The 72,089-nt window shown below is 40.3% G+C and overlaps 2 protein-coding genes across 3 annotated transcripts in view; both read right to left on the bottom strand.

Annotated features, from left to right (window-relative positions):
• The window catches only part of LOC114042653 (heparan-alpha-glucosaminide N-acetyltransferase-like), a 354,161-nt gene extending 335,231 nt beyond the window's left edge, over positions 1–18,930 (bottom strand). Inside the window, exons 1-3 of the mRNA XM_027861344.1 lie at positions 18,861–18,930; positions 16,219–16,313; positions 11,818–11,945 (exon numbers count right to left, since the gene is read on the bottom strand). Coding sequence (XP_027717145.1) covers positions 11,818–11,945; positions 16,219–16,313; positions 18,861–18,930 — 293 coding nt within the window. The remainder of the gene's footprint in view (positions 1–11,817; positions 11,946–16,218; positions 16,314–18,860) is intronic.
• A 7,602-nt stretch (positions 18,931–26,532) lies between these two features.
• Positions 26,533–63,069, bottom strand: BMS1 (BMS1 ribosome biogenesis factor). 2 transcript variants are annotated; one of them, XM_027860108.1, is made up of 23 exons: positions 62,965–63,069; positions 58,735–58,936; positions 57,954–58,144; positions 53,354–53,433; positions 51,455–51,643; positions 50,766–50,908; positions 49,831–49,952; positions 49,227–49,423; positions 48,682–48,818; positions 47,061–47,836; positions 46,792–46,893; positions 46,081–46,235; positions 43,086–43,167; positions 42,575–42,669; positions 36,082–36,240; positions 33,286–33,474; positions 31,619–31,799; positions 31,121–31,179; positions 30,426–30,548; positions 29,173–29,320; positions 28,474–28,649; positions 27,861–28,022; positions 26,533–27,062 (listed from the first exon to the last, which is right to left on the bottom strand). In XM_027860108.1, the coding sequence occupies exons 2-23, from the start codon at positions 58,908–58,910 to the stop codon at positions 26,823–26,825; spliced, it is 3,882 nt and encodes a 1,293-aa protein (XP_027715909.1). In that variant the 5' UTR covers positions 58,911–58,936; positions 62,965–63,069; the 3' UTR covers positions 26,533–26,822. The 2 variants fall into 2 exon arrangements, with proteins under 2 accessions (XP_027715909.1, XP_027715917.1); XM_027860116.1 differs by having other exon boundaries at positions 42,575–42,666.
• Between the last annotated feature and the right edge of the window lie 9,020 nt (positions 63,070–72,089).

Genomic DNA, 72,089 nt, shown 5'->3' with positions numbered 1-72,089 from the left:
CACTTAACCTCTCAGTTCCCTAGGCAACTCTTGAAAACTTTCAGATGTATGGAAGGTGGCAATCTACATTAGTAGAGAGAGGTTCTTCATCTGGATCTGGGAGCTCCGTATACCAATGAAATCATAGGTCTAAAAATCTAGCCTTACCTATACACACGCACACACACACACACACTGCATGCTGAAAGATCACTATTTCTGATGAACAGAAATAAAAATGAAGATAATTACGTCAACAGTTAAGAGTTCAAATCTACAGGCCAGGGCAGAGAGACAACATGCTGTTCACATTCTGTCCCCAAAGTCCCACTTGGTCTTGTGCTGAGCCATCGGTAAGTGTGTTAGTTCACAAAGGATCTTGGCGTCACAGAGCTGGAGATGGAAGGAACCATGGGGGCCAGCTAGGCCAATCCCTTTGTCTTATGGATGAGTTCCATATCCAGTGGCCAACAATCAAATAAAAAGATCAACTTGGTCAATGCCACTTCTAAGCAAATAGTCCAAGGCTGACGAAGCTAAGCGGGCATAAGGCAAACCCTTCCCACCAAGAAATTCTTGGAACTAAGGAGGGACTTGAGACAATGAGTACATTATCTCATATAGTAGAGGTTTCCAGATGCACCAGTAGCTAGAATAAGGGGTCAGGCAAGAATAGACACACACACACACACACACACACACACACACACACACAAAGGGGAAAAGGGAAATAAAAATCAGAGGCTAGATATTATTAAATAACATATAACAGAGGTCTTTCTTGAGTCATGAGATATCCTCTAAGATCAGTGCCAACATCTTGCATGGAATCTAAACCAAAGGATCACCTAACAATGGAGAGGTTCTCCATGAGCTCTTATTCACAAATGACAGAATAGGAACAAAACACTGAAGAACCTCTTCAGTGAAATCCATAGCAATGTGAAAGAGAATGGTCTAATTACCATTTGGAAAAGCAAAGTAGATGAAAATACATAGTGATGAGCCTGTTGAGCTAATTTATAATGTATTGACAAAATTATGAGGGCAAGGATGGATCAACTTACAAAAAATCTAAAGGAAGAAAGAGAAGATACCAAAAGCATAGAAAATTTTTCAGGCTTTATTTACTTGAGAGAGAGAGAGAGAGAGAGAGAGAGAGAGAGAGAGAGAAGACAACCAAGAGAATATCAACTACTGACATAGATGCCTACTTTTCCACCAAAATAAAGCAAATGAATCATATGAATTTTTTGGTTTCCCAGTGTATATAAAAGTTATGTTTATGCTATACTATAGTCTATTAAGTGTCCAATAGTATTATGCTTTAAAAATGGACGCACCTTAATTAAAAATATTTTATTGCTAAAAATTGCTGACAATCCTTTAAGTCTTTAGCAAGTCACAATAATCTTTTTACTGGTGGAGGGTCTTACTTCAATGTTATTGGCTGCTGACCAGGGTGAGGGTTGCTGAAGGCTGGGGTGGCTGCAGCAATTTCTTAAAATAAGACAACAATGAAGCTTGCTACATCCAATGACTCTTCCTTTCACTTAAACACTTAGACGCCATTGTAGGGTTACTAATTGGCCTAATTTCAATATTGTTGTGTCTCAGCAAATAGGGAGGCCCAAGGAGGGGGAAAAAGATGGGGATAGCCAGTAGGTGGAGCAGTCAAAATACACACAACATTCATTAAGTTCACCATCTTATGTGGGCACAGTTCATGGTGCCCCAAAATAATTACAATAGTAACATCAAAAATTGCTGATCACAGATTACCATAACAGATATAATAATAATGAAAAAGTTTAAAATATTGTGAGAATTACCAAAAAGTGACACAGAGACACAAAGTGAGCGTATACTATTGGAAAAAAAAAATGGAGCAGATAGACTTGCTCGATGCAGGGTTGCCACAAACCTTCAATTTGTAAAAAAAAACAAAAACAAAAACAAAACAAAAAAAACAGAAATAAAAAACAATCTCTGAAAGTCACAATAAAGCAAAACATGGTAAAATGAAGTATGCCTATAGTCTACCAATGATGCTATATGACTGTGACTCCTGGAACACGAAGACCTCATAGTGACTCCAAAGGGCAATGGAAAGAAGTAGTCTACAACATATTACCAAATTGATTTCCACAGTAGATATATGACAGAAAAAGATAGGCTGATTGTAGAGTGAAAATTAGACATAGCCTGACAACCTCAAGGCATTAAAAGAATCAGAGAAAGGCCTCTAGGATCTTCTGTGGAAGATTTATGGAAAGACTAGGAGAGAAAATATATAGATCAAAATACACAGATAGATGTTGGTCAATACCAGTGGTTAGAATACTATACCAGTGAAACCACCAATTCATGTAAGTAGCAAAGTATTTTTAAGTAAGTAGCAAAGTATTTTTAAGACAAATTATAATGTCTTCTGGGAAAGCCAGCATGGTATAGTCAATAGTGTTGGACTTGGAGTCAGGAAGAATTGGACTCAGATCCTGCCTTAGACACTCACTAGCTGTGTGAACCTGGGCAAGTCACTTAACCTCTGCTTGCCTCAGTTTCCTCATCGGTAAAATCAAGGGGTTGGACTTGATGATCTATAAAGTCCCTCCCAATTCTAAATCTATAATTCAATGATCCTTCTCCCCATTCCAGAATGCAGTCTCTTCTGGTTTCTTGAAGACAAGTAGCCCTGAAGAGCCCCAGGGATGACCCTGTCAGGATAGTCTTTTCATTTGGGCAGATGCAGCTGGCAAGGGTCCTAATGCTTACTGTCCACAGGCAGCAAGCTAACCTTTGACCTAAGAGAACACAATAGGGTCATTGAACTCTATCTCTGGTAATGACCCCAGTGACAGGTTCCAGGCCTCTACCACCACCTGCTCTCATTTTCAAAGACAAATCCTTTTCTTCTAACCAAAGGTCCCTTCTGTCTTAAATGAATGTGTGGACCAAGGACTGCCTCCAGTATTGCCTTGCACGGCAAAGCGTAGCCAAACCGAGCATTCAGGGAGGAAGCCTAGAGATCTAAGGCTTAAGCTTAAGCTATGTGAAGTCACGAAGACAAAGGTTGTTCAGGGTCAGCATTGAAAAAATTGTGTGTGTGTGTGTGTGTGTGTGTGAATATGTGCATGTTAAAGCACAACTCTGAATGCAAGAGTGAACACCCACACATCCTCAATATGGGTATATCTAAATGTGAACATCCACACATAACTGAAGATTGCATAAAAGTATGAACAGGTGTAGTTGTGAATGTATGGTCCTTCATAGGACTATAGGAACCAGCCCTCCACCAGGCGTCCTACTTCTTTCATGAGAGGAGACGCAGTTTAGAAGTCAATACCCGTACCACGGTATTGTTGTTTTTCAGTCATTTTTCAGTAGTCTGACTCTTGGTGACCCCATTTGGAGTTTTCTTGGCAAAGATACTGGAGTGGTTTGCCACTTTCTTCTCCAGCTCATTTTACAGATGAGGAAAAACAATCCAGGTTAAGTGATTTGACTCGCCCAGGATTACATAGCTAGCAAGTGTCTGAGGCCAGATTTGAACTCAGGGAGATGAGTTTTCCTGACTCCAAGCCCAGCACTCTATCCACTGTGCCATTTAGCTGCTGAGAAAGGGACCTTAGACAACCTCTAGTTCAGATGTCTCTTTTTGCCTCAGTTTCCTCATCTATAAAATGATCTGGAGAAAGAAATGGCAAACTACTCCAGTATCTTTGCCAAGAAAATCCCAAATGGGGTCACCAAGAGTCAGATGTGACTGAAATGACTGAACAAAAAAATGGTCCCTTCCAGCTCTTTGTCTATGATCCTGTATATTAAGGACAACTGAAAGAACTAGCCAGGAAATGAAAATAGGCATCTATAGGTCATTTGATTCAAGTTTATACTCAGGGATTTTTTTTTAAAGACATTTATTGAATACTCAATCATAAAGGGAATTGCTTTTACTCATCAAGCAAACCAAAGACATCAGTAATGAACCAACCTCCAATTTTTAAATTAACAATGAAATTTTACTTTAAAAACTTTCCCCACCCCAAAATAAGACATTAAGATGTGCCTGGTCACACCTATGAGAAGGGATAAAAGTTGGTAACAGCCCTCTGCCAGTTTCGAAAGCCATAAAAGCTACTAAAATAAGGTCAGGTTATGAGTAGATCTAGATCCTGCTGGACAATAATGCTACCAAAAAGGCATAAACTCCTAGCAGAAAATAATCACTTGGTTTAGCAGAATACAGGCGCGCAACCATTCTCCCTATTAGTCAGTTCTGTGCTGCCACCTGCTGGTCAGTGCTTGTAAGCTCCCCGAGGGCACACACCCTGACCACAGATCCCAATGGCAAAGATAGGGGCTCAGTTCAGGCAGATTGAGGATGCTTTTGTCAGTGCACACTAGGATCTCCCCTTCTGTCTCCACTAAGGCCTACTCTGTGTTAAGGAATGTGAAGATTAGCAAAGACAGAGATGAGCTTGCCCTTTCAAAGATTTGTGATTAAGCCAGCCTCAGGCAATGATGGGGCAGATTTGAAGAAGATAAAACAGACCCTTGCTAGCACCAACAATCCCTCCCATGTGGCAGAGTCCTGGACCAGGAGTAAATAGACCTGGGTTCTAGTCATCCTTCCACCACTTACTAGCTCTGCAACCTTGGCCAAATCAAATAAGCCAGCTTACTCCCCATAAAATGATAGCTATAAGACATCTCCTGCCTACCCCAAGGGTGTGTTAGGTGTATCAAGAGAGATGAAACATGACAGTACTCTCACTGCTGGAAAGAGCTATATAATAAATATAAGACAGAGGTGTTACTATTCTTTCATTAATCTCATTTTATCCTTATAACCATCCTATCATTTAGAGAAGAGTAGGGATTATTTTCCCATTTTTGCAGTCTCATCACCCAAGATCCAGAGAATTGCAATGATAAATATTCACCCAGGATCACACAGACTATAAGAAGAAGAAGTTAATTTAAAGAGAAAACTAGAACCAGGTCTTCTGACTCCAGATTAATAATAATAATGCCTAGTATTTATATCATGGGTTAAGGTTTACAAAGCACTTTACTAAGACCTTATTTGATCCTCACAACCCTGGGAGGTAAGTGCTATTATTATCCTCATTTAATCGATGGAGTAAAATGAGGTTAAGTGACTTGCCCAGGGTCACACAGCTAATTAGTATATGAAGCTGGATTTGAACTGAAGTTTTCTTGATTCTAGGTGTAGTGCTCTATCTCCTTCAACACAGAGCTCTGCTTCTTCACTTGGTGGTAGGTGTGCTTTGAATGTGCTTAGAGATCATTCCTTTCAGAGGCAGTGTGGAGGAGTGGATAGAATGTTAAAGTTCAGAAAATCAGGGTTCAAATTCCACCCATATGACCATGGACAAATCGTGTAACTTCTAGGAGCCTGTTTCTTCACCTACAAAATGGGGACAGTACCTCACAGAGGCTCAAATGAGATCAAGGTAAAGCTTTTGGCAAATTTTAAATTATCATATACATGTCCATTATTATAGTAATAATAATAACAGTTAACACATATAAGCACTTTAAGGTTTAGTCCTCTCTGGACTTTGGACTTTCCTTCTCCACTATTTCCCAGCAGCCTTCTCACCCTGGAAATCACGCTGCCCCCCACAGCCCCTTCCTTTGATGGATCAGTACTTCCCACAACCTCCGTTTTAAGTAAAACGACCAATCCTGTTGTGTTCACTTCATTTCTCTAAAGGCTCTGCTCCTGACTCTAAACTTCTTCGTCTACCGTTCTCCAAATCCCTGGGTAGGTGAGTCCCTCCTCCTTACCCCACTCTCCTCCTTTTCAGCTTCCTTTTAAGTGCTGTCTTCCCCCAATCAAAAGTAAGCTCCTTGAGGGCAGGGATTATCTTGTTTCTTTTTTGCTTGTATTTGGATTCTTGGCACTTAGCACAGTGCTCAAACAGTAAACACTTAAAACAAACAACAAACACTTACAAAAACAACAAACACTTACAAATACTTGTTGACTTGATTTACATTACACGTCTCATTTGAGCCCTGCAACAGCTCGGTGAAGTAGGTGGTACTATCACCCCCATTTTATAGACGAAGAAATTGAGGATTGTGAATTGCCCAGGGTTGCATAGCTAATAAGAAGCAGTATTCAAATTCTGGTCTTCTGGTTTCCAAGTCCAGTGCACATTCCACTCTTCTGCTTGTAAGATCTAGAGTTCAAAGAGACACTAGAGGTTTCCAATCCAACCTTTTAACAGACGAGGAAATAAAAACCTAGAGAGATCAAGTGATTTACCAGCAGTCACACACTTAGTTAGTATTAGAGTCAGAATTTGAATCCAGACCCTCTGATTCCAAATCCATCCCATTCCACCAGACTGGGTACCTAATCCATTTCCTGTGGCACAGGAATCTCACAAGATAGTAAGCCAAATCCCAACAGGGTCTGGGCACAGACCAGGACCCATAACCGTAACTCTGTCCTTGTTACCAAAGCTTCTCATTTTCTATCAGCTTTGGAGAGAATTGGTATTCAGTGAAAGGCTCCTTGGTGGTTTCCCAGAATCTATCCTGCCCTGAGAGCTGTCCCTTCATTCAGCTCCCCCTCCCACTCGAGCCATTAGACTCAGGATTTAAACTCCAAGTTTCTAGACCTTGGCTTCTGCCCAGGACTGCAGTGTGGGACTATGCCAAACGGACAGGGCCTTTCTCCATGCCCCATGCTTAGTTCAGCTTGAGGACTTAAGACTAAGAGCCTGGCATAGGCACGGCCGCTTTCCCTATGGTTCTTTCTGGGAGGTGCATGCTGGAGGGGGAGCCCTTGTTCAAACTGATTCATGTGGGAATGAGGTTTATACTTTCACTGCTTCTGCCCACTCCTCTCAAGCCTGGGTTACTGCAGTGGTCTCCTAACTAATCCCAGTGAAGAGAATTAGTTCTCTTAAATGTTCCTTGGTTTCTAGCGCTGCCTCTCCTAAGGATAGAAAAGCATTTTTTTCTGATTTCCATGTATAAAACACAGGCTGTGAAGCGTAGGGGAAGAGAGGTGGATCGCTGCCTGGGTCGGTTTTAGGAAGCCCTATACCCATGGATTCAAGTTTTCTTGGTTTGGTTTGGCTTTTCTGGCCCATTCTTCTTTTCACTTAACAAAAATACTTTAAACCCAGTTAGATTCCTGGGTCAAATTCACTTTGCCTTGCTCAATGTTCAGTTCCATTGTCATTACTTACTGCCTTTCCCCTTTCCAATCCAGTCTTTGAGCCTCTGCCAGATAAGGAAAGATGCCTAAGGAATAACTCCAGAGAGGTCACTCCCGGCTTTAAAGACCTTTTGATTGAATTCAATTTAATAAAGGTTTGATGAGCACCTCCTGTGTTCAAGGGATTGTGTTACATCAGGCAGCTAGGTGGCACCATAGTGCATAGCTCACTGGACCAAGAGTCAGGAAGACAAGCTCAGCTATGGCCTCAGACACTTACTAACTGTGTGACCCTGGGCAAGTCATTTAACCTCTGTTTGCTTCAGTTTCCTCAGCTGCAAAATGGGGATGATAACAGCACCTTTCTCATAGGGTTGTTATGGGAATCAAACGAGATAATATTTGTGAAGTGCTTAGCTCAGTGCCTAGCATGCAGTAGGTGCTATATCAATGCTTATTCCCTTTCCTACAGGCTATGGAAAGATATGAAGATAGATAAGACAGTCTCCACTCTCAAGTAGCCAATGATCTAGCAATAACTATATTTGTGACTGGAACCATCCCTAAACACCCCAGCTTATCCTTCAACTTCTTTCTCCCTGATCAAGCCTAGCCTAGCCTACGCTATGCATCCAACTTTATTTCCCACTCCTTTCCAACACTAGCCCCTTTGCTCTAGACAGGGCAATCATCTCTTCTGCCTGTTTGTCCCTCTCCTCACCCCCATGAACATCTTGCTCATTCCCACCTCTTTGCCTTAGCTCCAGCTGATAAGGAAGGCAATTGAGAGAGCAGAGAATTCCAGGTAAAGACACTGATGAAGGATGAAGTGTGATGTTCAAGGGACCACAAGTAGGCCAGTGGAGCTGTTAAGGCTCAGGGGTGCTGGGACCCCGAAATATCGAGAGCAAGAGATGCAGGTTCTGCCCAAATGAATTTGACCCAAGCCTTCTTTCAGCCAAAGGCAAGGTTTATTAAAGATCCACCATATTGGCCAGATTCTTAAGGAATCAGAGCACTTGTATTGCTAACGCAGGCCAAATTTTAAGAATCAGAGCATCTTAACGGAGGCCAGATGGACCTTATATACAGAAAGACTGTGGGAAGGATCTAGGAGTGGCCAAGTAGTCTGGGGTGACTGGAGTAGGGGTCTAAGGAGGATCTGGATGTGAGTGGTCAGTAAACTGGGGTGAACAGAACTCCAGGGACCTAGACCATATGACCAAGGGAGAATGGAGCCTAGATAGGATTAAGGGTGGGAAGTGGCCAGGGGCCATAGGGAGGTAAGACAATGGAGGGCTAGGCTAGGTTAAGGGTAACCCAGATTTGGTAGACTGGGCATAGGCAATAATGAAAGGCCAGTTGATAGGATTATAGCCTCAGGCAAATGCCAGAGATTTGGCAATGAGGGAAAGTCCAAGGCTTTTCTTTTTTGGGGTCCAGATCCCAAAGACATGGTCTTTTCCTTTTTGGGGTTCAGATCCCATCCCCATCAGAGCTAAAACCCAATGGAGGAGAGTAAAAAAAAAAAAAGTGGGAAGGAACCCAGGTACAAAGACTTTTAAATAACAGACACATTTGCATTTGATGCTGGCTATATTAAGGAGTCATTGGAGCTTATCGAGCTAGGGAGTGACACGGTCAGAACTACACTTCAGAAAAATCACCTTGGTCACTAAATGGAGGATGGATTGGAATAGGGAGAGATCAGAGGCAGGCAAACCAGTAGAGAACCAGGAAGACTATTGCAGTAGTCCAGTTGAGAGGTAATGAGCATCTGAACTAGGGGGGGACTTTGTAACAGGAAAGAAGAGATGTATACTCAACATGTTTTTCAGGTAGAAATGACAAATTTTGGCAACAGATTAGATATGTGGGGTGCGTGAGAATGAAGAGTGAGGGACGACACTGCAGTTGTGAGTTTGGGTGACTGGGAAGGAAGTTTGGATGAGAGAAGAGTTTTATTGAGATGCTGATGGGACATCTGGCTCAAGACATCCAGGAGCGGTTTAGAGATCTGCCTGCAGCTGAGCTGAAAGATTAGGGCTGGATGTACAGATCTGGGAAGTGTCTGCATAGGGTCGAGTCAAAACATATTTATAAAGTGCCTAGTGCGTTCCAGGCACTGTGCTATGCACGTCGGCTACAAAGAAAGGCAAGAGCAGTCCCTAACCTAAAAGAGTCCACAACCTAACAGGGGAGACAACACACGGACAATTATGCACAAACAAGATATAGACGAAACAAATTAGAGATAATCAACACAGGGAAAAGCACTAAGATTAAGGAAGCCTGGAAAAGGCTTCTTGTGGAAGGTGAGACTTTAGCTGAAAAGTAAAGAAATGAGGAAAGAGAGAATCGGGGGCTGCCAGTGAAAATATATGCTCTAGGAGCAGCTAGGTGGCACAGTAGATAGAGCTCCGGCCTTGGAGTCAGGAGGACCTGAGTTCAAATCCGGCCTCAGACACTTGAAACTTACTAGCTGTGTGGCAAGTCACTTAACCCCTATTGCCTCACCAAAAAAGAGAGAGAGAAAGAAAAGAAAATACAGCATCTTGTTCAAGGACTAGCAAGGAGGCCAGTTTTGCCGGATCATAGCATATGTAGAGGAAAGCATGAGAAGACTGGAAACGTAGGAAATGACGGGTTATGAAGGTCTATAAAGTGAAAGAGGATTTTATTTGATTCCAAAGATGATAGGGAATTTATTAATTTATTGATAATAAATTTATTAATTTATTAATAGTGATATGGTCATGTGATATGATATGATTAATAGTGATAGGATAGTGATATGGTCAGGCCCATACTTAAGAAAAATCAGTTTGATAGCTAAATGGAGGTTGGTGTGGGACAGACTTGAGGCAAGGAGACAACCAGAAGGCTATTACAGTAGTCTAGGTATGAGGTGATGAGGGCTTGCATCAGAGTGGTGATAATGTCAGAGAAAAGAGATGTTAGGATGAGGGTTAGGAGCAAAATGGATATGGGGGAAGGGAGTGAGAGAGTGAGGAGTCAAGATGATACTGATGGGGTGCTTGGGTGCCTGTGCTCAGACCCCAATTCCAAGACCATATTTCTCCCTAGCCTCAAAACACTATCTCTGACAGTTTTCTCCCCAGCCCAAAGACCCTATCTCTGGCAATGACTCAGGAGTGGGCCCAGTGTGGTCAACTATCTCACTATCTCTCCCTGTTACAAGAACAAGCTAACCTCTATAGAATTTCCATTGTACTCTCTTGTATCAATAAAACTATCACATACTGATTCCCACAGTTATCATATATGATCCGAGGTCAAGTTATAGACATCAACTCCCAAAGTTGATACAGACATAACAGACCAAAAATATATCCTTGTACCCCTTAGAAACCCCACCCCCAGTTTTCAGTAGTAAATGACACCTGGGACTAAGGTTGTATATTATCACCTAATTGGCATACTTGCTACATAATCCACTACTTTTCCTATATAAGCTTTAGCATCATTCCTGTTAGGTGGCAGAATTCCCTAGGAAGCTCTGCCCACATTGCAAGTTCCCTAAGGAGCTCTGCCTATCATAGCAGAATACCTTAAGGGGCTCTGCCCGACATATTAGCATTTTAATAAACCTTTGCCAACTTGACAGGATTATAGCCTCAAGCCAGAGATTTGGCCATGTGGGAAAGTCTAGGGCTTGAGTCCATGAATTCATTCCAGATGACCCTGTCATGTATTTTGATCCTTGTAGGGTCCCTGAACCTCCCAAAACTGCATCAGAAGAATCATTCCAGATTAGGAAGAATGATGTATCTTAAAGAAAAAGAGTTAAAAATCAGTGTAATTGTTTGAGAAGGGGGAAAGGAGAAGACAATGAAATCAGTTCTCCCCAAAACAAAACAAAACAAACAAACAAAAAAAAACCATGGTATCTTGTCAAGAGCAGATTGAGTTTTTAGATTACTGAATGGGCATGGGTATGGCAAGGCCAAATTTTGGGAGGTCTTGAAAACCAATGATATTTTTTTCTTTCTTGTTATATGTTTTGTTACAAAAGAAGGTTATATTATATGTATATATATATATATATATATATATATTCAAAAATAAAGACAATACTAAAATAAAATACATTAATTTTTAAACATGTAAGCCAAGCAGAAGTTTAGATTTGAAACAGGATTTCCTGGCCCTATTATATGAGTACATTAGACTCTTTCTTTCCAACTACCACCCTACCCAAGAAGGTGAAATTATGTTTTGGCTACTTATTTCCTGTCCTATTTGATGACTACTTCAACTGGCCTACTATTTCAGGCAGATGCCAGTCATGCTTCACTTTACTCCCTATTCCCTCTACTATCTTGACAATTTCACCAAAACCTGGATGCTCCCCTTCTTGCCCCACTCAACACCCCAGCCATAGAGATCAAATCAAATCTGCCATTGTTCCTGGATTAGGTACATTAATCTACTCCCAAAGGCCCACTCCCCATCCCAGTAACATTATAGAGAGACTAAAGTGTCCCTCGAGAATGCAAACTACAATCCCCAGAGCTTAGCATTGTATTTAGCATTTAGTAAGCACTTAATAAATCGTTTGGTTTGGTTTGGTTTTGGTTTTTTTCCCATTCACTCCCCCGTCATCTTACCTGCAGCTGTTTCCTCCTGCCACAAAGAGTTCCAAGTTGAGGATACAGCAGGTGCTAAGACAAATGCTGGCATTGGAGGGTGAGTCAGAAGAACCAGGGCCTACAGTGAGCAGCAATTGGGATTGGCACTATGGAAAAAAGAAACTTTATCTTAGGACTTGGCCCCCATCTGCCTCAGTGTTAGGAGCTGTAGGTATCAGGGTTATCAAGGAATGGGGGCCCAAACTTCTCTTTCTGAGTCTGTCTGGGCTCCTCTGAGCCTTTTTCACTTCCAGGAAAAGAGGGAGAAAAATGAATTGATCCACTTCCCCCCCAACCCTTACCCCCACTTATCTTCTGAGAGATACCTAGAGCATGAATGAATTGGAATAAATAATGTCCAGAGAGGCTTTAACCTTCAAGGATGGAAGGTGCCAGGTTACTGTTGCTAGCCCAGAAAAGCAAATGGACATCTGGACAGATTTCATCTTTTAAAATCTCCTTGAATCATTTTTAAATTGCCTCCCTCAAGCCTCTCTCAGATGAAATGTTTTATTTATGGTTTTATACAGCAAAAGGTTGGAACACTAACTTATATTAAAAGGGAGAAAAGAAAAAGTACCATCCCCTACACTTCCTTTGCAAAGACTGTTGGGACTAATGGACATCAGTCAATCTGAAAGACAGATCTCCCTCTGCCAGCTGGGCCTGTAACCCTAGAATATTGATCAAGTGTCCACATCCCTCCCACATAATAGAATTTCTTGGGAAACTAATTGTTTTCTCTCCTTTCATCTCCCTGAATGAGGTCAATAGCAAGGGCAAAGAACAGAGAATTAGTTCTTTTAAGTGTTTCTTGGCAAAGAAGACAGATTTTTTTTTTCTTTCTAATTTCCAAGTGTAAAGGTAGCTATTTGAAACATAGGGAGTCTTTATGAAACCAAAAATTCTATGACCGGGGTTGTTTTAAGGAAATTCAGTGCCCATGTGTTCATACCTTTTCTGAATCTTTCTTCTTCTCTCCTAAAAGAATCACAGAATTTCAGAGCTGGAAGGGACATCTCAATAGCCATCTAATCCCACCCACATCAGAAAAATAAGCAATCTCCCACTACCACACACCTGGCACAGGTGTTGATGAGTGATTCTCCTGCTTTGCTTACAGACCTCCAATTGGGGACATCCCACTATCTCCCATTATACTTTTGGATAGAGCTAAATGGGCTGATAGGTCCTACAAAAGATGGCCCTGTGATGCTGCTGAGGGGCGTCAGATACGTGAGGGGAGAGAGACAAAGAGAGAAGAGAGACAGAGATGGAGGCAGAGGCAGAAAGAGACACAGAAACACAGAGATTCATCAAGAAATAACATCAAGGGGCAGCTAGGTGGTGCAGGGGATAGAGCACTGATCTTGGAGTCAGGAGGACCTGAGTTCAAATTTGACCTCAGGCACATAACACAACTTGCTGTGTGACTCTGGGTAAGTCACTTAACCCCAACTGCCTCACGAAAAAAATAAAATAAAATAAAAAAATAAAAATAATATCAATACCCAAAAGGCTCATCAATAAAACATTTCCCCCAGAAATGCTTCCTTAAATAATATTGAGGGCAGCTCTGCCTTATATATGGAAACTAAGATTGGCGTTTTCCTTAAGTAACAGCATTCCTGAGATAAATATAATATAGTCTTGGAGGGAACCTCCAAGTTCGAGAGGTCAGATGTTTCTGGGTCTCAATGCTAACTGTTCTGTAGGAGGTGCCCTCTGGAACAACTTCTTGAAGGAAAAGATGACCACCACCAGAGAATGAGCACAAGCTAAATTCTAACCTGGCAAAAGGTATGGACTTTGAGGATACCAGCCTCTCAGGAGCATAAGAGGAGTATTATATCAGGTTTTAAGTATTTGTTAATGGGTGATTTCTTTTGTGGTTTTTAAGCTTTAAAAGACTTTCCTCCAAGCCTCTGGGGTGGGGGTGGGGGACCTGCAGCCTCTAGGTCCTCAAATGTGGTCCTCTAGGTCCTCAAGTGTGACCTTTTAACTGAATCCAAACAACCACACTTGAAGACCTTGAAGGCCACCTGTGGCCTTGAGGTTGCAGGTTCCCCACCCTTGCTCTAGGGTATCGTTGATTCAATGAGCCAGAGAGCAGAAGAAGAGAATGACCCCTTCTCTTTAGGGGTCATACTCCCCCAAGGTATGAAAATGGTCTGAGTGAGCCAAGATCTGGGGTCCCTTGCTGGAATGAACCCCTCATCTTAGTTCCCCGGGCTAAAGGTTTTATATTTGGGTGATTTATAAAGGATTTCTTCTCCTTGGATAGGATACATCTAATTCCTTATAAAGCCTGTTAGACAGAAAAGCTAACATAATTTTTCATTTTCTTATTAGTATCCATATAATACTGCCTTGGCTACTTTCCAGCGTCCATTTCTAAAACCGACTGCTTAAAAATTCATCCAATCTCGGGTACTTCCTGAGCCATTCTTGGCAAAGGCGGTTTTTATCTATCAGTTCTTTGGAGTGCTCAGTCTGTTCCTGAGACACCACCGCTGTGCCAGCCAGACATTAGGAAGTCAGAATCCGTAAGCACAATCTTATGGGTCATCCTCTTGTGACCCTCTAGATGTTGTCTGGGGGCGGCTGGGCTCCTCTTTAAGAATGCAGGACAAACAATAACAACAAGAATGCCAACAAGACCTTGTACCCTCTGTGACTGTATCTTCCTCCATCCAGTCAAAAAAAAAAGTCCTAGAGCCGATGTCTTACCTGAGACTGGGTTTTGGTACAGAAGTGGCGCCCATTCACAGACCTATTAACTTGAAGGAAGAAGCAATGATGGATAAAGGGCACTTTTCAGATGTTTGGCCAATTCTAAAAGCCAAAGGGATGTTGAGAAGTGCTCTTAGTCAATCTTAGGAAAGATGGAAGAGGGCCCAGCATTACCTATACATTGGTGAAAAGTCAGGAAATACAAACTAAGGTTCCTTTGTTGCTTCCCAAAGGTTCACAAGAAGGGAGGGAAAGGGAGACAAAGTAGGGGTACATGTCTTTGGGATGGCCCAACAATGACACTTGGCAAGTACGAATGAGAAAGCAAAATTAACTGATGATTTTGATAAGTGTTCAATAAGGACTAGTGACAATAAAAGTGTATAAAAGATACCAGTCATTATAATTGCCTGCACATTACAGATGAAACTGCATTATCTGAAGACAAACATAATGCACTCCCGAATCTACCCCCTCCTCCATGTAAGCATCAGGTTCATAATCATCATCACCCTGGGCACTGTTTACAAAGCACACTGATGAAGCAGACTTGTAGCTAGTCTCCTCATTCTCTCTGTCTCCTCTCTCCCCCTCTCTCTTTCTCTCTGTCTCTTTCTCTGTTTCTCTCTCTTACTCTCTTTCTCTCTCTCATTCACTCACTCTCATTTTCTCTGTCTTTCTGTCTCTCTGTCTCTGTCTCTCACTCTCACTTTCTCTGTCTCTGTCTCTCTGTCTCTCTGTCTTTCCTTCACTCACTCCCACTTTCTCCATCTTTCTCTGTCTCTCCATCTCTCTCTGTCTCTGTCTCTCTCACTCTCACTTTGTCTCTTTCTCTGTCTCTGTGTGTCTCTGTCTGTCTTTCTCTCATTCACTCACTCTCACTTTCTCTGTCTCTGTCTCTGTCTCTCTGTCTCTCTCTCTCTCACACACACACACACACACACACATCAACACAAACACACAATCTTATTCCCAGTTAATTCTGTTCCTTCTACCATCTCTCATGCCCTCTTCCAATCCAAATCCTGCTCATCCATTAAGGCCCAATTCAAGGTTCCACATTGCCCTATGTCCCATGATGCTTTTCTTTACTCAAACTGGACCAGACCCTGGACAAGTCATTTAGCTTCTCAGAGGCCTAAGTAAATCTCTACAACTACTAGTTATAAAGCAGATGCCAATATGCATCGGCTAAGAGGAACTGCGAGTTTCCTGTAGCAATAAAATCACAAGACTGGCAAAAAAAAGTAACAAATAAATACAAAGGATCAGTCAGGGGACTGTATTTTAGAAAGAGAAGTGCAATAGAGACAAAGGGAGAGGGGCAGTAGCTCAGACGCCAGCAGCAACAAGAGAAGGAAGGAGTCAGAGACGAGGAACACTGATCCACACTAAGGACGGTTCACCTCTCAGGTGACAGACACCAAACCTCCTGGAGATGAAGGAGGCGAGATCATTGCATTAGAGAAATTGGAGGGCAAAGGAGCCTTGAAACCCTGCCAAAAAGGGAGGTGTTGCCATCTTGGTATTTTTCCTTCCCATAATGCAAGGTGATGGGCACAGGGGTGCGACTTCTACCGCAGAATGGAAGCTTAGACCAGCCTGGATCAGGAAAGAAAAAGGATGCAACCCTTAGGTATTTTCTACCTTGTAACAACATGCTGAGACATAGAACAGCTGCCCGTCTTCAGGGAGGTGATTGTATAGGGTGAGCAGGGCCTGGTCCAGGGCGAGTCCAACACCTAGCACATACACACAACACAGAAGAGCGGCAACCAACCAAGTTAAGCCAGATCCCTCCCAGGGGCACTCTGCCTGTCTCTCCCTGCCTCTGTCTCTCTCTGTCTTTCCCTGCCTCTGTCTCTTCCTGACTTTCTCTCCCTGCCTCTGTCTCTCCCTGCCTCTGTCTCTCTCTGTCTCTCCCTGTCTCTGTCTCTGTCTCTGCCTCTGCTTCTCTCTGTCTCTCCCTGCCTCTGTCTCTCCCTGCCTCTGTCTCTTCCTGCCTGTCTCTCTCTGCCTCTGTCTCTCCCTGCCTCTGTCTCTCCCTGCCTCTGTCTCTCCCTGCCTCTGTCTCTTTCTGTCTCTCTCTGCCTCTGTCTCTGTCTCTCTCTGCCCCTGTCTCTCTCTCTCTGCCTCTGTCTCTCTCTGCCTCTGTCTCTCTCTCTCTGTCTACAAGCCCACACGTGGGGGGGAGGGGGTGTTAGGTAATGCTAATAGTTGGCTATTACTAACTAAAAAGCTATACTTCATTTAAATTTAAAAGACAAGCACAGATCTAGAAGGGGTGGGGTACACCAGTGCAGACCATTACTGTCAATCAGAAATGTTCATCCGTCTTTTCAATCAAATCATGTGCATAAAATGTGTGTATTATGTGTGTATAAAAGATACTAGTCATTATAATTGCATGCACATTGCAGATGAAACTGCATTATCCCAAGATAAACATAATGCACTCCTGAACTCTCCTCCCCCTCTCTTCCCTCCATGTGAACACCAGGTTCATAAATTAAACTGGGCATTAGCGGGGTGTGTCCACATCATAATGCCAGAATAAAAGAATCATTCCTCAAATCTTGGGTGCAGAAAGTACAGAGTAATTATGCAGTCAAGATATAGAGACAAATTCCACAGATCACTGCAATGTGATTCAATTCAACAAGTATCTATTCAGCACCTACCTTGTGCTAGACCCTGATGATAGAAAGATAACACAGAAATTCCCTGTCCTCAGGGAGGTTACTTCTATCAAGAGATTTGCTTCTTTATGCATTTCCCCTAAGTCACTGCTCACTTATGGAATCCCTGAAAGTCAGAGCTAGAGGGAGCTCTACAGATTTCCTATTCTACAACTCCCTCCCCGACCATCTCTGTTTATGGGTGAGAAAAAGGGACTGGAAAGAGGTTAAAGAAGGAACTTCCCTGACGTCACGTGGGTTGTCTGTGACAGAAACCAGAATTTGTACCCAAGAATCCAAATCCCCTGGATCATACTGCCTCCCCTGAGATTTAGAGTTGGAAAAGACAGTGCTAATCTACTCGGTTCAAAACTAAGGGCAGACTGGTCTACAGATGGGGCAGTGGGCTAGGACTGAGGTCCTAATCCTTGCTATGCCACAGACTAGCTTTTTGACATTGGACAAGTGAATCCTACCCTCTGGATCCTGGTTTCTGTCACTATAAAATGAGGGGAATAATATCCACCTTCTCCCTCCCTTGAAGGGTTGTTGCAAAGATCAAGTGAGGTAATACACATGATGGTACATTTTTATCTGTAAAGCACTCTGCAAACAATTGGAAAATATCATTATTGACCTTATATATTCATATGATTATTGTAATTGACCAATGAAATCACAGGTTTAGCCAAAAAAAAAACTGTTATAGCTAGTAATATTTAGATAGTCAATGAGCAAATTTCTTCAGACCTCATGTTCTCTTTCTAAGATCAAGGGATGTGGATTTAACACTGAGGTGATGACTTCCCCATTCTTTCCCCAATAACAATATTCATCCAGTGAAGAGAAAAAAATGCTTTCATTTTATTAAAGAATTTTTTAAACTTATTGATATCTTTTGTTTTAATAGCACCTTCATTTATGAATATATTTCTTCCTTATCTCCTTACCTAGAAAACCATCCCTTGCAACAAAGAGGGGAAAAATAGCAGTTCTTCAAAATATACCAAGACATCAAGCCTATGTGGAAATATATGCAGTATTCTACACCCGTTAGTTTACACACACACACACACCCCTCTGCATGGAAAGGAGAAAGGTGCACTTTCTCAATCCTTCTCGGGGCCAAGCTTGACCACTGAGGATGTAATCCTTTCTAAACTGATCTGCAGCTGGGAGTTTCAGGTTCTGACTATCTGACTTCATCCTCAGGCCCACCCAGAAAGCTTAAAGGGCTAAGAAATAGCTCAACTCTTGAGACTGGAGTCAAAGAGAGAATGACTAGCTGGCTGTGTGGCTTAATATTTACTTAGTGCCTACTCTGGGTAGTCTTTATATGCTGTTTTTAAAAAAAATCATTTCCAAATCATAAAAGCACAAACAACACTAGAATCATAAGAGAAAAGCCACAAGTGTCTCCAATTATTCAGCTCCTCACTTTGTGTACAAAGTGAGGAGCTGAGTAATTGGTAACTGATTAGGAGCCAAAGTCACTTAGATTAGTAGCAGGAACAATCCTATCAAGACACTATTTTCTGAAGCATAGGTTTTTCCTCTGGCCACATTTAGATGGTACCCCCAGAGATCAGAGACCCTTGATTGCTTCCTCACCTTCGCCAGCACTCCAAGTGCAACCCACAACAGCAAACAGCCAGAAGACTGAGTCCATTTTCAGCCCCATTTTCTCTGGGAGGTGTGGTTATAAAACTTTGCCCCTTTCACTGAGCTGGGAACAGAGTTCAAAGAACTTAATGACTCTATTTTAGGAAACATAAAGATCATGTTTTATTGAGAAAGGAATAGATGCAGTAGCTATGGATCAGCAAATAATTTTCCATTCATTAATGGAATCCAATGGTGCATAGGTTGCCTTTACAATCCATCACCAGACTATCCAAAAATCCATCCCATTTTGATAGCGCTCAAGGGCTGACCAAGCACTTTCCTTCCACAGACCCCAGGAAGTATTACTATCCTCATTTTACAGTTTGCGGACAAGCTTACAGAGACTGACTACATTGCATGACTCGGAGGCGGCGACCTGAACCCAGATCTTCCTGGCTGTAAGGATGGCTCCCTATCCACTCCACCATGCTGCCTGTAACATAATCAGGGCAGGTACAGTGGACAGAATACAGAACTTGGAGTCAGGAAGACCTGAGTTCAAATTCTTCCTCAAATACTTACTAGCTGTGTCACCCTGGGTAAGTTGCTTAGCCTCTAAATGCCTCAGTTTCCTCATTTGTAAAACAGAGTTAATGAGTTCGTAAGGGTCAAATGAGATAACATATTTAAAGTGCTTTACAATTCTTGAATCTTTATATAAATGCGGCTTATGATTGTTATTATAGTAGGCAATTAATAAATGTTTGTTGAATTGACTTTGGCTCCTCCCGAGTGCCATACTTGCCGAGTGACTACTATGTGGCCAGCAGAGCAGTTCATGGTCATCCACCTGGGCAGAGTCTTCCTGTCTTAATTCCAAGGAAGTCAGATCTTTGCTGATTTCCAGGAAATTCGGGTGTCTGGACCTTCTAGGGAGACAGAGAAAAAGACATCCCAGGCTCTCAGTTGATCTAATGAGAAGAGATTTTTGTGAACAGATAGGTGGGGAAGAAGTTAGATGGCTGGCTGGTTGGTTGGTGAGTTGGTTCAGAGGGAAGGGTATAAAGTATCTCAATATCTATTCTGCAACTTTGATTCAAGAAAGGAGGCAAAAGGGAGGATTTGAGTTGGGACTTGAAGGAAGGCAAGCTACGCGGTAGAGAAGAGGAGGGAGCAGTCTAGGCAAGGGAGATGGTCAGTGTCTTATTGAAAGGAAAGAGGATGGGGAAGGAGAGGGAAGGAAAGGATTACTAAGAAAGATGTTATACTTGACCTACCATTATTTTTCATTCCTGGAGGGCTGGCAGGTTTAAACTGGGAAAGGTAGTGATTGATTTCCACCCCCATGGTCTCATTAATTTTTTGAACAGTATATGGCAAGATCTAAAGAAGCTACAAAGAGCAGAATGGAGAGATCCCATCTCCTGCCTACTCTGGTACACATTCAATGTGCTATAAAGAGCTGGCCTTTAGCCAAGGAGCAAAGTTTGTCTCCCATGAAGTTTCCAAATCCCACCTATGTGTACTTCTGGTATTCATTTCCCTTCCTTGATTTCCTAAAGGTTGGTTTTGTTTTTGTTTTTGGGTTCTACCAGGGATCTCGTGTGCTTTTTTCCAACTGAGTTAAGAACTCAAGTGTTCTCCCAAGGGGCCATCATTGGGGACTTTCGAAAAAAGCCAATAACTCTAATGGTGGAATTTCTGACAATGTGGCAGGTAGATAGGTATATATCTGCAAGGGTGAAGGGGGAAACTCTCTCGAATGAACCAAATCTGATCACACTGACAAGAATCTGGCTGGATAACCATTTGTTGGGTATATTGTTGAGGGATTCGAGTTTAATTTCAGGTTGCTCTAGGTGTTCTGAGGTCCCTTTCAAGTCTGACAGTCTCCTAATTAAAATCTCTAAGCACAAGACAAATGCATTTTATTTTTGTTAGTTTTTTTATTAAAAATTTCTCAATTAAAAATTATTCTCTGCCTCCCTTCCCATCCCACTGCCCCACCATTAAAAAAGCTGGGGAGGGAGTAACAAATTTGCATAGACAAGCAAATTAAATTCTCACACTGGTCATGTCCAACAATAATTTCAGTACTCTCAGTCCATTAGTTCATCATAGCTTTCTCAGGAGGTGGATTAAGGCTTAATCATCAGAATTAGAATCTACACTTCTAGAATCATGATTGGTCATTGTGTTAATCAGGGTTCTTAAGGCTTTCCAAGTCATTTTTTAAAAATCAAGCTTTTCTCAATTATCCAAAAGTCATCTTCTCCCCTTCCTCTCACCACTTCCCCAGTGAAAAAGAAAGAAAAACAACGCACCTATAACAAACATGAGTAGTCAAGCCAAACAAATTTCCCCATTGATTACATCAAAATTAAAAAAAAAAAAAAGGAAAAAAAACTAAAACTGATTCAATCTGCCCTCTGAGTCCATCACCTCTCTTTTAGGATATCAGTAGCATGTTTTATTGGGAGTCCTCTGTAATCATGGCTGGTCAATTGCATTGGTCAAATCTTTTAACATTCTTGATTCTTTCAACATTGCTTGGCTTTATAGTATTATGGTTATTGTACAAATTGTTTTCTTGGTTCTCACCTTATTATCCAATAGTTCAGATAAGTCTTCCCAGTTTCTCTGAAATCATCTCCTTCATCTCCTCTATAGGAAATACTATTCTATCATATTCATGTACTTGTTCCAACATTCCCCAATTAATGGGCACTCCCTCAGTTTCCAGTTCTTTGGCACCAAAAAAGAACTGCTATATATATATTTTTTAATTTGTGAGTTCTTTCCCTCTTATACTCTATTTGTCAATAGGGTATAGACCTAATAGCTAGGTCAAAGGATATGTATAATTTAGTAACTTTGGTGGCATAGCCCTCAATCAAATGGCTGGACCAATCAATCAAATGGCTGGACCAATTCACAGCTCCAAAAGTGCATTAATATGCCTCTTTCCCCACAGCCTCCCCAACATTTTTAATTTTTATCCTTTGTCATATTTGCCAGTCTGGTGTGAGCTTCACAATTCCTTTAATTTGTATGTCCCCAATTAATAGTTTGGAGCATTTGTCATTCTAATTTTAACTATACTAAATTTGGTTATAAAATCCTGTTAATTTTATGTAACTAAAACTGTCCATTTTATATTGTGTGATTCTCCTATCTCTTTTTAGTCATGTACTCTTCCTTGTCCATTAATCTTTCTCCTCTAATTGTTTATGATATTACCTTTTATCTGCAGTTATCCATTTGGAACTTATCTGGTATATGCTGGAAAAAATGAAAGGCAAGTCTGGCAGAAACTAAGTATAAACCAAAATCACAACTGTATATAAAAATAAGCTTCAAATGGATACCTGACTTAGACATATGGATATGTGATATTAGGCAATGAATATGTGTTGTTGTTTGTTCAGTCATTTTAGTGACCCCTTTTTTCAAGGGGGGCAGTTATTGGCAAAGATACTGGAGTGGTTTGCCATTTCCTTCTCCAGCTCATTTTACAGATGAGGAACTGAGGCAAACAGGGTTAAGTGACTTGCCTAGGGTCACACAAATCTGAGGCCAGATTTGAACTCAGGAAGATGAGTCTTCTTGACTCCAGGCCTGGCACTCTCTCCGCTATGCCACCTAGGGGCCCCAATGAATACGTGACTTAGATGTAAACTCAGCAATACCTAGATATACGATTTAGACTTTGATTCAGCAATAGGTCTATATCCCAATGAGAAAGAGGGAAAAGACATATCTCTACATCTCTCTATATATACACATATATGTATGCATGTATATATATATGTATATATGTATATACATATTAGATTATAGATGCGTGTATATATATGTATATACACACACACATACACACATTTTTAGCAACGATTTTTGTAGTAAAAAAATTTTTGGAAACTAAGAATTTTTCCTTCTATTGGTACATGGCAAACAAAGTATAGTATATGAATGTTATGGAATATTATTGTGGAATAAGAAATGACAACTTGGATAGTTTCAGGGGAGCCTGGAAAGACCTCTCTGAACTGATGCAGGGTGAAGAGAACAGAACTAGAACAATTTATATGATGACAGTAACATTGTAGAGAAAAACAACTTTTTAAAGAAAGACTTTATGGAGACTTCAGAACTCTGATCAATGCAATAATCAACCATGAGTCCAGAAGGCTGAAGTTGGAACATGCTATTCATTTCCTGAGACAATGAACTTAAGATGCAGAGACAGATTTTCAGACATGGCTAATGTGGGAATCTGTTTTTCTGGATAATGTATGTTTATGAGGATATTGTTTTGTCATTTTTTTGTTATGGAATTGGGGAGTAGTAGGAAGGACAGATTACAAGTGTATATAAAAACAAATTTACTTACATATGTGTTTATTTATACTCTTTTCTATGCATACTTTTCTTACATCTTATTCCCTGCTATGAACTCTTCTATGCAGTGATTTGACACTGTTCTCCTCACTGTTTCTTGGATAAGACCCTCTATCTCCCAACACAAGACATTTCCATAGCTGTTCCCTGTGCCTAAAATATTCCCTTGTCATCTCTGCATCCTGGCTTCTCCTTCCTACTTTCAAATACCAGCTCAAATCCCTCCTTCTACTGGATTTTTTCTCCAAGCCCTCCTAATTCTAGTGTCTTCCCTTAGTTGACTATCTCCAACTTATTTATCCTGTATCTATCTTATTTGTACACAAATGTTATCATATTGTCTCTCCCTTAATGTGTGCTCCTTAAAATCAGGGACTGTCTTTTTGTCTTCCTCTGCATACCCCAGCCTTAGCACAGTGCCTGGTACATAGTAGGTGTTCATTATTTATTGACTTTCCTCTTAAAACTTACTACAGCTCCCCTGCCCCCTCAGCAGACTTTACTCCTACTTCATTTTTTTAAGTGTTTCATTGTGAACTGCCATTAATCCTACTCCACCCTTGCAATCCAGTGAGGACATTCACCCTAAGCTTATTGTGCCCTACAGCTTAAAAATCCCACTACGTTCTTCCCATTGGCTCCTCCTTTGCTCCAGTCTCTGGGGAAGGGGTGGCCTTTCTTGTCAGTGCTAGCCCCTTTACTTATCCCCTGGACTCTTCAAGCTTTCCAGGAAAGCCTCTTATTATCACTTTCTATTCACTAATTCCTCATTCCTCAGATCTCTTTTATCCTTGGGGGAAGGGGAGAAATCACATGACCCACTGTTGCCATCATTAGGATCTGGCTTGTTACTTTTACTTGGAGGTCATGGGTTTTACTACTCGTTTCTTTTTTGGATTTTGTCACATGAATTTTGTTTCAGCTGTAGTTTTTCCTTTGTTGTTATTCTTCATGTATCTTACCTGGTAGATCATACATTAGCAGCTTTTTTCCTCCTGTTCCGTTTTTTATCAGAATTTCCAGACAACAGGAAAGAACATTTTTACACGCCTTTGTTAGGAGCACTGCATCCCTGGCCAAAGGTTTCTCATTCTGATATTCTAAGCATTGACCACAAATCCAAACTCAATTCTCAGACAGTAACTTCTTACTCAGCTCTTTACTTCCCAAACAATGTCTTCCTCCACCCACCCCCATCCCCATGAATTGTTCTAGAGAATTCCCATTTTAGCATCCAGCCTGATACTGATGATGCCTTTGAAGAGAAATACACTTACCAATGACCTCTTTGTACAATCTCCAAGCACTTAGCGCAGTGCCTTTCGTTCAACTCAATAAATATTTACTGAATGTTGACTATGAGCAGCTTCTTTTCATGTACCAGATGCGGAAAAGGAAAAATCTGAATTTAGTGAGATGTTTCTATTTTCACTTGTAAAATGGCTGCCTACTTTTCAAATCATTTGGGTTTTGTTTTTTTTTTATAGCTGAAGAAACTCTAGTCCCCTTTATCATTGCTTGGATCTTAATTAAGAAGGACTCAATCATTACAGCAGGGATCCTTATGAAGAGGTCTGTGAATTTGGATTCATGTGAACATTTTGATAACTATATTTCAATAGAATTGGTTTCCTTTTGTAATCCTGTGTCTTTTTTATTTTATGCATTTAAAAACATTTTTCTGTGAAGAAGACCCTAAGTTTCACCAGACTGCTAAAGGAAGGGGTTCATAAAACAAAAAAAGTTAAGAACTCCTGCACTAGAGGATTAATTTGGCTACTCAGGAATAGGCCTGAAACAGTCCATTTCTGGATTTAAGCTCACATGCATGGGACCCTTAACTACTTATAATTTAAGGCTACGAGGGCATCTGCCAGTCTGACATGCACGCAATCCCTTCTGTCTTAACTTGAGACATACCAGAGTACAGAGGAGTTCTTCCAGGACGGTACACTGTTTAATATTCAGTGGGAAACAAAGGGGACTCAGTTACCCCTCAAGGATATGCAGACCCCAGATACTCCTGAACACACCAGCTGAAGGTAAGCCAGATAAAGATGAACATCAGCAATTGCTAAGTCTTCCTTTGGTGCTTAGTAGGTGCAATTGCTATTTCTGTCTCCGGGTCCCCCCTATTTTAAAGAAAGGGTCCTGTCAGCCTCTATTTGTTGCAGACATTTATTACACCTCTCAATTTCATCAAGAATCTGGAAAGTTGGATAACTGTTCCATTGCAAACCACCTGGATCCCCCAATTTTGGTTTAAATATTGTGTCAGAGGCGGCAGCTACGTGGTGCAATGGATAGAGCACGACCCTGAAGTCAGGAGGACCTGAGTTCAAATCCGGCCTTAGAGCAAACACTTGACACTTACTAGCTGTGTGACCCGGAGCAAGTCACTTAACCCCAAATTGCCTAAATAAATAAATATTGTGTCAGAAATAAAATCTAAGGAGTCTCACCAATAACACTGAGTCTGACCTATTTAAAAGTAAACATCAAATTGATTCGAAAGCAGACAGGCAAGGCTTTGCAGTTCACCTCCAACATACATGTCTAGAGCAGTGTAATTTACAGACCCCCAAACCACATCAAAGGAGCTGTAAGCACAGCATTCATTCAGCACCATTCTCCTTGCTCATTTCACGTAAAATGAAGATATCCATGTAGATGAAATGATGGGAAACAAAAAGGAAGAGGGCACACACAGCCTTATCCAAGCAAACTGGGCAGAGGAGAGAAGACAAGAATGCCTCTGCTGGCTCCCCACGCTCTGCCTACCTCCCGAGGTCACCCTGTTTTATCATAAGCTTAGGAGAAGACAAAACTCTTTCCCCCTCTTGGGGTGTGCCAGTCAGGACATCCTATGAATTTAACAATAAGCTGTTGCTAGTCATTCCAAAAGAAATGTACTAAAATGAAAGGCTTTCACCTTCTGTGGCTTCACCTACAACACCCCTCAGATTCTTGGTTCTGAAAGACAGGCCTCCCCAGAGGATACCACCCACCTGAACAACCAGACTCCAACACTAGCATATCACGAATGCTAAAAAACACTCAGGGAAAAGTCTCATTAAAGTCTTCATGTAAAGAACGTCACATGGCAGAACTAAGTGAAACTATCCAAAGGGCTCACAGAATAAAAGGATTGAAAGAAAAAAAAAAGGCTGCTGATGTTTCCCCTGTAGCGGACATACGATGAAAATAAGGTCAGCAGACAATTATTCAAAATCAAATTTCTGAGGCATTTGCCCACAAGGAAAACACTACATCACAGTTCACAAGAAAATACTTTTAATGATTTTATGTAGTGGGCCCTGTGAGCCCAACTACACTGCGATACCTCAAGTATTGTAGGAAACAATTCACAAAAGCATAAATTATCTCAATTTCTATCTGTACGTGTTCCAAATGCTCCAAGTGCACACCACACTATCAGCACCTCTGCTCCAAGACGTGGTCTGTGGGCAGTTCCAGCAAGAGGTCTGGCTTGGAAGCCAGTCCTTTCTTTGGCTTGCTATCTTCAAGCCTACCAGTACTTTAAAAGTGGTCCCCTGCCCAGAGCCTTCAGAAGGCTGCCTGCTCCGGCGCGCCGGCCCCCTTCAGGCTTGACCTCACATTCTTTTGCTCCTTCTGGCCCCTAATTCGGAAGAGTTTTTTCCTGGCCTCTTTCTGCCGTTTGCGTTTTTCCTCCTCCTCCTCCTGCTTCATTTTGAGGTGCTCTTTATGCTGCTGGCGATGCTTGTCCTTGGCCTTCTTCATCTTGTAGCTGTGCACTGTGCCCAGAGCGGCGAGCAGGGAGAAGATCTGATTTGGAGAGAGACCCAAGTCATCAGAACACAGTGTTTTACACACAGAACATTTTGTAATCTCTTAGTTTCAGAGAAGCCAAGACATCAAACCTGAGTGTATCAGAGTTAGAGTTCAGATAGGAGTAAACTGAATTGTCAACCTTTACCAAGTACAAAGTGATGGTAAAGTACAACCTCCTATAACTTCCTTTGCATTCTGCAGCTCTTTCTGACAACACTGATGACTCTTATGACTTGTATGTGCTTCTCTAAATACTTCTGACTCTTTGGACCACTAAAAGTTAGCACCATTAGAACTAGTCCCGAAATAAAACTAAAGCAAGAGACAAAACTCTTGCCTTTAAGGAAACTAAGTCACAGAAGGTTGAAAAAACAAAACAAAAATGATCTCTGTGGTTTCTATCCAATGTCTTAATTTCATCACCTAACCATGTAACAGTTCAGTCTGCTCATACTCATAAATGCTAGAAATACTACATATTTGCATGAATGAACCCTTTTTGCATGAATGTTACAAATACAGAAATACTTTTGCCTTTTTACCCCCAAATGCGATGGAGTCTGCTTTAATCTTGGAAACTCCCTTCTTTCCTTTGATGAATCAAATAACAGACATGACTAGAAGAGATTAAGGAAGCTTCCTCTGCTCTGAGGCAAGAGATGATCTTCCTCACCCAATTGTGAGAAAGCTAGATTTTCCCCAGACACAAATGGGGATGCATTGGAAAGATAAGTAATGTCTCATGAAATCACATCAGAATACAATGCACCGTATGCCATAACAACATCCTACCTTTTTTTCATGAGGCTCTCTGATGACGGCTGGCCTCACCCGATCCCTTGGCACCTTGGCAGCCTTCTCCTGGTTCTTAGGCTTGCTCTTAAAAGGCAAGGCCTTCTGTAGGGCTTTGGGGATGTGAAGTGAATTAAAATGCTTCTTCTGCCTCACTATTGGCTGAAAAAAATAAAGCCACATAGTACAATATTTTCAAATTATGTTTAATATGTATTTTTTCAAACTCTGGCACTTAAGCCTCCTTAAAGGATTTCCCTTACTGAGGGAAGCATTAAATTTCACCTTCAGATACAGGTGAAGAGCAATCTGTGTACCATATTTATGGAGCATCTCTTATGTGCACACACTATACTAGGCAACATGGACGGTACAAAGACACAATCTTGTGAAGCAGACATTTGTTTGATTATACTCTATTATTATTAGCAAGTGACTTAAATAAACATTTATCAGGATCCCTAAGGAAGAGTTTATAGTAATATTTATACCATATTGGCATGTAAATGCTTTGAAAAATTTGAGTAAAAGAAGTAAGAGAATAAATGATTACATACTGCTTGATGATTTATTATCACATTGGTACCTTTATTCTCTGAGTGAAATGAATTACCTTATACAGAGAATCCTTGCTTTGCTTCAGACGGATACCATTTGCAAGGCGAAGTTGGCCTGTTGTTCTCATTCCTGTCCAACTATCTTTTTCACCCACTGGTTTCAACAAAGATGTTACTGGATTATAGAAGGTCGGGATGGAAACAGGATACCAGGTTCGCATGAAGACAATATCTAGAAGAGAAAATATTTATTTAAATCTATGAAAGAAACTCAAATTCATCCATTCTCTCAAAAAATATTTATTCAGAGCTCACTAGGTCCAAGGCACAATGCCAGAAGTTTTGGGGAATACAAAGGAGGTGAGACACAGTCTCTTCCCATTACCATCTAATAATTAATGTGTCCTCTATCTATCAGTATATTCTAGAAGCAAAAGCACTAACAATTTACATAACTCTCTGTGATTTTAATTAATAATTAATTTGTGAGAAGACAGGAGGTGTCACTAAAATAAATCAAACATTCCTGCTCATCAAACCCCTATTAAATTTTATTTTAAAAGACTGACATGATAATTTGAACCAAAGAGAATCCATACAGTCTGTACCTATCAACTGCAAATATACAACATGAGATATTCACACTACAGCGGCCCTCTTAATCTCTTCTGAATAATGGCCTCAACTACCGTGAATTAGCAAATATTGGTAAAAAGTAAATTATCCAATTCAGATCAGGATACAGGATTACTTACCACTCATCAACAACTTGTCCTCAAAGGTAGCTCTGAAGGCACCTTCTGGGGCTCGAAGAGCCTTCTTAATCTGCCCCCTTATCCCACTGACGGTCCGGATTGCAGCACCTTCAAACTTGGCCACTTCCAGGGCAGAGTTGAACATTCCCTGCGGGTGATTTAATTATGCCCTCTATTACTTTAGCCAAGACTTTTAAATCAATGATTGAGAAAGTTTTTTTTTTTAACATGAATAAAACACATATAACCAAAATCTATAGTCAACATAAAACTGACAAAAGAAAAAAGAAATATGTAGGGTAAGTGGCAGGCAACCAGGATAGTGTGTGTGCTCATTAATCTACTTGGGATTCTACTGTGCTTCATTACAGCATAGACCTCTGAAGACAGGTCCTTATCAAAAAGTTTAAAAGTCCTATAAAATGATAACCCTGGAGAGGAAAAAGATCTACTTAATAGATGAGAATAAACAGAGGCATTTATTGCATAAGGCTTATTCTTTACTACTTCTCAATCCAGAGTTCAAAAAAAGTTTATATTGAAAACGAAAATTTGCCACTGAGTAAAAACAAGAGGATTCTGTTGTACTTCTACATCCAATTAGCTGATGACTTTCAGCCTGTAGTTTATGGCTCCAACGTGTACAATCATCTCACTTTAGCTGTATTTTTAAGTCATGATGTACATGCAAAGTACTACCAACACCCAATTTTTTGGTTATGTGCAGAGCCCCTATGGATTTATCAGATTTTTCACAATATTTCCCACAAGCAACACAGATATTATTATACGAATTTTACAAATGAAGAATCTGGGGCGCAGGCAGGCTAAGTAACTGTAAGTAATGAGTGTGGTAGAGGAGGAAGAGGAATGAAGTCAGAATCAGAGGCCCTGGATTCATATACTGTATTTTTCTACTTCCTAAAGTTAGGCTACTTACCTAAAGATAAACCTCCCTGGGCCTCAGAACTGATCCCCTAAGGTTCCTCTCAGTTCTCAATTTTTGTTCCTATGAACTTGTCCAAAGTGAGAAAGTCATCAAGTAGGCCAAGATTAGAACACAAACTTTTGTGAATCTATTTCTTTCCACTCCATTCACTCCTTTAAGACTTCTAACAATGCTTGCAGGCACAAAGAAATTTAAAATGCTTTGTAAAATTTAAATTTAAATAGGATCACTTTTCCAGTTCACATTAAGTACTGAACTGTTTAGCATGTTCTTTTCATTTTTGTTTTAGCTTGAACATACAAACCTTAATAAATGAGGTGTTCTTGAAGATTTTAAAGGGAAAACCTGTTAGCTTTAATTTCTTCACAATTGTTATAGATTTGTCCAAGTCAAGGACAACTCCTGTGGCAGCTATCCGGAAATCAGTCTAAAAAAGACAACAACAAAAATGAGTATTTGTGGTCTGACATTTTATTAGAGAATTGTGTTTCATTTACCATCACTAGGAAAGATTAGATACTCAGGCTCCAGTGAACTAAAATTAAGCCAATAAAGAAGTTTAGGGCTCCTTCTAAAGCAGGGTCTTTAAACTAGGGTCCACCAAGGTCCATCAATAGAGAAATTTCAGGGGGCCCATGGCTTTCTAAAAATTATTCTGATTACTGTATTTTAATATAGTTTGTAATGCATTTAAAAGCATTATTCTAAAAAAGGTTCACCAGAGTGTCAAAGGGGACACAAAAATGGTTAAGAAAGAACTTAATAATGAGTTGTTCAGAAGAAATAAAAAGAATTTCTGATGAAAAGTATACTTTATTTGCTTTTTCAGAGAAATGCAGTTTTATTACATCCTCCCTCTCCTGCAAATGGAAGTAAAAGAAGATAGTATGATAAATCACATGTAGTAAAAAACCTCACTGCAGAAGCTTTTTTCCAAATCCATAATTAACCCCACATGTTAAAGATGCTTCCCAAACACAAGTAAGACTTAGAGTTTACCATTGTGCCACTGACAGACTGAATCGCCAAAAACCCAGTTCCCTGTGGGGTGATAGGACCTAAAAGTAAATGAAAAAAAGAAAAGAAAGACCATGAACCAAAAAGGGGAAGGGAGAAGATATGGGGGACTTTCGGAATTATTTCATGATGCCTCCAGCAATCAAGAGGCACAACTAAGGTCCCCAATACCAGCTCATCATACACTGTCTCTCTGAGGCCTTGACAGGCAAGCCACATACTCAGGGAAAGAAGTGCTTCTACATACTCTCAGATGGTAAAATCTTCCTCCCTAAGCTCGCAACAAAGGGTCTTCAAATTTTTTCCTCTCAATCTATAGTCATTTTAAAAATTTAGATATTTTCCATATCCTATAAAATTTTCAATCAGGATTACTTATGGAGGGTTGCATGTCATGAAATTGTATAAAGGGAAGAAAAATTAACATTAATACCTGAAAGGTTTGAATTAACTAAGGATTAATCACTCTAACCATTTTACCCCAAAAGGTTGCTCCACAATGCATATGTTGTGGGGTGTATTTAAGAAGCCTCTGTCGCCCATTATGGTCTTCAATGTGATATAACGGGATAGTCTGAAACCTCCTCCATCCAAGAGAGAAAATTAAAGGATCCCGAGACTTAAGAATTTTCTTATACCAACGGTGCTTCTTCAGACGCATCTAAATTAAAGGGAAAAAAATTATTCATTGGGATCATTAGAAAATTAAAAGCCCATTCAGTCCTGAATTTACATGTATTAAAGCTTCATTCAATTTACTTCAACTTTAAAGATGCATCTACTCTATGCACAGCATTATGCCTGATACTAAGAATACAGAGATAAAAAATGAAGTCCCTGCCCTCAAGGAGTTTCGTATCTGTGAAAGGGGAATCGTTCAGCATAAACATAAAATAGGTATAATATTAGGTACAAAATGATAGGGACAAAGAGGCCTTTCCCCCAAAGATAAATCGTCAGTGCATATGAAGAAGTTATCAAAAGAAGAAACCTAAGATATCAATAACTACATGAAAAAATGCCTCAAATCACTAATAATTAGAGAAATACAAACTAAAGTTAACTCTGAGGTTCTATTACATATCTATCACACTGGCAAATATAAGAAAAGAAGGAAAAACAGGCACACCAGTGCACTGATGGAGGAGCCATGAATTTGCCCAGCCATTCTGGAAAGCAATTTGGAACTATGAACAAAAAGTCATCAAGATGTGTATACATTCTGATTCATCTATACCACCATTAGGCCTACACTCCAGAGATCAAAGAAAGAGGAAAAGAGCTCATATGTACAAACATATTTATTGCAGCTTTTCTCACAGTAGCCAGAAACTAGGAAGGGGTGCTCACCCACTGAGAAATAAATAGCTGAACAAATTAGTCTAGACTGTCCTAGAATATTATTGTGCCATAAGAAATGACAAAATGGATGGTTTCAGAGGAAACTAGGAAGACCTCTAGGATCTGATGCAGAGTGAAGTGAGCAGAACTTGGAGAACAATGCACACAATGACAAAGTTCTAGAGAAAAACAGATTTTAAAGGCTTTAGAACTCAGATTAATACAATCATAAGCCACAAGAAGATGGATGACAACACGCACCGCTGGCTAGAAGTGCTGGGAATTAAAATCCAGAATGGGACATGGATTTTTGGACATGGCTGATGTGGGGATTTGTTTTGCTAGACAAAATGTTTGGTTTTGAGGGTTTTCTTTAACTGTTCAAACGGGGGGGGGGGAAGAGGTAGGGGAGTAGAGAGGGCAGCAGGAAGAAAAGATATAAAAGCTCATAAAAATAAATTAGTGAATAATTTCTGAGAATAAAGGATTTTTAAAAAGAAAATTTAAAGCAAGTAAGATCACTTTCAAATGAGAGAATTTGAGGTAGTTTCTGGGAAGAGGTAGCAAAACCTGAACAGGGCCACAAAAAAGGATTTTGATGGATGAAACTGAGGAAGAAGTAGATTCCAGGCACTAGAGAGGGCCCACAGGAATGCACAGAGACTTCAAGACAAGACTCAAGTCCAATGCAGCTAGAATATAGAACACATGAAAGGGACTGATGTGAAATAAGGGAGAAAAGGCAGGTTGGAGCCAGATTGCAAGCAGCCTTAACTGACAAAACACATGGAACTAAGAATGCCCACCTGTACGTAGCCCACGTTGCCTTCACTGTTACCCAAGCCACCCAGAACAATTGGGTAGTGGGGGTCAAAGTTAAGCACAAATTCACAAGGGACATTTTCTATCTCAATCCGGACGTACATCCCAGGTCGGAAGCCTTCATACTGAACTCTGGCCTCATCATCCTGATCCTCAAATTCTGCTCGGTTAAGCTACATGTGAGACAAAGAACATAACACTGTTATCTTTATTTTTAAAATGTGAAATATATATCAGTAATTTTGAAATTCAAGAACCATGGACAATTCTTCAAGTGCTATTCCTAATGCCAAAAAGAACTGTATTCTCATAGTGATGTAGATGTCTTTCCTCAAAGCCCAATCTGGGTGTTGTCTTTGGGTCTTCAAGGACCAGCTAATCCGGAAGACTAAAAAGGGCCTATCTACGTTTCTTCTCACTTTTTAGTATAAAATTTTAACATAGTTCGAGTATGTCTCATTAACTACCTAAAAGCTCCCACTCTTTCTGAAGCACTTTCTTTCCCCTCTGTGACTCTACCGGGCATTTCACGACTGCCAAGCCAAGTACTCACAGAATAGATGTGTTCAAGCAATTCTTTCCAAGATTAGCTGGTTCCTGCCTCACTGCACAAAAAGTTTTGTTTCCCTGATTCTCTACTGTGCTCCACACCTCTTCCCAACCTCTTCTCTCCTCAAGTGCCCCTCTTCTTCCTAAGTAAAAATGACCCCTCCTACCTTACTGAGAAAATCTATGCTAGCCTTTTCTCCTCCATTCCATGCCTCAATCCCCACCACGTCATCTCTTGTTCTTGTCTTTTACTCTAGTCTCTTGGTCCTCCTTGCAGATATTCTCGACCCTACCCCTTTCTTCCTACCCCATTTCCAGCCTGCAGCACCCCCATCAACTATGGCCTCTCACATTTTCAACCCACTTATCCCCATCCCCTGATGATGGACATGCTGAAATCCATCCTATCTTTAAAAACCTTCACTGGATGCTATTAAGCCCTAAAACTACCACCCTATGGATCTCTTCCCTATGACTGCCAAATTCCTAGAAATAACTCTCTGTACTGAATTGCCTCTTCCCTCTTGAAGCTCTTGAAATTTGGCTTACTAACCTACCCACCCACCCACTCTTTGATGAAGCTTGCTCCTATGCCTTTATGCAGGCTGCCTGCCACGCTCTTCCTCCTTCCCTCTGCTAAGGGGCCACCTCGATTCCTCCTCAAATTAGCTCCTATTTACTGATTTTCTCTTGACATAGAATTGAAGCTTTCCCACTTTTGTTTCTGCACCCTTGTACACCTTTTACGACATAGGCTTTAATAAATGGTTTCAAGTTAAACTGTTGTATTTGGTTTTGCTTATCTTGTTTGCCACTTAGTGGAAAGCAGTTATTCACACTACAAATGTTCTGTTACAAGAACACTTTAGCCCAGGATTCTATGGTGGTTGTCACGGATGTCAAAGGCTAATTGATACAGCCTGGGGACCACCATCATGGCTCAAACAAGACTTCCGTGAGCCTGGATCAAGGCAGAGGTTAGAATGAGCCTCTCCCTGACTGCATTTACATAAATAAACTCACAATCTTCCCATACACAGGACAAGATATTTAATACTGCTGCACTGACTTCACTGAGAAGATGTAGGCCACCAAAGAAAGCTCACTCCACTTCCCCTCCATGAAGACAGGATATCTTATCCCAACTGAGGGTAGGGACTATTTCATTCTCTGTACTTTTACCTCGGCAATTAATAAATGCTTGCTGAGTGACTACTTGACTTGACATGCATTTCCCCCAGTACCAAGCACCAGATTCTAGACAAGATACTCACTAAATGTTTAATGAATTTGGTGAATTAAACAATGTTCAGAGCTAGATCTTAGACTAACTTCTGGCCCCAAAGCTTCCAACACTTCTCAATGGCAGGCCCTGACTAAGCCCCCTTCAAGCTACAGATGTTTCCAGGCCTTGCCCCGAGCTGTCTGTATGTATATGGCTCCATCCCAACTTATCGCCATCCGCCATCCACTTTAGCCCCTTCGTCGGACTTCGGGGGCAGACGGCAATCGTTACCCCTGACGTCCCCTTCCACATTTCACTTCCTCCACTTCTGTTCCTTCCTCTCTGGAAAGCTTGTCTTCCATTACTTCTTCTAATCACAGAAGGTCAGAGCCGGATGAGTGCTTAGAGATCAGTTGGTTGTAACTCTGTTACGTGTAAGGAATCTCAATGCCAGAGTGAGCCAAAAACTTGCTGCAAATGGTGTGCTAACAGGAGGGTTGGATCCTAAAGCCTCCCAATGACTTATAGTGTGTTTTTTTTTTGTTTGTTTAATAATGATGATGAAGATAAATAACATTTACTTAGTGCTTACCATGTGCCAGGCACTGCACTGAGTACTTTACAAACATTATCTTATTAGAGCCTCATAACAACCCTGAGAGGTAGGTGCTGTTATTATCCTCATTTTACAGATGAGGCAACTGTGGCAGATAGAGGTGAAGTGACTTGCCCAGGGTTACACAGCTACTAAGTGTTTGGGGCCAAATTTGAATTCAGGGCCTCCTGCTTCCAGACTACACTGCTCTATCACCTGCCCACCCTAATTGATCACTTCAAGTCCTATTGTACAGAGTCCTATTTACCTCTTCACAAAGCAGAGACATAGGAAAAGAGATAAAAGGGCAAGGTGGATTGAAAAGGGGAAAAAGGGGGAACAAAGAGTTTGGTTCCAATAACCGCAAACTTTATAATCCATAAACGGGGCTGACACATTCTGACAGGTTACCTGAGCCTGTTTCTGCATTTCACCTTTCAGATCATCAAAATACGTGGTTTCTCCCTCATCATACTCGTTATCAAATAATTCTTTCAATTTCCGCTTTTTCTCCAGACGCTTTTTCTTCGCATCTTCTTCTACCTTAGGCACTTCGTCCTCCTCTACTTCCTGGCAAAAAGGAAAAAAAAAAAAAACCAAAACCCTCAACTCCAAATAAAAAAGTGTTTCAGACTGTTTTCATCTTAAATCAGATTATATGATTTTACAACCATACAACCTTACCTGCGTAAGGGAAAAAAATCCAGAAGTGAAAATGCTTCAACTTAAACCTGTGCCCTTCTGAACTCTCCAAAAACTAATAAATAGGACATCTGTGTCTCTCATTGCACTGAAGTTTCCTGGCACATGGAACAGGACAGCTTTTGACCCACTATTTTTCAAGAACATGAGATAACCACTACTTACCTGAAGGCATAATTGGTCGGTGCTGCCTCTTTCTACCTTTTTTCTTAAGCTCAGTATTTGCAAACCCCTCAGCACTGCCCCCCATCTACCCTCAACAACCTCTGCTTCCTGGGATTCACACCAAATGCCTCTTTCCTTCTCCTTTTCCATCACAACCCCCTGCCCTGATTCTCCCCAGAATTTCAATTTTACAATGTTAAAGGTTTTAAGTTAAAACCTTGAGAATTTCTCACATAAGCGGCTTTCTTGAAATAAGAAATAAATCTTGGCACAAAACAGCTCTCATAATCAAAGTCTGCTTTCTAAAATCTAAAGAAAATTAATACAAATTTCAAAGATTAAAATTTATTCACCAAAAGATGAAATGGTCAAAGGATGTGAATAAACAGCTCTCAAAAGAAACTTCAAGTATCAACGGCTGTTTTTAAAAAGGACTTAAAATCACTAGTAACTAGAGAAATGCAAATTAAACCAATAGGTTGCCCCACACTAATGAGCAAAGATGATAAAACAGACAAGTTCATAGCTGACAGGGGTACAGAAAAAAGTATGTATGTATTTGCTACTGGTGCAATCACACTGGAAAACTAATTGGGAATCATGCTAGTTATAAAACTGCTTGCTCAAAACAATCCTACTTTTGGGTTTAAACCTCCCCAAGGAAGATACCAATAACAAGAAAAGATCTATCTGTAAAGAAGTATTTGCAGCAGGAATATCTGACAGCAAAATAAATAAATCAAAATAAAGGACGCTTCATGTCTTTACTACTAGGGAATGGCTAAGTAACCAGTGGTATGTGACTACAATGGAATATCAGTCTACTATAGGAAACAATGAAAATGTCAAAGAAATAGAGGAAAACCTGTATCAAGTGGTAGAAAGAAGAACAAGGCAAAAAGGAAGATTAAATGCAATTTACAAAATCTGCATTAAGTGAATTCAACTCTGACAATGAACAAAACTCAGACGGAAAATGGCTGCCAACACTCCAGAAAGACTGGAAAACACCTGCATATAGCCAGCTAGACACACACAGGCAGAAGCCCCGATTCTTCCTTCACACAGTTTCACTTACCTGCTTGTGAGGATTTCTTTTTTTGAAGAAATTTACATCTAACCTGAGATTGGTTATTTCCCCCCTCCTGAGAAGTTCCCTGGAAACAAGGAGTCCAAAGAGCCATGGTTCAGAAGCAAGCAGCAACTCTCCAAACGAGTGCTCAATCACCCTCTGCCTCAACACTTCCTCCCAGCACTGGCAGCACATTCCATTTTTGAGAAGTTCTGATTGTTACAAAGCACTCCCTTAAACTCAGACAAAATGTGCTTCCCTGTAACATCTACCCACATAACAACTCATCAAATAACTGAAAACAATTATTACATCAATCTTCAGTCTTTTCTAAGCTATTCCTGATTACCTTAATTAGTCCTCCTCACGTGACATGGCTCCCAGGTCCTTAATCCTCCTGGTTGCCTTCTCTGGGTATACTTCAACTTGGCAACGTCTTCTCCAAGTGTGGAAGGTAAAACTAAACCTAAAACTCCAGACCTAGCATGTTTGACTTCCACAGAACAGAGAGGGCAGGCAGTCACAGACTTCACTCAGAAATTACAAAAGCTGAGGCTAAAGCAACAATAGCTTTCTGGCAGACACAACACACTGACATTTTAAGCTTGCAGTCAACTAAAAAAATACTGAGGTCTAGCTACAGATCCCACAGTCTAAAGTTGTGTATCTGATTTTCTTAAGTATAGGACTTTACACTTAGAATCCTGGACTGTCAAACCTAGAAAAGACCTTCAAAATCAACTAATCCAATACCTCCATTTTTATAGATGAGAAAATAAAGGCCTTGATCTTATTAAATTTCATTTTATTAAATGTGATTCATAATTTCAGGCGATCAAGATTTTTTATGCCCTTTCTGTCTGCCAATATATTAACATCCATAATGAATTTGTTAAACGTAGCATCTGTGCTTCTCCTTCAAATTGCTATAAAAATGCTAAATGAAGAGGGGTTAAGGATAGTCTCAAGACATTCTACTGACCGCCTCATCCAGTCTAAGGTATTAATCAGTTACTAAAAGAAAGGAGCAATGATAAGACAAAAGGACAATCAACTTTGTGGCTGCTTCCTGTGTAATTTTGTATGATCCCCTTCAAAGGAAGGAAAAAAAATTCGAAAATTCCTAGTGATGGAGGGTAATAGCAACCAACAAGAATGTTCAGGAGAGACACAGCCAAGATGGCAGAGTAAAAGCTGTGACTTGCTTGAGCTCTCCCCCAAACCCCTCCAAATACTTGCAAAAAATGGCTCTAAACAAATTATAGAGCAGCAGAACCCACAAAAAAACAGAGTGAAACAAATTTCCAGCCCAAGATAACCTGGATGGTTGCCTGGAAAGGTCTATTCCGCCAGACTGAGAGAGGAACACAGTTCAGCATAGTGGAGCAGGCAAAGACCAGGGCTCAGCGAACCTGGAGCAGGCCTCAGGGGACTGAATCACAGGCAGCTGTGGCAGTTTCTAGACTTCTCAACCCACAAACAACAAAGACATTTCTGCAAGCACAGTGAGAGACAAATTCAGTCCCAGCCCCACAGTCCCAGTGCTGCCCCAGGAGGGCAGCTGCTTTTGGAGCTCTCCAGAGGGAAGGGGAATAGAGTGGTTGATCAGAAGGGGATTTCAGGGATCTCTTTGCTGGTGCTGAGGCAGGAATCTCTTGCTTTGCCTGTGCTTGGATCTGGGTCACAGTTCTGGGAAGCATCTCTCCAGGGTGAGGAGGAGCACTGGCATGGCGGAGCTTGTAGTGGCAGTGGAGAGGGAATCCTCCTCACAGTTCCAAGGCAGAAAAGAGTGCTTGTGGTCACTCAAAGACTAGGGGACAGGCCAGAAAAGCAGTAAACACCTTGCTCCCGCATCATACCACCTTGGAAGAACTGAAAATTTACAAGTCCCTAGAAGTTTCTCTGCAAACAGCTGCTTAAAACTCCCAAAGCTTGGGACAATACATTCTCCACACTGGAAGTACACCCCTACCTTAACAAAGAGTTTAAAACTCAAGTAATTACCTGGGAACATGAGCAAACTTCGCAACAAGTCAGACCACAGAACCTTTCTTTGGTGACAAAGAAGATCAAAACATACAACCAGAAGAAGACAACAAAGTCAAAGCTCCTACATCCAAAGCCTCCAAGAAAAATATGATTCGGTCCCAGGTCATGGAAGAGTTCAAAAAGGATTTTGAGAAGCAAGTAAGAGACGTAGAGGAAAAACTGGGAAGAGAAATGAGAGGGATGCAAGAAAATCATGAAAAACAAGCCAACAGCTTGCTAAAGGAGACCCAAAAAAATACTGAAGAAAATAACTCCTTAAAAAATAGCCTAACTCAAATGGCAAAAGAGGTCCAAAAAGTCAATGAGGAGAATGCCTTAAAAAGCAGAACTGGCCAAATGGAAAAGGAAGTGCAAAAGCTTACCGAAGAAAATACTTCCTTAAAAATTAGAATGGAACAAATGGAAGCTAGTGACTTTATGAGAAATCAAGACATTGTAAAACAAAACCAAAAGAATAAAAAATAGAAAACAATGTGAAATATTTCACTGGAAAAACAATGACCTGGAAAACAGATACAGGAGAAAGAATTTAAAAATTACTAGACTATCTGAAAGCCACGATCAAAAAAAGAGCCTAGACATCATCTTTCAAGAAATTATCAAGGAAAACTGCTCTGATATTCTAGAACCAGGAAGCAAAATAGAAATGGAAAGAATCCACCAATCACCTCCTGAAAGAGATCCTCAAAGGAAAACTCCTAGGAATATTGTAGCCAAATTCCAGAGTTCCCAGGTCAAGGAGAAACTACTGCAGGCAGCCAGAAAGAAACAATTCAAGTACTGTGGAAACACAATCAGTATAACACAAGATTTAGCTACTTCTACAATAAGGGACCGGAGGGCTTGGAATATGACAGAGGGGAGGGCAAATTCAGGGAGGTGGTAATCAGAAGCAAACACTTCTCAGGAGATACAGGGTCAAAAGAGAGAATAGAAAAAATGGGGGGCAGGATAGGATGAAGGGAAATAGTTTTTCACAATACGACTACTATGGAAGTGTTTTACATGACTACCCATGTACAACCTGTATCAAGTTGCTTGCTTTCTCAATGAGGGTGGGTAGGGAAGAAGGAAGGGAGAAAATTTGGAATCCAAAATTTTAAAAACAAATGTTAAAAACTGTTTTTACACGCAACTAGGAAATAAAATATACAGGCAATGGGGCATACATATCTATCCTGACAAGGAAAATAGAAGGAGAAGGAGATAGGAGAAAGCTGGAGGTGGGGGTGGGTGGTTTAAGAAGGAAGGGCAGATTAGGGGAAGGGGTATTCAGAATGCACACCATCTTGGGATGAGAAGAGGGGCAAGATGGGGAGAAAATTTAGAACTCAAAATTTTGTGGAAGTGAATGCTGAAAACTAAAATTCAATATTTAAATAAATTTTAAAAAAAAGAAAAAAAGAGGCATGAAAAAACTTTTGGAAGGGAAGAGGGGAGAGGTGAGAGGGAATGAGTGAACCTTACTCTCTTCAGAACTAGCTCAAAGAGAGAATAACATACACACTCAATTGGGTACAGAAATCTATCTTACTCTACAGGAAAGGAGGGGAAGGGGCTAAGAGAAGGGTGGGGTGATAGAAAGGAGGGCAGATTGGGGGTAGTCAGAAGCAAAACACTTTTGAGGACAGACAGGGTGAAAGAAGAGAGAATAGAATGAACAGGGGGGATAGGTTGGAGGGAAATACAGTTAGCAATAGTAACTAAAAATTTTGAAGCAAGTTTCTCTGAGGCCTCATTTCTCAAATATAAAGATAACTAAGTCCAATTTATAAAAATAAGAGCCATTCCTCAGTTGATAAATGATCAAAAGGTATGATCAGTTAGTTTTCAGATGAAGTAATCAAAGCTATCTATAGCCATATGAAAAAATACTCTAACTCACTACTGACTGGAAAAATGCAAATTAAAACAATTCTCATACCTATTCGATTGGCTAATAAAATAAGACAGAAAAAGTAAATGACAAATGTTGGCAAGGATGTGGGAAAAATGAGACAATGCACTGTTGGTGGAGTTGTGAACTGATTCAACCATTCTGGACAGAAATTTGGAACTATGCCCAAAAGGCTATAAAACCCTTTGACCTAGCAATACCACTATTAGGTATGTATCCCAAAAGAGATAAAAAACCAAAAAGGAAAAGGACCTATATGCACAAAAATATTTATAGCAGCTCATTTCTGGGGGCAAAGAATTGGAAGTTGAACGGATGCCCATCAATTGGGGAACAGCTGAACAAACTGTGGTATGTGATTATGATGGAATACTATTGTACTATAAGATGCTCTCAGAAAAACCTGGAATTCTTGCATAGGCGGATGCAAAGTGAAATGTACTGTGTACAAAGTAACAGTGATATTGTAAGATGATCAGCTGTGAATAACTACTTAGTTTTTCTCAGCAATACAACAATCCAAGACAACTCTGAAGGACTTACAATGAAAAATGCTATCCATTCCCAGAGAAAGAACTAATGGTGTCTGAACACAAATTGAAGCATATTTTTTTACTTTATTTTTCTTGAGTTTTTTGTCTGTTTTTTTTCACAACATAAGTATTATGGATATGTTTTGCATCACTATGCATGTATAACCTATATCGAATTGCTTGCCTTCTCAATAGGAGTGGGAGGTGGGGAGGGAAGGAGGGAGAAGATTTGGAGCTCAAATTTTAAAAACCAATGCTGAAAATTGTTTTTACATGTAACTGGGGAAAAATAAAAAATAAAATACTGGAAAAAAAAAAGAATGTTCAGAAAATTCCCGCTTTAACCCCCATTTTTTCAGTAAATAGGGGAAGGTCCAATATGGCACCCTGCCTCTCCCCTGGCCACAGAGACAGTAAATTGTTTTTCTACAGGAGAGGTTTGTGTGCTAGGAAGTGGGCCATATCTGAAAAGTGATCAAAGCATACCTTCTCCTCCTCCTCATCTTCCTCCTTTGGCTCAGCAGATTTTCCCTTGTGCACATCCCCAGTCTCCAGGTCTTCAAAGTCACCATAGAGCTCTTCTGTAAAAAAAGAACCAATGAAGGACTATTGTGAAACCCACAATTCCACATATTTCACATTGAGCCTCTGTCACCTGACACTTTTCTCTCAAGAGACACTATATAGAAACATGCCCCATTTTTCCTCTTTCATTTGCCAGGCAGAGTTCTGCATTCTCTGCCTTTTTCAACAACTGCAAGTCACCATCTATTAAGCACTTACTATGGGCTCACCTACATGAGCCCATGACTGGGCTCAGAGCTCAGCAGAGGCATAGACAAGAAACTTCAGACTGTCAATGATTTAAAATATGATAGAGAAGCAGTTTTTCAAAGCCACTGACTTTTCAAGTGAGATAACTGCGTGAAAACATTTTCTAGATGTCAATGCCCCAAAGAGAAGTAGGTATTTGCTAAACATTTGGCTGCTTACTTACCATCATCATCCAAAAGTTTCTGTGCATCTTTATCTGCTTCCCATTTTCCAGTCACAAAGCAATCTCGAATATTGTTCATCACCTCACATGAAAAAACAAAAATCAGCATTTAGATCATGGGTGCCAAACATTTCACATAAACTTTCTACCTGCTAAACAGCAGTATGGTTTACATCTGCCTCTGGCTCTTACTTTCCCAAGCAATCTGACATCTACTCTCATTCGTCCTAAAGGCTGTTTCTCTTTGATGCCTGCCTTAAGCACAGAGCTCAACAGGGAGCCAATGACCCTAGGTAGCAAGGAGGGAAGAAGCTAGCTCACTGAATGGAGGCAACAGAGACAGACAGATGCTAAGTGACTTACTCAAACTGGCATCAGAGTATGGTAATACTACCAGTCCCTCAATTTCTCCAAGATCATACTGTCATACAGACAACACAAAGAAAGTATCCTTGCTACATTTCAAATCCCAATCATTAAGAGCTTGATAATAAATTTTGAAACTTTTCCTCCCGTATTTTTCCTATTTTCATTTAATTTCAACAAAAGAAAATTTCTGCAAAGACATTTTTCACAGCCTGCTACAGCATCCCTCTAAACCAGGGGCTCTCAGCCTTTTTTGTGTGTCTCAGTCCCCCCAAGACAGTGTGATAAAGACTATGGACCCTTCCTCAGAAAGTTTTTAAATACATTAAAAACCAAAACCAAAACCAAACAAAATCACAGAATTACTAAAAAAAAAAAAAAAAATCATAGTGAAATAGAATTATGGGGGGGTGAGGGATTTTTAAGTCATGAACATGAACTCCTATTCTAAACAAAACAGCCCAGTTAACTGTTACCTTTGGGTCCAGCTGTACCTTAGAAACTAGCTCGTTGTTATAACTGCATCTTAAAATTTCAGCGCTAATCTTACAGTTGACTGAAGCCCTACCTCAAGCTCAAGTAATTAGGTTCCCCTTTAATTAGCCTGTGATTTTGTCCTTTCCCTTCCAGCTCAGTCCCCCAGAAACTGGGCTGCTCCTTAACTTCCCTATTGGGCACCACAGGGATTGAATTTCCCATCTCTAAACCTTGATATCCCTATGACTAGCTCTACTACAACACAACTCCAGTCTTAACCAGCTCAACCCTCTGCTGTTTGCCTGTCCTGCCCATTCCTGGAGAGAATCACTGACTTGGTTTGTAATCTACATCTCACTCATCCTTTCTCCCATGGATTCTTTCACCTCTAAGTTCTGGGCCAACCTTCAGACTTTTCTTCCTAGTTCTCTAAAATAACCAAATGCTGGTCATGTTCCCATGTTCAAGCCACCAAAGTCTGTTTAATCCTTTGGGTCTGTCTGAACTGATTAAGCGTCCCCAGATCCGAGGAGATTGCAATGCCACTAAGTCCAGGTTCTAACCACAATTATTACACATCACCTAACTGAAGAGCTTAATAACAGGGAATAAAATAATTAATTAAAGATGAATAATAGGGAAAACAACAGCATTAACCAGAGCCTAAGCTGTTATTCCCAACAATGAAGCTATAGGGGTACAGGAGAGAAAATTTAAATAGAGGTTTTCCAAATTAGAGAAAGTAACTCTTCTGATACTGTTTTAAAAGAAGGTTCAAACTTGGGTCCAATCAAACTCTACAGTCAACAGCTTTCACTACTACTTCTAATTACTTTATTTACAACAGAAACTAAGAATTCTAATCTCTTATTTTCTTGCTAGAACTACATATCAAAGCAGCCAGCCTAGAGAATATCATTAATACATTTTGCCCTGTATCCTCACATTTTCATCTAGGAAAAGCCCACCATCTTTATATATGCACAGTCAACCAAAGATACATGTGAGTCTAACTACACTAGGGGCACACTATTGACTTTTCCTCCTGTAGAAACCCTGTCAATTTGTGTTAACTGCAGATATCAAGAGCTACACTGCTGCTATTTACATTTTGTAGTAAATATCGTACAAACTTTTTTTTAAATGTTCATGGCCAAAAAAAGGTGCCCAGACAAGAAAACTTCAAGGTAAAAACACAGCTCTTTACAACACAGACAATTTCCATTCAGAGATATTCAAACTAAAGTCAGAGAGGGATAGTCATCTATTTAGAGAAACTCAAAAATTACAGAATCATAAATTTTAAAGCTGGAGCTGGGGGGCTGCTAGGTGGCACAGTGGATAGAGCACCAGCTCTGAAGTCAGGAGGACCTGAGTGCAAATCCAGCCTCAGACCAAACACTTGACACTTACTAGCTGTGTGACCCTGGGCAAGTCACTTAACCCCAACTGCCTAAAAATGGAGAAAAAAAAAAAAAGCTGGACCTTAGAGAATTTCTAGCCCACCCTTCTCAATTTTACAGGCAGATTTTTTGGGGTTTTTTGCCCTATTAGATATTAAGACTCACTTAAATTCTTGGGTCCTCAGTTTCCTTAGCTATAAAACGAGGCAGATGGATTATCTGATTACTAAGGCCCATTCTAACCCTAATATTCCATGGATTTCCATATAATCAAAAAATGGGAAAATGAAATGGTGTCAAATGTATACTTTTCACAAAGCTATGGCTTCCACTAACAGAGATCACAACCCCTTACAGCCTGGCAGATAGTTTTGGAGTCACCTTGATGAAATAATTCATCACTTCAATGCCAAACTGGGAGTGAGCCTCCCTAAATAAGAGTTAGGCTGATCCTTGTAAAACTGACATATGACCCAAAAGGTTAGGAATCAGAATCAGTGGTCCTAAAGAGAACTCCTGGCACCCCCCAAAAAGTTAACAAAACATCTCCCCTAAAAGGATGAGTAATATATCCACAGACACAATGGTTCAACCTGCAACAATATTATACTCAACATTCACTGAACCCTCCACAGATAAGAAGGATCCATGCTCAACTAAGCCGAGTATAAACCAATCAATTTCCAAGAAGAGCCAGGTCTCTCCAAGAACCAAGTACAGAGAATGGTTTGCTTTCCTCCGTGCCTTACCTCCTCTAAATCCCAATCTTGTGGTGCTTCCACAGGAAACTTGGAACAGTCCAAAGAGTCAGCCTTTCGCTTGGACTCTTTGTCTGGCCGGCTGACACGAAACAAGCCTCCAAGCTCTTCATTCTCTTCACCTTCATCATCATTGTCCTCGGCCACTAAAGGGGAAAGGGATGAAGAGCTTTACACCTCCACAGTCACCACCTTCAAGGGCAAGAACTTACCACAAGTAAGACAAAAGTAAAACACCCAGAAGCTCTTGAGTTCTAATTCTGCCTGGGCATTTTCAGCCCTCAGATTCAAGCCAGTCATTCATTTTCTCTTTGCTTCAAAACTACCAACTGGAAAAAGCTATCTCACTCCTCTTATGAGTTGATTATAAAATACTTTAAAAAAAGAGGGGGGGCTTTCCTTCTCCCCTTCTTTTCTATTCTGTTCTAAGTGTGTGTGGCAGGAGAAATGGTTATTCTGAAATGTAAGTGTTATGAAAACAAAAGATAGCAATCATTTTAACCCATTTATCAAATATGGAACACTTGAAAAAAGACCACGAAAAGTCATTAATTTACCCAGTAGTTAGTACCTATGGTTATGAACTACCCCTCCCCAAAACAAAACTCCAGCCCCCTTTCTCACCACCACTTTGGGAAGCCAACATGCTAGTAAGCTAACAGACTGCTGGCTCTTGACCAGCTGTTTGGTTTTTTGCCATACCTGTCCCATAAATAAGCTTTCGAAGGTTGGGAGTTGCCTGCTGTTGCCTCAAAAAGGCCTCAGCGGCCTTTCTGGAAAGATCTTCCTTCCACTTGAGAGCACCTAGAAGCACAAACAAGACTGTCAATGTCTTTTCAGCCTTCGGGTCTCCAAGCTCGTATGATCATCATCTTTTCATCCTTAACAAGGCCAGCAAAAGCCAATTCTCATTCTTCTCATTTGATTAGATGAGACAAGGAAGCTCAGTGTTAAAAACTTCTCAAACATACCTGCAGTTTCTGTGGAAAAGTCAATCTCCTCATTGTATTCCTCCTCTTCTTTCAACAAATCTTCCACCTCAATACTCTCATCTTTTAAGTCCTTGGACTCCACCTGGTGAACGCCCTCACCTTGGCGATGCTGGCGCTTCAGAAGCCTTTTCTTAGCGCCTTGTTCTGTTCCTGAACCTTCTTCCAGTGAATCAAGAGAAGACTCTTCTCCAGATTCTGCATCTGATGCAAATGCCTCTTCAGCTGTACAGTGACCGGAGTCCGTAGTGGTGAGGGCTGCTTTCACCACGGAAGCCTTCTCTAGACTCTGGTTAGTCGGGGACTTTCCGAGGCCAACAGCCTTTGACTCGGCGATCTCCTCATCACTCTCTGCTTCTTCAGATGACTCCCCTTCTTGACTGCTTTCATCAGCTTCATGAGATTCCCCTTCCTCACCTGAGCTCCTCTCAAGGTCATCATCACTATCGGCAAACGCAGGCAGATCCATCTGCACATCTTCTTCCATCTCCTCCAGCTTGGGACGTTTGATTCTCCTAATGGTCTGTTCTTTACCGGGAAATTCATTATCAGATTCTTCCTCATTTTCTTCATCATCACTAGAATCATTTCCCACTGTTTCCTCCTCAGGCATTTCTTCATCTTCACCATCACCATCATCATCATCATCATCACCATCACTATCTTCATCCTCATTTTCCTCACCCCCAAAAACTGCTTTCCGACGAACTCGACCAGTTTCAGGGTCTATTTGTTTCTCCTCTTTTGGCAACAGAAACCTGTATTCCCAAGCAAGTATACAGCAACTTATTTGCACAGAATTAGTTAGACAGGAACTATTAACACTTTCCATGAACATACATAAACAGCACTAGTGAGTATACATTATGCATCACTTTCTACATAAAAGTGATTTATGATCGGCTTAAGGCCAATAGGCTTATACTTAGCTAGTAACTTCCACAAATATACTAAACTTTGAACCCTTCATGAACACAGATTCTCACAAGAAACACAACAGCTGAAATCCATAGGATGGGAATAGGAGATAGAGGATAGGGGTGGACCTAGGACTTCATTCATAGAGGAACTCCTGAATGAAGAAACTTACTCTACCAATGCCAGTTGGCACATTCTCTAAAAGTATCAGAGCAGGGGTTCTGAATGTTTTCTGTGTCATGGACCTCTTTGAGAACTTGGTGAAGCACATGGACTCCTCAGAAAAACATGTTTAAATGCATAAAATAAAATACATAGGATCAGAAACTAAATCAATTATAGTGAAATACAGCTTATTAAAAATGTTAACAACAAAAAAGCAAGTTCATGGCTCTCCTTCAGAACCCCTGTCTAAAGCAGCCCAGCCCACTGAGAGGTTCAGTCACGTGCAGAGTGCCACACAGTCAGGGCATATCAGAGACAGGACCTGAACCCAAGATCTTTTTGGATCCAAGGCCAAAAGGGAACACACAGGAAGTACTGCTACACCACCAACTAATCATCGCAGAACTATGAGGTCAGAAAGTTTGAAAATGTTTATGAGATCATGCAACAGCTCGACCTTTTACAATTATTTTGGCCACAAGAAGAATATATCTCCTAAAGAAACTAAAGGAAAACTTACCCTTGGTTTTCTACTTCCTCTAACCCTAAGGGTTTGGAATCTGAGAAAAGTGACACTTTACTTGAAGCCATTTTGGCATCAATGGTAGAATGTGTGGAAATAAGGCTCTGGACCAGCTCATGAGTTGGCCTCAACTCCTGTCAATAAAACCAGTAAGAGAAGACTACTGTTATAAAAAGTGCATGTGATCACAAAGAAAATTTGTTGGTTTAAAAGAACTTTTTAAATTACATAAGAAATGATTGAATCACAAAAATTTTCTTGTCTAATAAATAATATATGACCTAATTTCCCCCTTTCCCAAAAGCCTAAAGCTCAGCTAGGGTAAAAAAAAAAAAATGGAAGGGCAGCAAAAAAAAGAACTTTTACCCCTCAAAACTATAAAGAAAGTTTAACAAAGGAGGACCAATAGCTAAAAAGACAATTCCATCTTGAGACTATAAAAGATAAATATGACATTCCTTATTTAAAAAAAAATTTTATTTGCTTCAAAATGGTATCTGAAAGAATGAGGAAAAACTCAAAGCAAAAAAGTCCTCCCTTACCTCTTCGTCCTGAAAAGCATGACTGCCCCCAAGGTCAACATAAACGGCATCTTTATCATACAACACACCACCAACTCCAGACAGAGGTGCATAAACCAACTTCTCTTTCTCATTTAAACCTCGCTTTTTTTGGTGGTCTGGAAGAGCACAAGGGTCTGGCAAAAAACTGACATCACTCACATTAAAATCTCCTACACCTATGACACAAAGCAATAGGAAAGACATCAGCATTTACACAAAAGATAATCAATCTTATTATTATATTATACAACATTATACACTCAAAACCTAAGTGCTTTTAAAAAACCCAACAGATAAAACAATTGTAATAAATACCACCAGGAAAAAAATCCCCTTAATACTAGATACTGTACTTTTCTAGGTTAAGTTATTAAGTATAGAAGAAAAAGTTTCATTGAATCAAGGTTATTTTTTTCTTCAAACATCAGAAAGACTATTCTAATTCAACAAATGTTTTTAAGCACCTATTATGTTTTGGGATATTTATTTATTTTTTATTTATCATTGTCTTCAGTTTTCCTAAGAAATTATTTTGCCCCAAAGTGTTCTCAAAGTAATATTACAATAGAGCAAGACAGGGTACCTGGCATATGAATTTGGCTTTTATTTTTCAGGTGTGCTCCTCTTAAATAACCATAAATAGACACCTTTCTGTCACACTTAATATTCATTCGAATATCTTCTGGATTAGTCAAATCTTCCATCCTGGAAGGGAAAAAAAAGTAAGATTAGGATAACTCCCCCAAGTGTAGTGATGTTATAGGAAGAACACAGAATTTGGGAGTCAAAGACCTGAAACGTAGTTCTCCTATTTACTACCCTGGGCTAATCAATTTCTCTATAGTCCACAGTGTCCTTCTCTGCAAAGGGAAGAGGGGAGATTGGACATTCTCAAAGGTCCCAAATTCTGTGGTGCTCTCTGCTTTCAAGCCTCATGGTTCTAAGGGGTCAATGCATCGTGCCATCTTTCACCAATCTCTCTTGTCAAGTGCTTCCACAATTGAGTGACCGAGCTCTTCCTCTACCGGGGCAAACTGGGGGCAAAATGCTTTTAAAGAGTAATATAGGAAGTGAAAATGAATTCCCACTAGTTATGATCCCACTGTTCCCTTTCTCCCTCACAGATCAGTGTGCATAAAACATCTGGACAGCTAGGTGGTACAGAGGACAGAAGGCTGGACTTGATGGTCAGAAGATCTGAATTCAAATCCAGCTTCAGACACTTTCTTACTATGTGATCCTGGGCAAGTCACTGAACCTCTTTAAGCCTCAGTTTTTTCATTTATAAAATGGGAATAACAGCACTGAGCTCACAAGGTTGTTGTAAAGATCAAATGAGCTAACACACAGAGAGTACTTTTTAAACCTTAAAAAACTTTATGCATAAACAATAGCTAGCTATTACATTATCACAGTCTGGTTCTAACCAATTTCCCTTTAAAATACATTGTTTACCAAGCAAAGCTAGTTATTGCTCCTGCTTTCTGACAAAATGAATTAAATGGAAAGTACCTTTACCTGTCTGCTAGGATATAAGGATGAGAGGTTTGCCACGTGAGAGGCCGAAACTTCATGACTGTGATAAAGCGTCCCAGATTGTGAATTTCCTGATTTTGATATTCACCATGGACCATTCCAGAGAGGTAGAATAGCTTGGCACCCTGTAAAAACCAAAGGCAAGATGGCACTTCACATTCCTAGACTGCCAAAATGAGGACATCAGAGTTAACTCTTTAGGCCCCAGCTTACTCATCTGCAAAACGAGAGGATGGACTAAATGATTTCAAAGGTCTCTTCCAGCACTGGAGCCTGCTTTCCTTCAAAAGGATAACAAGATAACAGTTGTAGAGTCAAAAGAGTCAGTCAATAAACATCTTTTTTTTTTTTGGCTAGGCAATGGGCAAGTGACTTTGCCCAGGGCCACACAGCTAGTAAGTGTTATATGTCTGAGGCCAGATTTGAACTCAGGTCCTCCTGACTCCAGGACCAGTGCTCTATCCACTGCACCACCTAGCTGCCCCACGATAAGCATTTCTTAAGGGCCTACCTTGTGCCAGACACTATGCTAAGATTTCAGAAGTCACCTAGTCCAGTTCCCTCATTTTACAAAGAAGAGTCCTAAAGCCTAGAGAAATTAGAAAGAACAAGGGTCAAGACGCTTCAAGAGATATGTAATATAGGCACCAAATTTTGACTGTGATACCTACTGGATAGACTTCTGTCCAAAACCTGTGCTTTAATCTCTTCTTGGTCTTCTTCAGCTGTTTGTTGTTCTTGAAGGTGTCGAGGTGTGTGAGGATACCCATGATTTTAGGGAATCCGTGCACTTGGCAGATGTTTAGAAATTCAAATGTTTCCATTTCAAACCCAAAGCTAGCATCAATAAGCATAAGAACCTGAAACAGAAAACAGCAGCCAATTACCTTGGAAGTGATCAACCAGCGAGGGAATCGAGACTCTGACTCAAGCTTCTCTTTAGAGAATCACACTGACAAGGAAAACATTTTGGTTTTACTATCAAGGGACCTTAGTATCGACCAAGGGTCACAATCTTCCACCTCAAGAATCTGAATGTATTAGAAAGAAAACAGATAAAAACAGAAGCTTCTCAGGATTCTTTACTTTTAAGAAAAGCAATTCCTTTATAAAGTACTTTTAGATCTAAAAATATAAACTATAGGTCTCTGAGCAGTCATCCTTCCATTCAACCTAGAAAGGCAATTTAAAAAAAATACTAATAGAATGTAGAATCCTATGTAGAATCAAATGCCTTTTTCCAATCTCACTTTGAGGGAAACAAATTTTGTTAAAGAAATTATCTTATCAGATTTCCCATAACTTCCCATCCAGCTGTTTAAGAATTCTTCCATTAGAGCTGGTCCAGGAAGTAATTTGAAAAAGCACAGAAATCAGACTGAAAATTTGTACAGGTGGTCCTCTTTACAAAAATACACCACACATATACAAACACAAATTCAAATTTACAACAGAGATAAATGTTGGAGGTGATTTAAAAGGGCTCTTCGCCTACATGAAGTATATAGGAGTCCTTTAAATATCGAAATCCTCTACCTTTTTGAGATACAATGGAAATTACTAAGATGTATTTTACATATATCTTTTAAATATCAGTAGCAAAAACAAGATACATCTGAATACAATAAAAGTATAAAGTCTCAATCAATAAGGATTTACCAAGTAATTAGTAGGCCCTGTGTCAGAAACTGAAGAGATAAAAGAGCAGCTAACATTTATCTAGTGTTTTAAGATTTTCAAAGTACTTTCTATATGTTATCTCAGCTGAACTTCATAAAAACCCTGTGAGGTAGGTGTTATTATCCCCAATTTACGGAGGAAGACTGAGATTAACTAATTTTCCCAGGGCCGAGTGTTAACACACTCAAACTTAGGTCTTCCTGAGTCCAAGTCCAAGACTCTATGAATTACACCATCTGGCTACCACAAATGAAATAGCCTATGCCTTCAATGAACTTACATTATATCGAGAGATCACACATTCAAAAATAAACATATACAAGGTAATCTTTTATTTAGGGATTGAAAAAGCACTAGGATAGGGCTAAGAAAGCCTTCAAGTAGAAGGCAGCATTTGAGTTGATCTTCAAAAGAAACTAGGAATTCTAAGAGGCAATAGTGAGGAGAAAGTGCATTCCAGTTACTACAAAGGCATGGAGAAAGAAGACAAAGTATTGGGTGTGAAGAGGAAAATCTTTGTCTGTTGTGTGGAAGAGAGACTGGAAAGGGGAGAGACTTCAGGCAGGGAGACCAATTAGTAAGCTATTTCAAAAACAGAAGACAGAGGAGATGAAGGTCTGCACTAGGGTGGTGACCATGGGAGTACAGGGGAAAGGACAGGTATAAGAGATGTAGCAGTAGAAACCACAAGATTTAGCAACTGATTGGATATATTAGAAGGACAGTGAAAAGTCAAGGATGACTGTGAAGTTTTGAAACTAGGGTCTGGATGGTAGTGCCTTCAACAGAAATAGGAAACAGGGCTGGGGATGGAAAGAAGATAATGAATTACTCTATTTTAGATATGTCAGATTCTCCAAAAGAGACTAAAGCTTTCCCTGATAACTTACCAAATCAGCCACTTTTGCCAAATCAATCATTGTGTTAATGTCACATCCACATTCAATGATGGTAAGCCGTCGTTTTTTACCTGAGAATAAAGATGTAGAAAACTTAAATTTTAAAAACACCTAAAATCATTTACCTTGTAAACTGGTTTACTCAAATATTTCTACAGTATCTACCAAAGTATTTGCTCTTTTCTGGGGTGTTTCTTGTTCTGTTTTGTTTGGGGGGAGGCAGTTGATAGCAAAAACTTAGAAACAAAGTAAGAGGCCATTGATTGGGACGGCTGGAATTGCAGTATCTGAGTCTCATGGAATTTTATTGCACTATTGGAAAAAATGAATGTCATAAATTCAGAGAAATATGGAAAGATGTGTACACGGTAGTGTGTTTTTAAATGAATACCAAGAAAACAACATATACAACTACTATAATAATGTAAATAAAACCATCACTAAATAGCAGTCATTAAAAATGACCAATCTCAGTTCTGAATAACAAGTGACTCAGTCCCTCTTCTCAATCAAAAGGTAGGCATCTATGGCCATGGATGCTACATCAATTGGTTTTTCTTAACTCTTTTTTTTTATTCCAAGTAATGTTCAATGGTGTGGGAAAAGGGGGATACATAGGGGGAACTTCCAGGGATTGAACTATAGTGTGTAAACAAAAGGCATCATTGAAAATTTAAAAACATGTATGTAACAAAAATATTCAAATACCATGCCATAATTGAAATAATATGGAGGAAAATGTCAAATAATTATGTATTCTTAAAGACTGACATATAATAGTCTATAACAAAGATTTTCTAAGAAAGAACTGTTAAAATAAAATATATTAACCATAGTAATATCTACAAACATTAGCTACTGTATACTAAATAGGAGATCTCTGTCCAGTAACAAACAAGCATACTATAAGAAAAAGTGAAATATAACTATATTGACATTCTTGATATATATATTTAGGAAATGATAATCAAATGAGATAAAATTCATAAAGAACTTAGCACAGCACACTGGCTGGTACCCAGGAGGCACTCAGTAATGACTGCTCCTCTCTCCCTTCCACAGGAGAAAATTTTGCCACCAAAGAAAAGAACTATCACCCATTCTCCTTGGAGAGGCAAATAAAATTGGTGGAGCTGATTTTATCTTGTATCCAAAGGCAACCAGAAACTCATCATTTTATTAGACAGCTGGTCATCTCACATTGCCATGCCATGACAATTATCTGCAGAGAACATCATGAAGATAATGACAGCCTATACACCAACTGCTGATACAGATGGTGATGTAGAAAAATCCTATGACAACCTTTTAAGTTAAATTTTAACACTTGGTGACTTCAATGCAACTAGGGGATAACAGTGAAAAGCATGTTGAAAATATGGTTCAAGATTGAGAAATAAGATGAACCAAAGGCTTGTATAGTACACAAAAATCTCATAACTATGTATCATGAATATTCTCTTCAGGAAGAGACTCAGGAAGTGCTGAACACCCCAAGCACCAAAAAAATTCACAAAAAGTGACTGATAATCTTCTAACAGAAAAGGAAGTGGTTAGTTACTATGGAAAATCATTTCCAAATGAACTTTCTATGTGGCTGGATCATCAATTTTTTGGAGCAAAGATAAAAATCAGTAACAAGCTGGAGGCAAGTAGGTAGTCCGGAAAATAGAGGGCTGGACCTGGAGTCAGGAGATGAATCTTCCTGCATTCAAATCTGGCCTCAGATACTTTACAGCCGTATGATCCTGTGCAAGTCACTTAACCCTGTTTGCCTCAGTTCCTAATCTGAAAAATGAGCCGGAGAAGGAAATAGCAAACTATTCTAGTATCTTTGCCAAGAAAACTCCCCAAAAAGAGATCATGAATAGTTGAACATGACCAAAAAGACTGAACAACAACAAACTAGAAGAATAAAAATCAGAAGATCTGACTCTATTTCAACCAGCTTTTGATAACAAAAACAAAGGAAACAGATAAAAGAAAAGATAGTAATCAGGTATCTATTATGTGTGATGCACTGGAGAAAGACAAAAATTAAATGGCTCCTGCTCTCAACGTGCTCACAAAAGTCTATCAGAAGAGATAACAAAAGGCATAAATAAGGATTACAAAACACATATCGAAAGATTCAAAATATATTGGACTGAAGACACTAAGTAGCTAAGGGGATCTCAAGAGGTCTCAGACTGAAGGTGAGAAGTGAACAGAATGATGAAAGAAATGAGGAATTCCAAGAGGCAGACGAGACTTGAGAATGATATCCTTGGCAAAGAGGTTGAAAAAGATGGGAAAGTCAAGTACAATTTTTACTGTTCAGGAAGGATTTAGAGTAACATGTGATTGAAGATGCTGTAAACTGGGTCCAGGTTATGAAGCAATTTGAAAGCCAAACAGAGGAGCTTATGAACTTAAGAAAATGACACTGAGAACTGTGTGACTTAACAAGGGACATAAACCAGAAGGTGATTTCAACAGTCTAGGCAAGATGTGGTAAGAATGGTGGTTCTGTGAGTAGAGAGGAGGAAACAGATGGGAGAGATATTGTAGAGGGAGGAACAACACCAACTGAGACTCACCATTTCCTAACAAAATTTCACTGATGTCAGTCAACACAAAGAGGAGACCAAAAGAGACTGGAAACCTCTTCAGCAAGCAACAAAATGAAATGGAAGCCAAAGCCTACACTGGTTTATAAGATCATATAGAAAAATATGGGACAGTAGGAAAATTAGGTGTATTCAGAATCGGCTGAATGGCTAGACTCAAGAGCAGTCTTTAATGATATATGTCAGTTTGTAATAAGGTCTTCATTGGGGTGTCCCAGAAATCTGGCATTGGCTTTGTGATGTTTAATATTTTTTAATCATCTTCAATAAATTTTCAGGTGACATAAAGCTGGAATAACACAAAGTTAACAAATTGGCTGACAAATTTAGGATACAAAAATACCATAACCAGCTAGAAAACTTGGCTGAATAAAATGAAATTTAATTGGGATAAATGTCAAATCTTAGCTTTGGGCTTAAAATAAAATTTTCAAAAATGCAAAATACAAAGGCATAGTTAGATAGCATCTTGTCTGAAAAAGATTCTCACTCTACTTCACCACAAACATGAAATCATCTGCCAGATCCTGCCATTTCTATCTTCACAACTCTCCTTCCCTTCCCTCTACTCAAACAACCACATCCTTAATTCACTGACTCTTCTGTAACTATTGGGACAGTTTTCTACATGGTCACCCCTTGATGAAAATTTCTAAACACCTGAGTACAACGCTTCTACAATTACCAAAATGATTTGAAGTACAGACATGAACATGGCATGCTCCTACTCAAATTCCAGTGACCCCATGTTGCCCCAGAATCAAACATAAAGTCCTCTGTATCGTTTATAAAGCCCTTCACAATCTGCCCTCAACCTAGCTTTCCAGTCTTCTTGTACATTATTCCCAGTACCTTTCTCTGTGATCCAACCAAACTGGCTTTCTCTGTTCCTCACCCCACAGAAGCCCAACCCAAAACACAGATCAGGAACCACACTGTCCATAAAGACTTTCCTAATTTCCCCAACCAGTAGTGCCCTCCCTGCCCTTGAATCTACACACTTTCTGTACAAACTTAAAAATGGACTTGCTATCTTCCTTGTCTAAATGTAAACTCCTCCAACAAAAGGGTTGTTCTGCTCTTTAAATTTGCATGCCCAGTGTTTTCACACAGAGCCTGACACTTGGGGCTGACTGGTAATTTTAGTAGACTGCCAAATCACCTTGGTGTGACAATGGTATGATGTGGTAGGAAAGAGAATTAATGAGATCTTAAGCTGAATGAAAAGGCAGTTTCCAGAACCAGCAGTGGCAGAGCTGTCCCTGACCCTTTTCAGACCCTGCCTGACATGTACTGTATCTGGCTATGTTTTAGGAGGGGAACCAGAGGGAAAAAGCCTCCATTCAGAAAAGAATCAGTTGAAGAAACCAGGAATGTTCAGACTGAAGGCAATGTAAGAGGTATATCAGAGCTGTCTCAAAGTGTCTGAAGAGCTGCCCAAAAGTGTCTGAAGAGCTGCCCTGTGGAAGGCAGATAAGATTCCTTCAATTTGGATCCAGAAGGAGGAAGCAGGAACAATGGACACAAGTTGTAAAGAGGCAAAGAAGAAACTTTTTAACAATTAGAGCAGTCAAAACAACTGCCTCTGGGCAGTGGGCTCTCCCAACTGTAGAGGCCTTCAAGCAGACTGGATGACCACTTGCGGTAGGTGTTAGACTGATGACCTCCCAGTTCCCTTCCAACTCTAACATTCTACTACTAAATAAAACTCTCATCAGTAGGTGAAAGTCTAAGAACAGTGATTCATTTTGTGTCAAAGTGATGATTTCTAAAAATTACTAAGTAATAAAAGGTGACACAGTTTACCCTATTCCAAATAGTTTAAAATCATCTTCCCTACCACAAAACAATTCAGTTCCATAGCATATTGCATCATTTCCATATTAAACAAAATATAATATCTTACACCTAAAATCTGATGTCTATAAGAAAACACAAAAAAGAAATAAGCACATGTGAGAACATATTAGCACTATGCATACCTGACACAATTGTTACAGGACCCCTAATTTCTGTCAGTTTCTGTCTTGTAAAATTCCGAATAAGGCACTGAATTAAAGTGCTCTTCCCAACTTTTGGAGGACCCATTACCACAACCACCACTGGAGGAGGTTCCATGGGAGTTCGATCAACCACTGGAATATGATGTTTTTTGGTCTTCAAGTCCTGAGTTCTACATGTAAAGAAATAAGAATAAGAAATTCATACACACATGCAAACACATACATAATCACAAATAAAAAGAAAACCTGATGACTGCTCTATTCTAAGGTAGATAAGTCTACCTCAAAGCCCTGCTTGTTTCCTTTTGATAAAGAAGCAATTGTGTTCCGTTAATAGTGTTATCAACCGGTCATGTAGATAAGACTAAAAAACTTTAAAACTTATATTTCTGAATTCATTATAAATGTTTAACAAAAAACAAAAGATGTGCACATAGGTGAAAAGAAAAACAAAAAGCCCTTACCTGTAGTCGATGGAATCAATATTTTGCAAAGAGATCATTAAATACCAAAGGACAATTCAAAGTTTGCGTCATAATGAAAGTCTCCTATGATGTTATTGTTAAGTGACAAGGATAAAGCCTTTCCATGTGTTAAATAAAGTAATGCTCTATAATTACATGGGGGACATTTTTCACTCAAAATAAAACTAATTCCACGTCTTTTACAGCTCTAAAATTAAATTATCCTGTCCCACAGTGTTCGCTATATAAAACAAGAGAGCCACAAGACTAAAAAAAAAAAAAAAAGTTGCCCATACCTGTGGAAGGACCGTGCCATCCTAACAGCCGACTGTACAGCAAAGGCCCTTGGGTTTCTCTTCCGAGCATCTTCCTCATCTCCAAGTCCTAGATCCTTCAGGTGACGTTTCTTTTTCTTCTCTGCTTTTGGCCCACTGTTTTTCTTCCTATGTCTTTTCTGATCCTTGTCCTCCATGATGATTTTTAGCAATCAGCTATCACCTATATCAAAAGACAACTAGCAATCATTTTTCCATCATTCTGGATATGACCAACCAGACAATCAGTGGGGGGAAAAACCCTACCTGTACACAAGGACAATGTGTTTGATCATCTAACAAGGACAGAAAAGAGCTACTACAAATTATTCCCAACTTCACTCTTCCATAAAGTCTATATAAAAGGTCATCTAGTCCAATCCTCTAATTTTAAAAATAGAGAAACTAAGGGTTAGAAAAGTTAAATAACTTTCCCATAGCCACAAAACTAAGAAATGTCAGAGGCAGAATTTGAATTAAGACCTCTCCCTGACTCCACATCCCACACTTTAATAGCTAAATAACTATTCAAGACATAAAGAGGTAAGCATCATTTAGACTCCTGAATCCTACAATTCCATGAAATCACTTGGTCTACTGAGAACAGAAAATTGTCCCTTCATTTATAATTATGCTACAAATATCTCAGCAAAACAATGAAGACAAAGGAAGCATGTCATGCACTTGGAAATAAGCTAAAAAGAAAACAAAAATCTTCATTCAGTTCATCAAGCTCATAAAGACTACTGATTTCTTCAGAACAAACCCAACATACTTGCCTCCAAAGAACTAAGAAGCCTGTGTAACACTCATTTCGTCCAGAAACTAGAGCCAGACCACTATGGCATGAATTTGTGTCAAACATCTCAATGCCCCCTAAAATGACAACAATTCTTAGGGAACACTATCACAATCCTGAGAGTAAGGACTACATATATGGCAAAGGATGCTTAGGGTAAAAAGATGCCAAAAGTCCTGACAAAAATGATGGTGCCAAAATTCATCTACTGGGGGAGTTATGTTGCCTGATTTTTCAATTCCTGTTCTGAAACTGACAACAGAGATTAGGAAAACTAACAGAATCACAGAATCAATAATTTTGGAGTTAGTCTACCAGCAACAAATAAAAAGAGAAATTCCATTTAAAATAACTGTAGACAATATAAAATATTTGGTAGTCTTCTTGCCAAGACAAACCCAGAAACCATATAAACACAATTACATAACACTTCTCACAATAAAGTCAGATCTAAACAACTGGAAAAATATTAATTGCTCAAGGGTAGGCCAATATAAAAAAATTGACAACTCTAACTAAATTAATTTACTTATTCAGTGCCATGCCAATCAAACTACCAAAAATTATTTTACAGAGCTAGGAAAAATAATTATCAAAATTCATCTGGAAGAACAAAAGGTCAAGCATATTAAGGGAATTAATGGGAAAAAAAAAGTGAAAGAAGGTAGCCGAGCCATACAAGATCTCAACCTATACTATAAAGCAGTAATCAACAAAACAATCTGGTAATGGCTAAGAAATACAGTGAGGGATCAGTGGAATAGACTGGGTATACAATATACAGTAGGTAATGAACACAGTAATCTAGTATTTGATAAATGCAAAGATCCCAGCTTTTAGAATGAGAACTCACTATCTGACAAAAACTGTTGAGAAAACTGGAAAGCAGATCAACATCTCATGTCATATATCAAGATAAGGTCAACATGGGTACATAAATGGACATAAAGGGTGATACCATAAGCAAACTAGGGGAGCGTGGAATAGTTTACCTGTCATACCTATAGATAAGGGAAGAATTTATGACCAAACAAGAGACAGAGAGCATTATGGTATGTAAAATGGATAATTTTGATCATATTAAATTTAAAAGTTTCTGTACAAACAAAACAAATGCAATAAGATTAGAAGGAAAGCAGAAAACTGGGAGAAAATGTTGTATTTCTCTGATAAAGGCCTCATTTTCCAAATATGTAAAGAACTGAGTCAATTTAGAAGAACAGAAGGGAGAGAACCAGGAACTTAAAAATTTTTTAAAAGTGAATTTTAAAAATTGTTTTTACATGTAATTGGAAAAATAGTTTAAAAAAAATAATTTTAGAGTTAGAAGAGACTTCCTCTTGGCAACTGCTTCTATTCTAGTGCTTCTGGATCAACCATTTTGTAATGAGCACAGAAAATCTACTCCTCCTTCCACATAAGCACCTTTCAAAATACTTGAATATAGCTATCATTTACCTCCTAAGTCTATTCTTAAAGCTAAAAACCCTTTTCTATCAAATGATTGTCATAAAGCATTATCTTAAGGATTTTCACCATCCTGGTCACATTACTCTGGTCATTCTTTGGCTTACCAATATTTTTTTTTTAAAGTAGTAGCCAGAACTAAACAGAATACTCCAGCTGAGTGACCGAAGCAGAGAAGTGCAGCTGCATTATCACCTATTATACTGTGTTAGGCAGTCTAAAATCTCATTAGCTTGCTAAATTGCCACATCACACTACTGATCCATATTAAATTTGAAATTCACTAAAATCCCCAATCTTTTTGGTCTCCTCCTTAGCCTCTCCCCACCTGGCCCCAGCCCACTCCCATCCCAAACTCATGCTTGTGAAGTCAATTTTTTTAAAACCAAATAGAAAATTTTATATTTATCCCTACTAAATTTTATGGTATTCAATTCAGCCCAACATTCTGGCCCATTGAAAGTGTTTTCTAAATTGTGAGAATGTTTTCCAGTGCACGAACTATCCTTCTTTGCCTCTGTCATCTGTAAATACAAGATGTCCCAAGTCTTAAAAGGCACTGAGACTCTAGGAAAACCCTGTGTAATAAATATGACACAAGCAATGGCAAAGAAGAGAAAGAGTACTTGACTTTTTATTTCCAGTTGTTCAGCAGCAAAGGATCAGAAAGACAAATCAGTAAGAGTAAGAACAGAGACTGAAATGAGAAACAAGACATTCTGTCACAAGACAGACAGAATGGGGAAAGTACCCTCCCTCCAGAATCACAAATTCTCCAAATCTTCCTCATTCCCACAATCAAAATCATAATTTGAGGATCAAGCATCTTTGATGAGTATCAATCAATCAAACATTTATTAAGTGCTTGCTGCAAGCCAGGCACCCTGCTAAGCTCTGGGGAAAAGAGGAAAAGACAGTCTCTGCCCTCAAAGAGTTTACAATATTGGGGGGGGGGCCGAGAATACAACATGTCAACAAATATATTCAAAGCAAGCTATATACAGGATAAATAAGAGATGATTATCAGAGGGAAGGCAAGGGAATTGAGAGGGACTGAGGAAAGCTTCCTGTAGAACACGGGATTTTACTTGGGTCAGAAAAGAAGCACAAGCTAGAATCTCATCCAGGTCCCACAGCCAGCTCCTGTGCATTCAGGAGGGTCTCCATTTATCTTTGTCCAGGGAAGGATCAAGGAAGCTAGGCATCGCAGCAGATAAAAGCACTCGGCTTGGAATCTGGAAGACTCATCTTCCTCAGTTCAAATCTGGCCTCAGACACTTATTAGCTGTGTGACCCTGGGCAAGTGACCATGCGACACTCAAACAAGCCTGTTCACCTGAGTTGCCTCATCTGAAAAAATGAGCTGGAGAAGAAAACGGCACACCATTTCAGTGTCTTTGCCAAAAACCCAAACGGGGTCACGGAAGAGTCAGACACGACTGAAAACGGATTAACAACCAAAAAGGGTTGGATCGGCAGAGATTTAGCGCACAGCAGGCAAAGGAAAGATGTACAGAGGCCCTGGAGGCCCAAACATCAGCACCCGCACTTCTTGGGGAAGGCTCTCCCTCAGTTTCCCCGTCTGTAAATCGCTTAGGGAGGAGGAGCCACACGGAGGGCGAACTAAATTGGAGCGATTCCCAGACGACTCCCCTTCCCACTTTCTGGAACCCGAGGACCCGAATCCGTCCGTTAGCCCTCACCGGGCTAGGGGAGGAGAAGCGACTTCCGCGCGGGACACGAGGACAGGGTGGGCTGAGGCGGAGTGGGGAGGGGCAAAGTAGGGGGGCCAGGGCATCTGGCCGGGCACTCGTCCCCCCCCCATCCCGGGGCCGATGGCCCCCGGGAGGCCGGGACACTCTCCACAGACCGCGACCCTTGCTAGTCAGCCGCCGCCCCCGGGCCGCTCTTGGTCGGCCTCCCACTCTCCCTCGCCCTGTAACTACCTTCCCTCTTCTCTTCTGTCCGCCAGCAGCCGTTACTGGTACGCACAGCGATCACCCTCCTCCTCTCCGCATGGACACCGCCGGAAGCGGAAGTGCGTTCTGCACTTTCCTCCCCGCCTCCCCCAAGGCCGCGGAACAAAATGCCCGGAGTAAAAGGAAGGGACGGCTTTTTCCCGGACGCAGAGACTGAGACGTATTTGATTGGTTGGCGCCGAAGCCAGAGCACGCATGTGCATGGTCAGGGGCGTGCATGCGTAGTCAGACCAGATTCAAGCGATTCCCAGCAGGTGGACCTAGGGTCTTAGGATCCTCCTTAAAGTGCGTGGCATGGGGGGGGGAGGGGGGGTGTCATACATTTACCCACCGAGGAAGCCTTGGGTCAGATCTTTCCTAATCTAACCTTTGACTAGAGGGATTGTGTTGCGGTCTGTGAGGTTGAGACCCCTCAAGGACTGGAGCACAGGACAGGTCGTCTGGAATGAATTCAGAGACCCAAGTATTCTTTAAGTCAAGTTGGCAAAGATTTATTGTTACGCTTTTCAGCGGGTGAGGATTCTTCAGGCACCTGCGGGAGACGGGATGGAGCTGGGGTTTATATGGAAAAGGGCATGGGAAAGGCATGCCAGGGACACGGATGAGGTAATCCAAAGGTCCAGGTGTCTTTGGGAGCTATGGATGGAAATGTGTAGGGAGTGTACCAGACAGGGAGGGAGATGCCAGAGGCATGGACCTTGGGAATCTGGCAAGAGGAAGAGTCCCTGGGCTAGCCAAGGACAGAACTCTGGGCCAGAGAAGACACCCCTCTCTCTGTACTGATTAGAGAATGCTGTGCAACAAGGGAAAGCTTTCTCACCAGAAAGGAGCTTACTAAGGAATTGGAAGGCTGCCAGAGACGTGATCTTAGGGCTGGGGCCTGAGCAGCCCAGCACTCTCTCACCCAGCTTTGTGTAGCTGAACCAGGGAGAGAGCTAAGAGTCTTTCTGGGGCCCACGCATGAATAACTGCTAGGCACAGGGTCCTTGGGCTGGGGAGTGATTGTCAGAGATGGTGTTTCTGAGACTGGGGAAAAACTGGGGTCCAAGCACAAGCACCCCATCATTCCCCCCTTAAATAGATGGGACCCAAAATCTTTTGGGGTGAGGGATAAAGGTCCCAGCTTCTGAAACTGCTTCCTGCTGGGATTGGGTGTAGAGCTGTACCTGCCTCCTGGGGTCCCTCCGTTCAAGGGGTCGGTTCTCTACCCAGTGTCAGGAACTTGGTCGATGCCAGGCCCAAGGGTTGATGGGTTGTGGTCTCAGACAGAGGTTGGTACCCAGCCTGAGCAGTCATCTGGAAGTGGAGGGCACTGAGCCTAGATGAGACAAATCTGGCAAGGAGATTAAGCAAACAAGGGCCAAAAAAAAGTAAAAGGAATATGATCAGGAGTGGGACGAGAATAGGAGTTAACATAGAGAGAAGCCAGGATCCCCAAGAAGAGGATGACCCTGGTCTACTAAGGTTTTCATGGATTTCTCACAACCAATTAGCTTTTTCTAGTATACTTTCGGTGTTGAGAGTTGTTAATATACATACAGCAGGAGGTGTTGGCCAGGGTACAGACACCTCCACTAAGCAAGTAGATAATCCAAAGCTATCTGATTATCTAGGACCACATTTGCCAGGGAATCCAGAGATTGCTAGATGTCCTGGAGACTATAAGCTGTGTCATTTGCCAATTGGTGAATGGTCCCTGTCAGGTTTGAAAGAATGAGCTCATGTTGTAAATGTCTATACTAAGACATGAGATACTCTGCTCCCTTTTTAAGGTACCAGAGAACATTGTCCCAGAAACCACGCTTTACTCTTTTTAGAGTGGAGGTGCTGGGTTTAGTAATACTGAAAATGGTCAGAGGGTGGTGCCAAAAATCCAAGCGAGCACACAGCAAAATCCTTATAAAGTGTTAAACACCGGGTGGCCAAAACAGCAGTCCTAGGGTCCTGCCAACTGGTGGCATTTTGCTTTACTTCTTCCCCAAAATCCTCACCACATGGTCCACCCAACCCACAAAGGAAGGAATATCCCTTAGGGGTACAGATGGGGTCTGTAAAAAGTACTGAGCATGGATGCCCCATGGATCAGTATGACTACATGCTAATATTCCAGGTGAGAGAGAAACTTTCAAAAGATCAACAAGAGTGTTATAGCTAGAAGTGGGGCTGTAGCATTGTATGTCAGCTGGGAAGAGAAGGTTAAATAGGGAGAGCCTACCAGGAGAGTGGCAGGAAGGATTCGGTCGTAGGTGCAAATAGGGAGTGTTCCCTCAAAACAGGTGGTACAGCTAACAGGTAAAATTCCAGGGACACTCATCACTGTAGGCATCCTTACAGGTGATGCAAGTCAAGAGACCAGCAGAGACATTTACAGTCCCGCCCCTGACAGGGGCCTTTACCTGTACAGGGGCCCCAGAGCTTGTCTCCCAAGCAAGAGAATAATTCCTTGTTGAGAAACAGGGTGTTGAGATAGAAAAATTTTCCCATAAAGGAGTGGCCAGTACAAAACGGGTGGCAAAGACCTCTGAGTTGGTTACATTAGGGAGGGGGTTTCTTGCAAAAACTGTCTTAAACAAAAGAGGTTCCTAACTTAAACCTCACAACTGAATAGATACACAATTTTGTTCCACAATCTTGTTTATGCTATGTTCACTCTGGAAGAGACACCTCAGAAAATGAGTCTTTTACATATGATAAATGATACATACGATATTATGATAAATTCAGACAATACTCTTAGGCCATGGGATGACTACAAATTCAGATCAAAACAGCAAGATCTCACATACCACTTGCTCTGATCACAGAAATCTACTGTAAAAGGAAAAGGCAGGGACATGTGACGTGCCAAATATGACAAGATAGAACATCCTGAGCTCTGTTTGAATTCAGGTAAGAGTCACAGTTCTCCAATCATGCAATATCAATTCCACATCATAACCAGACTCAGGAACAGTCAGGTGGGAAACATTCCTTCTCAAAGGAACATAATGGGGAAACTGAGCCAGGAGGATCCCATCTTAGATTGAGGCAAAGATTGTCTTCACAACTCTTTCCCAGATGCAGACCTACACCTGTTAATGGTGCAGGATCACATTGGCATTTCTCTCAGATACTGATTTAATGCAGACCACTATACCCAAATTCAAACTCAAAACACAATTATAGTCCCAAGAGCCTTTTACCTCAAACAGCAAGTTTCACTAATCACAGCTTAAAGCCAGATACAGTTAATTTTACTCTCTTGGAGTTGCAATAAGCAATAAAGATTTACCAGGACATAAGAGATTTCACTTTACATCTTTCCTTCTCAAATTTAAACTTGTCCTGGTGTAAAAGCCAATCATTAGAAATCATTTCTATCTATTGTACATAAATTTGCAACTTCTCAGCAAGCCAAGTTCATTGTTTAGGAACTCCATAACCCAAACAAGTTCTTTTCTCAGGGTAGATGATGTTGGCCACACAGATGGTTTCCAGGGACCTTGGCAAGTTTACAAAATAAGGGGAATTGCCTTGTACCCCATTGGAGGGGCTGATCCTGGTGCCCCTGCTGCCCGACCCCCATATCCCAAGGAGGACTGTTTTGAATGGGCAGAACTAATCTGGATAAGGCTTTTACTCAATCTCCTTTTCACACATGGTAATCAATTAACAATTCTAGGTTTTAACATTAAAACAATAACTTCAAATATCTTAGTTAACAATCTTATAGCTTTCATAAGTGATAGTCAAATTGCTTTAGCTATAATCCCTTCTTTAATTATAGGTAAAGGTGGAAATACCTGGTTTTCTAAATGGCAGTTATAAAACCTTATAAGAGAAGGTTAGCAGGGCTGACAAAGTAATGTAACTGGTTTTACGCAATTTTTCCAGCATCCTTTAGTTTCTTACAATTCACACTTTAATAATATCCAAATTATGAAAAGCTGATTGACATAACTGATACAAAAGTTTACCAATTTGAAACAATACTAGGTGTTTAAAACTTGAAATTTACCAATCAGGTGACTCCAACTCTGATGAATGCATTTCCAAATTTCCTTACATGGAAAATCAGGCATCTCTTCACCATTTTCATTGTATACTGGTCACATCTAATTAAGGAACTAATAATAATAGTAGTTAACATTTATAGTGTCTGCCCTCTGCTAGGCATTGTGTTAGGCACCTCCCAATCATGAGGTAAACTGAGGTAACTTGCTTAATGTCACCCAGTTAACAAATTTCAGATCCATACATTTTCCCAATTTACCTCAGTGCTAAACAATATAATTCTGACTTAAGCATTAAATTAAGAGCATCACATTTCATTTAAAATATTACCAGAATGAATTAAATTACCTTTTGGTTGTGTTCTGGTACACAAAAACTTTTTTATGTGAGGCTGAAAGGAATAAGTGCTACTCAATCTGCTTCTCTTTTTGATCTGAGGGGAAAAGGTTCCCCTTTTCTTTCTTGTCTTTCCCTCCACATTCAAAACTTGGCCAGAGTTAGAATATAGAGAGAGAATTTTTTTTCCCAACAATTCTCCAAAAGTTTCCAGACCTTTTACTCTCAAACCCTCTGTTCACACTGTTCGTGCAAATAGGTTATGCTTTTCTTTCTACCCATAATTCTCTTATTCCTACATGCTTAAACTTTCTTGCCTTTCCTTCTACCTACTTATACCTCTGATGGACTTTGATTAAAGTCTCTTTAAAACTGCACATATCTTATTTCTTTCTAATTCTGATCTGACACTTCGAGGATCCTCCTCGACTTGCCTTTTACCAATCATATAACCTAAATAATAAGGTATTTTTCTCTTTTTCTCTCTCCCATCCACCTGCTCCTCTGAGGCTGCTGTAATCAGGGATGGAGAAGGAGAAAGAAAAAGAAAAAAAAAGCATCATTCCAGAGTCCAGCTGCAGCCCTGGGATACTATTCTTGCTACCTGGCTGCAAAGGGTGTCAGATTACACATGGGGACACTCACTCACACCATACAGACACAAACGTAGAACAGATACATGGTAATGACAGGGAGAATCCAAAAGCTCAGAGACTTGTCAGAAATCCCCTACAAAAATCAGACAATTTTTTCGTGGTTCTCCAGATCGTATGGAGACCAGACAAAATGTTCCTTTTTAAGGTCTGGGAGACTGAGCTTTCCCCAGTTCTATAATAGATAACCTAGGGGCAGATCCCATCCCTGGTTGTAAAGGGAACTCTGCCCATCTCCTTGCCTACAAGCCTATAGAAAAGGGATAATGGCAATAGGGTTTCTGTAGTCTACTTGCCTCTACCAGTGTCCTGGAGAGGGAGAAAAAAACCCCAAGAAGTTCCCAAACAAGGCATCCCTTGTCAAGAGGGAAATCTGCCAGAGCCTGTTACGGGCTTGACCCAAAACCCCTGCAAGCCTTCCTAGGTGCTTGAGAGGTGACCCAACTAAAGAGGGTGAAGGGAGGGGGAGGCTCACCTTGACTCGGAGAAGGCTTGAGCTTTCAGGCAAGCCCCACATTGGGCACCGTAAATGTTACGATCTGAGAGGTTGAGACCCCTCAAAGACTGGAGCACAGGACAGGGTCGTCTGGAATGAATTCACAGACTCAAGTATTCTTTAAGTCAAGTTGGCAAAAAGTTTATTGTTATGCTTTTCAGCAGGCAAGGATTCTTAAGGAACCTGTGGGAGACTGAGGATGGAGCTGGGGTTTATATGGAAAAGGGCATGGGAAAGGAATGCCAGGGATACTGATTAGGTAATCTAAAGGTTCAGGTGTCTTTGGGAGCTATGAATGGGAAAGCATAGGGAATATGCCAGATAGGGAGGCAGATGTCAGAGGCATGGACCTTGGAAATCTGGCAGGAGGAAGAGTCCCTGGGCCAGCCAAGGACAGAACTCTTTGGGCCAGACAAGACACCCCTCTCTCTCTGTACTGATTAGAGAATGCTCTGCAACAAGGGAAAGTTTTCTCACAGGACAGGAGCTTGCTAAGGAATTGAAAGGCTGCCAGAGACATGATCATAGGGCTGGGACCTGAGCAGCCCAACACTCTCTCACCTAGCTTTGTGTACCTGCACCAGGGAGAGATATAAGGGTCTTGCTGGGGCCCACTCCTGTGTAATTGCTAGGAACAGTGTCCTTGGGCTGGGGAGAAATTGTCAGAGACAGTGTTTCTGAGACTAGGGAGAAATTGGGGTCCAAGTACAAGCACAAGCACTCAAACACAAACACCCAAGCACCCCGTCAATTCCACTTAATAGCAAAACATTTGTGGAACACCACATGGTAGTATATCGATACACACACACATGCACACACACACATATACACATATATAGACATTATATATATATATATATACACACATATATATGTGTATACATAAAATAACATGTATACATAACAATGATCTATGTATATGACCACATGCATATGTATATTTGTCACTATTCACTTACAATCATGTCCAATTCTTCATGACCCTATTTGAGGTTTTCTTGGCAAAGGTACTGGAGTGGTTTGCCATTTCCTTCTCCAGATCATTTTACAGATGAGGAAACTGAGGCAAACAGGGTTAAATGACTTGTCGAGTGTCACACAGCCAATAAATTTCTGAGGTCAAATTTAAACTCAGTTCTCCCTGACTCCAGGCACAGTACTCTCTCTACTGTGTCACCTATCTGCTCACATATATGTGTATATAACCATAAATGTGTATATAAAACCAAGATAGTACAACCCCATGTGATTAAGAACTCAATTGATTGAGAAAATGCAAAATGGAAATGTTTGGTGTATATAGAACCCCAAGGGTACTCACACTACAGTGTAGGAACCATATAGCACTTTCTACTTACTTGGCACTTACAGAGGAATAAAGCTGAATGAAATCTTAAAGATCATCTTGTCTAACCCCCTCAAATGGATGGCGAAACCAAGACCCAGAAAAGTGAAGCAATTTGCCCAAGGTGACATAATTCCACTGAGTCCAAATCCAGCATTCTTTCTATTGCACCATGATACCTCCCATAAATATAATTGCTGCCATTGGTACAGCATTTTAAAGTTTATAGATCACTTTACAATTATCTCTTTTTATCCTCTCAACAACCCTGGGAGGTAAGTGCTATTATTATACTCATTTAACTACTACTGCTGCTGCTGCTACTGCTGCTACTACCTGAACCTTTATATAATGTTTACTGTGTGGCAGGAGCTGTTCTAAATGCTTTGCAAATATTACTTTATCTTCACAACAACCCTGAGAGATAGATGCTATTATTGCCCCCATTTTACAGATAAAGAAACTGAGGCAAGCAAGTTAAGGGATATGCCCAAGGTCACCCAGCTACTTAATGTCTGAGGCTGAATTTAACTCATGACTTCTTAACTCTAGGTCCATTCACTCCCAACTACTCTATTAGCCAATGCATAAATTATATTTTTAGAATAAGTAATATATTATGGAATTAGCTTTAAACAATTAAGAAAATCCAGAGCTTCCAGGGCAAATAAAAATATACTTTAAGCAGTCAGAAAAAAAGAATTCAAGTACTAAGGAGCCAAAGTCAGTATCACACATAATTTAGCAGCCTACACTTTAAAGGAGTACAGAGTTTGGAAGCCAATATTCCAAGAGGCAAAGGATATAGGCTTACAGCCAAGAATAATTTACTCAGCAAAAGTGAATATTCTAATGGGAGGGAGAAGGAGAGAGAGAACTTTTAAATGATGTAAAGGACTTCCAAGCATTCCTGATGGAAAGACCAGAGCTATATAGAAACTTTGAAGTACAAATCAGGAGTTAAGAGAAACATAAAAAGATAAATATGAATGAACCATCTTAAGGGACTAAGCAAGGATAAATTGTTTACATTCTAATATAGGGAAAATGATGCACATGTCTCCTCTAAACCCTATTGTCATTAGTGGTCATAGAGGGAACCTAATTAGAATGAAGCCTAGGAGTGAATTGTTAATGCCTTGATTTTCTTAATAAAAAGGGAGAGGAAGAAGAATATACTAGGGGAACAGAGGGGAATATTAAGGAAAAATATTTCACATAATTGGAGTGTTCAAGCAGAAGTCTGTAAAAACACGTGTGTGCACACACAAACAAACATAATTGGCTACTGAAATAATCAGATCAATTCTGTATCTTTTTTAATTGATCCTATTTAGAATTAATTGATTTTGTCCTATAACTGCCTAACTCGTGATTTTTTGTCTCGTACTTAGTTCAGAAATTCAGCTGTGCTGAGTTAAGTTTAGAAATCCAATTCTCCTGTTAATCACTGTTCTTTTCTTGTATCAAGGAAATCTGTTATCCTTGAAGGAGGCAGGTAGACACCAGAAAGTCTGATCTAGTATCTTGACAATTCAAAGCCATCCTTCAAGGATAGTTAGTTTCTTATTCAAAGAAGTCTGGATTACTCTCTCTGTCTTTTTGTTTGTTTGTTTGTTTTTGCAAGGCTATTGGGGTTAAGTGACTTGCCCAGGGTCACATAGCTAGTAACTGTCAAGTATCTGGTCTAAGATCGGATTTGAACTCAGGTCCTCCTGACTCCAGAGCCGGTGCTCTATCTACTGCATCACCCAGTTGCCCCTACTTTCTCTATCTTGCAAATACAGCTAGACTCAAACAATGAATATTTCTCTTTTTTTAATTTAGTTTATTTTTTTGTTTTCAACATTCACTTCCATAAGATTTTGAGTTTTAAATTTTCTACCCCTCCTACTTCTTCTCTCCTGCCACCCCCATGTCTTACAGTCCAATATAGGCTCAACATATACATTCATGTTAAGCATATTTTCCCATTAGTCATGATATAAAGAACAGTTAGAACTAATGGGAGGAACCACACATGAGACAATAAAACAAAACAACAAAGGAAAAGGAGAGTAAATAGTATGTATGCTTCCATCTGCATTCAGACTCCATATTTCTTTCTCTGGGTGTGGTTAGCAATTTCCATCATGAGTCTTTTGGAGTTGTCTTAGATTCTTGTGTTATTGTGAAAAGCCAAGTGTATCAAAGTCCCTCATCCCATAATGTGACTGTTACTGCATACAATGTTCTCCTGGTTCTGCTCATTTCACTCTGCATCAGT

This window comes from Vombatus ursinus, unplaced genomic scaffold, assembly GCF_900497805.2.
Source record: "Vombatus ursinus unplaced genomic scaffold, bare-nosed wombat genome assembly UNPS02000749.1, whole genome shotgun sequence".
Taxonomy (NCBI): domain Eukaryota; kingdom Metazoa; phylum Chordata; class Mammalia; order Diprotodontia; family Vombatidae; genus Vombatus; species Vombatus ursinus.
This window is presented reverse-complemented; position numbering and strand designations above follow the sequence as displayed.

Coding starts and splice junctions, on each gene's coding strand:
- BMS1 (XM_027860108.1), bottom strand. CDS start 58,910: ATGGAGGACAAGGATCAGAAAAGACATAGGAAGAAAAACAGTGGGCCA. Junction 42,670..43,085: donor GAAACTTTTGGATGATGATG/GTAAGTAAGCAG, acceptor CTTTTTTTACAG/AAGAGCTCTATGGTGACTTT. Junction 27,063..27,860: donor GAGAGCCTCATGAAAAAAAG/GTAGGATGTTGT, acceptor TCTCCAAATCAG/ATCTTCTCCCTGCTCGCCGC.